We start from the raw sequence: 72,089 nt of genomic DNA on the forward strand, positions 1-72,089 counted from the left end.
GCTCAGTCATTTCAGTCATGTCTGATTCTTTGTGTGATCCCATTTTGGGGTTTTTTTTGAGCAAAGATACTGGAATGATTTGCCATTTCCTTATCTGGCTTATTTTACAGATGAGGAAACTGAGGCAAAGAAGGTTGAGTGACTCGTCCAGGGTCATCCAGCTGGTCTGAGATTGGATCTGAACTCAGATCTTCCTAACTCCAGTCCCGGCGCTCTATCCACTGTTCCTTCTTGATGCCTATTATAAAGTGTTACTAACTATAACTGGAAATTTACATATCGGGAGAAAATACTGGAAAGCCTAAAGCAAGAGGAGAGTTCCTATTGTCTCATAGGTACCTCTAGAATCCTGAGGAGGAGATGAAGCAAAATTTTCTCTAGGAACCTGACTAGATTATAATGTCTGTAACTTGAGAGAGTAAGTTTAGAGGGTTGCTGCACATTTGTGTATAATACATATGCACACACATATATGTATATACTTAGATAAAGATAGGCAAACATGTGCACTTGTGTTTTTTTTTTTAACTGAACCTGTGATTCTATTGATGTGAGAAAATCAATGAGAAAACTCCCTCTCCCAAGGTAGCTTAGAGTCTTAGAGAGCTGTTCGTAGCACTGAGAGGCTGTGACTCATCCAGGGTCACACCGCCGCTGGAACCAAGGTCTGACTCTAAGACCACCTGTCTAACACTGATACATACATCCATTAGAAAAAAATGAACCTGTGATTTCATTATTATTACGAGCTTCCTGCCTAGCAATGCAGCTCAGTTTCTTCACTGCAATTCATAGTCTTAATTAACTGGGGCACTCGGTTGCTCTGGAGTCACACAGTCAGTATGGGTCAGAGATGGGAACTGAACCCTGACTTTGAGGTCAGCTCTACATCATTCTCTTTCTCTCTCTCTATCTTTCTCTCCCCCCTCTCTTTTTCTCTCTCCTTGTCTCTTTCTCTTTTCCTCTCTTCATCTCTCTCTTTCCCTCTCTTTCTTTCTCTTTGTCTCTTTCTTTCCTCTTTCTCCATCTCTTTGTGTATCTCTTTCCTCCTTTCTTCATCTCTCTCTCTTTCCCACTTTCTTTTCCCCTCTCACTTTCCCTCTTTCTTCCTCTGTCTTTCTCTGTCTCGCTTTGTGTATCTTTCCTCCTTTCTTTCTTCATCTCTCTCTCTCCTACTTTCTCTTCCTCTCTCTCTCCCTCTTTCTTTCTCTCCTTGTCTTTCTTTATCTCTCTTGCCTTCTTTCTCTCTTTATCTCGCTCTCCCTCTCTTCTTCCTCTCTTTCTTTTTTCCTTTCTGTCTCACCCTTTTTTTCCTCCTTCCCTTTCTCTTACCTCCCTCCTCCCCTCCCTTCCTTCCCCCCTTTCTCTTTCATACTTTAAACATCTGTGTGATTTTGTCCTTGTGAGTGCTGCTCCCACCAATACAGATTTAAAAACAACAACAACAACTCCCTATGGCTTGGATATGATCTTTGAGAGTTACAGTGGCTGAAAAATTCTTCATTGTGTATCCAACTTGGGGATAAATCTCTCTAAACATATTTGAGTTGGTCCTTGGAAATAAACACCCAGTCTATCTCTGGGCCTGTATTTGAAGACTTTGCTGCTTGGAAAGCCCTGCTAGAGCTTTTGCTTCAGGACTTTGGTGTTTGGGAGCCTTGAGCTACCAGTCCACCACAGTGGACTTTGGAGTAGGGCTTTGGTGTAAGATATATACATACATACATACATACATACATATATATATATATATATATACATACATATATACCTAAATGTATAACTTATCTAATCTCTTACTTGTACAAAACAGGTATGCATATATGTATACACACAGAATAATTCAATGTCCATTTAGTTTAATGTCAAAGTCTGGTCAACGTATTTTTTTTCAACTAGGTTGCACAGTGGGTAGGGTGTTGGGCCTGAAGTTAGGAAGACCTGAGTTCAAATGCAGCCTCAGACACTTACCAGCTGTATGACCTTGGGCAAATCACTTAACCTCTGTCTACCTCAGTTTCCTCATCTACAAAATGGGGATAAAAATAGTATCTACCTCCCAGGATTGTTGTGAGGACAAAAGAAGATAATATTTGTAAAGCACTTAGCATAGTGCCTGGCACCCATTAGGTGCTATATAAATGCTCATTTCCTTTCTTCAATTTGATTTTCTCATGTGGATAGTTAAGAGTCTTCAGGGATCAGCAAACTACTGCTGTGAGCCACATCTGTCCCTTAGTTTTCAGGCTCTACAAAAAACAGGTGGGGGTCCTGCCTGAGGGCTGTATTTTCTGACTCCTGAGTTAGCCTAGTCTCTTTCACATTACTATGGATTTCACTGAGGAAGTTTTGGAGTATTGTAGTATTTGATGTAATTGGTACAAATACCATATGTGAAGAGTAATAGTTGGAGCATCTTGCCATCCTGTTAAGGGCAGATCTGAGACCTCTGGGTAAGGTCTTATGATTAGTTCCTGGGTGCTGGACAGAGCCCTCTTCTTTAGGATTAAAGCTCTGCCTTTGATACTTTTTTTTTTTCAAATTTCTCTGAGTGAGGCTTCAGGAAATGCATAAGATTTGTTGACAGCAACTAATCAGGAATTGCTTCATGTTGACTTGGATCTCAAATGCCCTGATATGGGATGTCCATCAGAGGGTAGAGGGAACTTCTCGGCTTGGGGGCCTCCTCGGCTTTCTTTTCAATTCCAATGAACATACTCTTTTTATTTTAATTTTTTTCATTCAACAATTAAGCTGAGATGGGGTACTGGGGAGATGAAAAGATAAATATATTATGGTCCCTGCCATCAAGGACCTTACCTACTGATAAGGAAGCTGAAAGGCATTTACAAATAACACTATAAAATAAGAATTCAGATGTACCCTAGTTTAAATATAGTTATCCCTTCCACACCATGACTTTCCCCATTGCTATTTCGATATTTGCAGGTCTGCATAAAAAAAATTAAATGGAATTTTTTGGGAGTTTTGTGGAAGCCACAGATGATACATGAAGGCCAGCAGACAGCACAGAGACTATGACCAAATACTTAACCCAAATTTTACAATAAGGTACTGTAAACACCGCATAAAAGAAAAAGAAAAAAATGCAGACATCTCTTTTGGTACAAAGGGAAGGCCAAAAAATATTACTAAGATTTTCCAGATCACGGAGGGGCGGGGGCTGGGGGGTTGGGGGGGTAGGAGGCCGTGGTGCCTTGCCTCTAACCCCCGAGATATGGAAGGGCTTACTGTATTTTCACTTAGCTGGAGCCTATGAAAAGAAATAGCAGGAAATAAGACTGGAAAGGTCTAATTAACCTACTTTAAGGCAATAGTCTGTTCTTGGCATCAGCTGAGTGCTACACAGAAAGTTATTGATACAGCCCTGAACTTCTGGCTTCATTGGAACCCATCTGCTTTGTAGGCTATCAGCCCCTCTCCTCTTGGAACTGATTCAGGGACCTTGTCCTTTGACCGTGTTTTCTTACTTTGTGAACCTGCACCCCAACTCCTGTTGCTGCCTGGTCCCAGCACCTATTTCCTTTACCCCACTCCACAAAAGTGTCATTTGTAAGTTGTTAGATTGTGGGTTTGTTTTTTTTTTTAAACAAGGAAAAAGAATGTGAGCTCAGAATCATCTAAGCAGCATAATCAGTCATCTCTATGTACAGCTATCCTCTCCTCCCCCCATGCATAGAATATTCCCTTCTCACCTCTGAATCTGAAGATCTCTAATGTCCTAAAAAAGTTAGCTCAAGTGTCTGTCATCATCTACATGATATCTTTCCTGATCTCCTCACATCAGCTGCTAATGTCTCCCCACCAAAAAAAATGACCTTGTTTTTATTTTGTACATATTTTGGATCAGGAGATGCTATGGACTAGAAGATAGAGAGCATATTTTAGAGTCAGGATTGGAGCATGCCAGCCATGTAAGCTTGGGCAAAATCATTTATGCTCTCAGGGCCCTAGGAAACTCTCTATACTATAACCTGAAAAAGCATGAGCCCATTTGTATTGGTAGAGTGAGCTCCTCAGTGCAGAGTTCAACAAATCAATGAAAGCATAGGTTTGGTTCAAAAAATATTTTATTTATGTATGTGTATATACATGCTGTCTCCTGTAATAGAATGTAAACTCCTTTAGGGAAAGGACTCTTTCATTTTTCCTTTGTATTTCTAGTTCCTAACACAGTGCCTGGTACATAGTAAAAGCAATAAATGCTTGTTGATTTAGTAATTGATAATGTGGAAAAAGGAAACTACCTAGCCCTGGGGCTCTAAATTACAGCTTTTTCATCTAATTACAGTTTCCTAGATCTGGGCTGGCCCATCCTGATTATCTCTAGTCTCCTTGTGACCCCCAGATGAGAATGGGGTCTTCCTACTCCACTTCCCCTTTCAAATCCCCAAGCTGATTTTGGAACTTAACTAACGAGGTTGTCTGGCCCAGTTTCATAAGTCCAAAGTCAATCAGGATACCTGCTGAATGCAAGGCACATTTTTGATACTCCACCTACATTACTACATAATCATTGGTTATCTAATTTCCCCTCCCCTGGACTAAAGAAAAGGGAAAAAAATTACAAAACAGGTGTAGACAGCATTCTCATTACCTCAAAAATTCAGAATCATTCAGCCTCCCACAGAGCTCACCCCCTAAGTTCACAAAAGCCAAGGCTTTTTGTTAGAGTTGCCTTGTCATATAGAGCCTGACCCTGGAATGAGGAAGCCAGGGAGGCAAAGAAGAGGAATTGAATTTTTGCACACTCTGTGTTACAGTTAAGAATCAACAATTCCCCTTACTGGGTCAAATACCAAAAGGAAAATGAAGACGCTGAGTTTGAAATCTGCCTCAGATACCTAACTAACTGTTTGACCCTGGGAAAGTCACAACCTTTCTCAGTCTCAGTTTCTTATCTGCAAAATGGGGATCTATTATTATTATTTCCTGTTTTTCCCCTCTTTTTGGAGACAATCAGGGTTAAGTGACTTGCCCAGGGTCACACAGTTAGTAAGTGTCAGAGGTCGGATTTGAACTCAGGTCCTCCTGACTTCAGGACCAGTGCTCTATCCGCTGCACCACCTAGCTGCCCCTATTATTATTATTATTATCTCTTGCACATTTGCTTGTATCTGTTTTTGTCTTTTACTGGGAAACCTTTTACATACTTGACTGGGGGTTCATAGAGAGTCTTTCCTGAGACCAGAGCCACATACAAGAAGATGGTTGTGATGAAGAGGATGGGAGCTCGGTGAGGATGAAGAACTGGAAAGAAAACACCAGCCCAGCTGTTTAGAGCACACAGGAATGTATTCCCAGAGACATCCATAGGCGCTCACTGACTACTTTGCTCTGGTCAGGTCACACTTGTAGTCATTTCTGACTCTCACCTTTTAGGAAGGACATCGGTGAGCTAGAACCCAGCTACAAATTGTGGTTAGGGTGGTGATGTGGCTTGGAACCCTGCTCATAACGTCTGGTTGAAGGAACTGGGACTGTTTTTTAGTCTATACAAGAGAAGACTTGGGCTGCCGGGGAATGATTGCTCTTTTCAGGTATTTGAAGGGTTCTAGAAGAGGAATTAGATTTCCTCGTTCTGCTTGGCTCCATAGAACAGAACTAGGAACAAGGGGGGCAAAGTCACAGAGAGGCGGATTAGGGCTTAACATAATGAAAGGTCATTTAACAATAAGCCGTCCCAAAGTGGAATGGGCTGCCCTGGGAGGGAGAAACTTCCCTGTCACGGAAGGTCTTCAAGTGCAGATTGCATGACCACGTGTCATAAAAGTCATAGAGAAGATTCCTATTCATGTGTGGGTTGAACTCTATGCCCTCTGAGGTTCTTGTCAACTCTGAGATTCTTTAATTCATATAGCAGTGTATCTGGGCCAAGAGGAGATGGGTATAAAGAAAATGTCACCAGAGGAGAAAATGCCTTAGACGAGGAAGAGGAATAAGAAGGATGGTAAAGGGGATGAATTATGGGCTTATATAGCAAAAACAACAACAACAAAAAAACTATCTCTCACAGGCATTCTTGGTCAAGCGTTCTATACCCAGTTCTGTGGTCACCCAGACCTTCCCCTCTCTTTCAAGCTATCATCCTACATCTCTCCTTTTCTCAGCTAAACTTGAAAAAAACTGTCTCTACTTTTTCTCCTGTCACTCACTCCTCAACTCTTTGCAGACTTCATTACTCAAATGAAACAGCTCTCTCCAGTCCATTTATCACCAAATCACGACCAGGGCTTTTTCCGCAGTCCTCATCCTTCTCAACATATCTGCTGTATTTGACACTGTTGACCACCCTCTCCTCCCAAGAGGACACCACTCTCTCATCTCTGGGCTTTTATAACAACACTCTCTCTGGCTCTCCACCTACCTGTTTGGCCACTCTTTTCCCATTTTCTTTACTAGTTCATCATTCATGTCATCCCCTATGGCATAATTTAATGGGCATAAACCAAGCTTCTGTCTGAGACCCTCTTCTCATACCCTCTACATTCTTTTTCTTGGTAACAAAATTAGCTTCCATAGGTTTAATTATCATTTCTATGCAGATGATTCACACCCTTCATACCCAGGATTAGTATCTCTCCTGAGCTTCAGTCTTGCATCATCAATTGCCTATTGGATATTTCAGATTGGACACTGCAGAGACATCTCAAAATTCTTTTGTTTTAAACTGAACTCATTATCTTTCCTTCACAACTTTTCCGTCTTCCAAACTGCCCTATTTCTTTCCAAGGCACCATCCTCCCAGTCTCTCAGGTTCATATCTTCAGCATCATCTTTGACTCCTCACTCTCTTCCATGTATCTTACATATATCCAATCAGTAGTCAAATACTACTATTTCTACCTTGGTGACATCTCTTGCATACAGCCCCTTCTCTCTACTCAGAGCTACCATCTTAGTTCAATTCAATTCAATTCACTTGAATTATTGCTATTGGCCCCCTTACTTCAGATCTCACCATTTCAGTCTATTTTCTACATTGTTGCCCAAGTGATGTTCCGAAAGTGCAGATCCGACCACATAACTCCCCCATTCAATCAATTCCAGCATTTCTCTGTTGTCTTTTAAAGGATAAAATAGAAACTCCTCTGTGTTGCTTTTAAAAACCTTTACAACATATCTTCTAACTATCTTTCCAGCCTTCCTGGATATTACTTCCCCTCTTGTGCTCTGAGATCTAGCCAAAGTGACTTTCTCTTTGTTCTTCACACATGATAACTCTGTGTCCCAACTCCATGCCTTTGCACTAGCCATGTCCTGGGATTCAGTCCCTTCTCACCTTCACCTCATAGAATCCTTCTCTTCCTTCAAGTAAAGCTCAGGCACCACATTCTACACAAAGTCTTTCCTGATAACTTCTCAACTCCTCCTGAATCACCACTTGTATTTAACCTCTTTGTATTTCTTCTCTTTATTCTGGAAAAACTTATGCATATATTCATTTCCCTATTACAGTGTAAGTTCATTTTGAGTAGGGATCATTTCATTCATTCTATAGACAGTTCTTGCTTTATGTAAGTGAACAGTTCAGCAGAGTTCTACTAGAGAAATTTTATGCAATGAAAATTTTGCCTGCTGAAGTGAGAAAGGGGGGTTAGGGAGACAGGAAAGGGACCTCATACCATGGAAGGAGGGAGCCCCACACATAGTTCAAGGATATATAGATGCCAAGGACAGAGAATCTGGAGCAGGAGTCAGCCACATGGGGGCCTGGCTGGAACTTAGACAAAGATCACCAGGGAGGCAGACACACAGGGTGGACATACTGGCAGATGGGCAGAGTGAGGCAAAGGTCTCCTGTCTTGGCTCTGGGTTCTCAGGCCAAGCATGATCTGGGGGTGGAGGTGGTAGTGGTCTTTCTGTGTCTGTTTTTCTACTTTCACTTAGAGATTTTTTTTTGGTTGTTTTGGTGGGAAGTGAGAGGAGGAAGACAGCAAGAACACAGTAAAGTTAATATACATTTATTTTTTGGAATGCAGATTTCTTTCAGAATTCTTTAAGTAAAGTCAAATTTATGTAATGCAAATTTCTGTAAAATGAGAACTGTCCCCAGCACCTAGCAAAGCACTTCTCAAGTAGCAGTCACTTAATAAATACTTATTGATTGACTGGCTGACTCACTGATGTGTACTCAGAGCTGTGACTTAGCACTGCAGGCAGCTGCCTAGGATGCAATAGCAAAGGGATGCAAAAATGAACACTCACTACTAAAATGGTTTATGAATATAAACACTTCCAATGCCAGAAAATTCTTTTCATCTCTGTGAATTTATTCTGAGGCATCAAATGTGTTATGTTGAAACGCCAAAGGCCTTAGTGAATAACAATCCACAGTAGAGTATAATTTCCTTGAAGTCAGGGATTGACTTTTATTTTGTTCTTGTTTCTCAAATGCCTAGCTTTGAGCCTTGCAAACAGTAGGTAAGGGCAGCTAGGTAGCTCAGTGGACAAAATGTCAAGCCTGGAGTCTGGAAGACTCATCTTCCTGAGTTCAAATCTAGCCTCAGATATTTCCTAGCTGTGTGACCCTGGGCGAGTCACTTAACCCTGTTTGCCTCAGTTTCTTCATCTGTCAAATGAGCTGAAGAAGGAAATAATAAACCACTCCAGTATCTCTACCAAGAAAGCCCTAAATGGAGTCACAAAAGTCAGATATTAATGAAATGAAGGAACAAAAACATATGCTAAATGGATTGGATTGGATTAGATTCAAAAATTGGGGGTGGGCCCATTAGGAATATAACCCAAGGAAGTCAAAGATTTTTTGAGAAGTGCCAAATACACCAAAATATTTATAGCAGGACTTTTTACAATGGAAATGAAAGATGCTCATTAATTGGGGGATAGCTAAACAAATTATGGTAAATGAATGTAATGGAATATTATTGTTCCATAAGAAACAACAGATGTGAAGAAATACATGGAAGCAGGGAAAGACTCGTATGAACTGATACAAAGTATAGTTAGCAGAACGATGCAAAACAATATCCGCCATGATCACCCCAATGCGCACAGAAAGGCGAAAACAGAACAACACCTGAAACTGAACTTTGTGTAATTATATTGACCCACCTTGTCCCTGAAGGACACAGTTTCCTCATTTGTAAAATGAGCTGGAGACAGAAATGGCAAACCACTCTAGTATCTCTGCCAAGAAAACCCCAAATGGGGTCATGAAGAGTTGGACATGACAGAAAAAAAAATGACAACAATATTAGGTCTAGTACATAAAAGGCATTTAGGAAATGCCTTTTGATTGATTGATAAAAGCAATGGCTCTTTGGGTAGTAGATGGGAGAAGGAAATATTTGGAAAGGAAGGTGATATAAAAACATTTTTTCCAGACCAAACCTGTTGTTTCCTTGGTATAAGACACTCTCAAGGAGAAATAGTACTCTACCAATGCATATTGGCATGTGATTTGTCACTTTAGAGTCTTAGAGAGACTGGAAAGAAGTTAAATGACTTGCCCAGGGTTACAAAGCCGTTATTTATCAGAGATGGGACTCAAACGAAGGTCTTTTGGACTCTGAGGCCAGTTCTTTATCCAACATGCCATGCTTTCTCTCAAAGTAAGAGATAATCATCTATTCATAGCTATCTATCAGTCTTGTTAAAGTAGGGGTGGGGATGAGTAGGACACACCATCTTCAACCCCCACCCAGCACTGGGTACGCTCATATATTCATACACAGGTGTGGTCATATGACGGGCATTCCGCAACTAGGATGTGAGCCCTGGGATGAGAGCGCTCCTGGGCTATTCCAACTTCTTTCATCACAGGGTGTGATTGTTTCAAGCCTCCCTGTTGACATGTATCCTAAGACAACGCAGTCAGGTCCCTGTGCCTGTTGATCAAGTGCCATAGTATGTACTGATGTTTGCTTACACTCTTGGTAGTGGTGGTGATGGGATCCTCCACACACATAAATATCATATCAGATTTATCCCTAATAACTGCAGAAATCTACACTTGCTTATTTCCAAGGACACAAGCTGAAGGTCATCTGGGGAATGTGGGCCAGGGCTTTGGGCAATGTCTGCTTCTATTCAGAGTTGGACGTTCCTCAAGCAGGCTGAGCAAATTCCCATGATGCCAAGTCATTACGCAAAAACAACAGGATAATTCCCCCCGATCCCAATCAGAAAAGTACAGGTAAATGGGGCACCCCACAAGACTGCTGGGGCTAGGTGACCCAGCTCTCTGCTAAAGCAGCACCTAGAAGCAAGAGGACACCGTCTGACAGTCTTTGGGAAATGAAAGGTGGGATGGGAGAGAATGGGAGTAGCAGGGAAGTATCCTTGTTCCTCTCATTGGAAAGCCTTGGTATAGGGGAGCCTGGAATTTCTTTCCTAATCCCTGGTATTGCTGTCCATTGGATTCTGTGTTGTTGGATACTTGCATCCAGATCCACCCAACTCTAGAAATGATATTAATCCAAATTTTTACAGTGCTTGAAGGTTTACAACAACCTTTCAATATCCAACAGAATAAATATTAATATTCCCAGTTTATAAACTTAGGAGACTAAGTTCCAGAGTGATGGGCCCAGGATCATAAAAGTAGAATGTTTTGCTACCAGGACTTACATTCTAGGGCTTTGGACTCTAAGACCAGTGCTCTTTCCACAACCCCATGCTGTCTCTTATCTATTACTTCATGTGGGCCAGGAGTCAGGAAGACATCTTCCTGAGTTAAAATCTGGCCTCAGACGCTTCCTAGCTGTGTAACCCGGGGCAAGTCACTTAACTCTGTTTGCTTCAGTTTCCTCATTTGTAAAATTAGTTGGAGAAGGAAATGGCAAACCACTCCAGTATCTCTGCCAAGAAAACCCTAAACAGAGAGTCAGACATGACTGAATAACAACAACAGCAAAGGATAATTTTGGGCAGATAATTCAGGCCCTTGGCTTTCAACAATGCATGCAACTAGAGACCAGTAGGATTGCGGAAAGAGAACTGCTCTTGGAGTGAGAAGACTCGAGTGTGGGTCCTGACTCAGACACCTTTGAGCTATTCCACCTTTGCCAAGTCACTTACCTCTCTGTGTCTCAGTTTTGTCATCTGTAAAGCAAGGATGATAATTCTGATATCAGGTACCTCATGTCTGGGGGTGAAGAAATTATGCTTGATAAGCCATAAAGTATGATATGTAGTTGTGAGTTATCTGTTTGCCTCAGTTTCCTCATTTGTAAAATTAGTTGGAGAAGGAAATGGCAAACTACTCTAGTATCTTGGCCAAGAAAACCCCAAATGGGTCATGAAGAGTTGGAAACGACTAAACAAAAACAAATTATGTCAGATGTTGACTGACCTAAGAACCTACCAAACACAGATAAGAATCATTTAATTCACAAGGCTTGGGAAATTATCAGAGTATGATATGGGGCAAGTTTGGTCTCTCAGAACATCAGTTTCTTCCTCTGTAGAATTTTGAGCAGGAAGGGACCTTAGAGATAATCTGATCCATTCCCCTCCCCCTTCACTGGGAGGCATCATGCTATAGTGGAATGTTCTTTTGGGGGTTCTAGAACCTGGATTTGAGTTCCAGCTCTGCATCATATCACCTATGAGACCACAGGTAAATTGATCAAACTCTCTAGGCCTCAGTTTTGTTCGATTAGATGACCTCTAAGTTCCGTGTCTGTTTCAAATCTATTCTGTTTTACAGATGAGGAAATTGAGACCAAGAGAGGGGAAGTGACATCCATTTTACAAGGATGATCTTCTTAAACACAACAAACCTCTAAAGTAAAGCTTGTTCCCAAACTTTTTAGAGTTACTTGATTTGTTGGCAACGCCCCCCCCAAGTTCTGTAGTATACAAATAAAAAAGTTTTGTGTGGCACAGATTTATTTTAGAGATTAATTTTTCTTAAAGAGTCTCCTGATAACTGGCAATACTCTGGTGTGTTGCAAAACTAGGGTTGGGAAGGTTCCTTAGGGTTTCTACCCTAAGAAACAGCCAGCAGTCTCAAAAAAGAGTGGAAGCCAACTGGAGCCAATACCACTCGTGGCTGGTTTGGGAGAATGGGTTAGTAGGGATTCTTAACCTGGGGTCTGTGAACTTGTTGATTATAATTGATTTCCTTTGTTAATACCATGTAGTTTATTTTATGCATTTAAAAACATTCTGAGAAAGGGTCCATAGGCTTCACCAGGCTGCCAAAAGGGCTCCGTGACACATGGAAAGTCAAGAACTCCAGGGTCAGGGTGGTTAGTATGGCTCCACTTAAGGACTGTGGGCATTTCCTGGCATCCAAAAGCTTAAGCTGAGGACTTCATAGGCATGAAGGGCATCTTCTGAGGAGTCACTGGCAACCTTTGGTCATGGGTGAGCCATTTGGTCCTTGGGAGATGAAGTAATTTCCTTTTCTACATGGATAATTATAGGACCTTCCTCCCACCCCATCCCCTGCTTTTGGTTCAGTCTCCCTGAGGGACTGCTCAGCCCAGTGACATTGGAGCATTCAAAAGAGGGGCCATGGCCCTGCAGGCGTTTTCCATGATTGTTTTTCCCCCTTTTTGTCCAGTTGTTTCTGAGGAGGAAGCTGGAGTCCAGCTCCAAAAGGCCCAAGGGCCTTGATAAAAGAATCAGATCTTCCTGGCCCCCAACTTCAGCTCAGGGCCTATATTTTCTAGCATCTCTTCTCCCCACCTAGCTAGAAAGGAACTGGCTTAGTGATTCTGTGAGCATCATCTACCAAAAATGGAGCCCAGAATTGAGGTTCAGGGCCTGACGGGTGGGGGAACCAGAGGGTGGAATGGAAGAGGGATTGGCTTTGGTAGTTAGAGTTGTGTCCCAGCTCAGATACTTGTTAGTTGTATGATATGAGGCAAGTTTGGTCTCTCAGAACATCAGTTTCTTCCTCTGTAAAATTAGGCAAGACTATAATAGGATTTTTGAGCTGCCTCAGGTAGGAGGTGGAATTAATAGTACCCATGAAGATGTGGTATTAGACTATCATATCATATTATTTTAAATATATGATGTCAATTTACTATTTATAATTTATTATAACTATTGTATATATAATATAATTATTATAATATTGTATATAATATATACACACTATTATAATTTACAGTTTACAATTTACTATTATGAAAACATTTTATTAACAAATTATTTCAGGCAAAAACATTTGGGGTGGGCTATAAAACACATATTTTTGTAAGTTGGGAAATAGTAGGTACAAAAAGTCTCATCTTTAAATTGGGAGATTCTCCTAGTTAAAATGCTTTAAAATGTATTCTTGCCCAGCAGACTTAAGAGAAGTATACAAATATAGAGGAAGGAAAGATCATGACTTGTGTGTAAATTGGAATTGTGATTTTACTGATAGAATTTCCAGAGTAGGGGATTCCCTCTCCCAATACAGATTCATAGCTGCTATTCAAATCTGTCTGGGAGAGTTTGGTGGGTACACTGAGAGGTTAAGTGATTTATCCAAGGTCACCCTGCAAGTGTCTGGGGCAGAAACTGAACCCAGATCTTCTGAGGCTGAGACAAACTCTCCAGCCACTAAACCACAGCTCCCCTTTGTATACAAGGTCAATGAACATTTAGTCAATCGGTCCAACATTTATTAAATGCCTACTATTGGCACTGTGCTGAACATGGGGTATGCAAAGAAAAACGAGATATTTCTTGCTTTCAAGGAGCTCACTGTCTAATGAAAGAGATAATACGCAAACAACTGTATACAAACAAGCTATATACAGATTAACTTGGAGATAACCAATAAAATGAAAGCACTAGCATTATGGGAGGTATCCAGAAAGCCTGCCTATAGAAGATGGGGTTTTAGCTGGGTCTTGAAGAAAAACAAAGCCAGGAGGCAAAGATAAAAAGGGAGTGGATTCCAGGTATGAAGTAAAAATGCTCTGAGTCTGGAGATGGACTGTCTTGTTCCAGGAACAGCAAGCAGGCCAGAGTCACTGGATCTCAAAGTATCTGGGGGGTGGAGGAGGTTTAAAGTGTAAGAACACTTGAAAGATAGGGGGAGTGCAGGTTATAAAGGGCTTCGATCAACAAAGGATTTTAGATTTGATCCTGAAATGATAAGAGCCACTGTTGTTTAGTGCGTATAAGGATGACATGGTCAGACCTGAACTTTAGGAAGATCATTTTGGTGGTTGAATGGAGGGTACCCTAGAGTGGGAAGAGAATTGTGGCTGGTATACTCTTGCAAACAGTGCTAAATCCTAATGTAAATGTAACCATTTCCAAATACAACCAGAAACTTCTCCCTAGGAGTTCAAAAGGGAAAGAGAGAATAGAATAACTTTTTTTTTTAAGTAAAATTTTTTAAGTAAAAAGAATGAGAAAGAAAAACACGTAAGCAAAGGCTTATGTTGCTTCTTTACCTTTGAAATGCTGTTCAGAATAAAGGCCTGATAGAGGAGAAAGGGTGACAAGCCTCTTCTCTATCTAAATTAAAGAACCCCAAAGAGAGTCGTCCAAATAAACCAGAGATTACTGCAGATCCTTGGGCCTGATTTATCCCTTGACTTCTTTCCTTAGGAAGGAATGTCTCCTTACTGAGATTCTGCTTCTTTCTTTACCTTTTTCCTGGTTCGAGGTATACCAAATTTCCCCTGGAGCCCAAGCCTTTGCTGGTATATGGAAGCAGACAAATTTGGGGAGATAGTATAAAGTTGGGGTTGGGAAGGGAACAGGATAGACAAATATAGGGTCATTTGCTCCAGATTTGGCAAACGAAAACAACATCCATCCTTCCTCCTCCTCTTTGTCTCGTCCCCTCTCCCTCATCTTCTCCCCTTTTCTCCCTCCCTATCTCCACCCCTCTATTCCCCTCCTGGGACTATTGGCTGCTGCCCCTTTAAGGGCCTCCACTCCTCCCAGAAGTGGTGGCACCGGGGCGGGGGGGTGGGGGGTGGGGGTGGGGAAAGCCGAGAGTTCCTGGCCCCAGTCAGGCGGGGAAGATGGCTCAGACCCGGGGAGCCTCTCCCACGCCCTGCCACCTCCTCCCCTGAGCTAGGTGAGCCAGGCAATCCCCTCTCCCTCTTTCCCTCCCCTGCGTCTCAATCGGGGATGGCTCCGTGGCCCCATGAGAACAGTTCTTTGCCCGAGTGGCCCGACCACCCAACGGTGGCGTCCGCCGTCACCAACACTAGTGGGCTGTCCGCGGCACCGTGGGCAGCAGCGGTGACAGGGGCGCTTTTGGCTCTGGCTGTATTAGCGACGGTGGGAGGTAACCTGCTAGTCATCGTGGCCATCGCCAGGACCCCACGACTGCAGACCATGACAAACGTGTTCGTGACTTCGCTGGCGGCGGCTGACCTGGTGGTGGGGCTCCTAGTGGTGCCCCCGGGGGCCACCTTGGCGCTGACGGGACAGTGGCCGTTCGGCGCCACGGTTTGTGAGCTGTGGACCTCTATTGATGTGCTGTGTGTGACCGCCAGCATTGAGACTCTTTGCGCCCTAGCCGTGGACCGCTACCTGGCAGTGACCAATCCACTGCGCTACGGCGCCTTGGTCACTAAGCCCCGTGCCAGAACAGCTGTTGTCTTGGTGTGGGTCGTGTCCACTGCAGTGTCTTTTGCACCCATCATGAGCCAGTGGTGGCGCGTAGGAGCTGACGCCGAGGCACAGAGTTGTCACTCCAATCCGTTCTGCTGCGCCTTCGCCTCCAATTTGCCCTACGCTCTGCTCTCCTCCACTGTCTCCTTCTATCTTCCCCTGCTCGTCATGCTCTTTGTCTACGCACGGGTCTTTGCTGTGGCTACTCGCCAGCTGCGCCAGCTGCGTCGGGAGCTTGGTCGCTTCCCTCCAGAAGAGCCCCCTCCTTCCCTATTGCCCCCTTCCCAAGAAAGACCCTGCGCCCCTCCTGCGGGAGTTCAGTCCGGCGGCCGCCGACCAGCACGCCTGCTGCCTCTTAGGGAACACCGGGCCCTGCGTACCCTGGGTCTCATCATGGGCACCTTCACCCTCTGTTGGCTGCCCTTCTTTGTGGCCAATGTGGTGCGCGCCCTCGGGGGGCCTGCGCTGGTTCCCAGTTCGGCATTCCTCGCCCTCAACTGGCTTGGCTATGCCAACTCTACCTTCAACCCATTGATATACTGCCGCAGCCCTGACTTTCGCAGCGCCTTTCGCCGCCTGCTGTGCCGCTGCGACCGCCGCCTGTACGCCCGGCCGCGATCACCATGTCCCCGTCGTTGCCTACCCCGAACTCCTGAAGACTCCCCAGATCCAACCGCTGGGGTCGCGGGCTCTGTCAAGGCTGCCCAGAGTCAGGGGATAGAAGATGGGACCGAAGCCGTGGGGCAAGGCAGCAGGGGACGCTCTCTGTGGGAGGGACAGCGGGAGGTAACACAGATTGCACAATGCCCACAGCTTGAGGGGTAGGTACCAAGGAGTGAATGGCCCTGGTACTGAGATGATGAAAGAATACTTGTGCCTTGCTCTACAAACTTTTAAAAAGAGAATTAGGGGTGGAGATGGTCTGGATAGGAAAAAGGGGAGAAGAGTCTGCTGCGCTTAGAAAAGCGGATTGCCAGAAATAGAGAACTCGGGATTCTTATCTCTATTGTAAATCTGGGGCATAAGGCAAGAGGGAGAGCTTGGCCTTTGGAGGAACACTGCATTCTTCAGTTGTCCGAAAGCTAGAGTGCGAAGAGGGAGGGCGGTGCCCCATCCTGGGACTAAGGGCTAGTATCCTGCTCCGAGTTCTGCGAAAGGAGTGTGGGAAATGGGGTGGGGTGGGGTGGGTTAGGTGGTGGTGGGGAAGGCTGCGGCGGCGGTGGTGATGGCTACAATTTGGTTCAGCGCTTCCAGATGCCTGCTTTCAGTACAAGCGCTGACTGAGCCAAACCTCAGTTCTCTGAGGACTGAAGCTCAACTGGCTTCATCTTCCATCCCTGCCCTTCCCAAGGTTTAGCAGAGAAGGAGAAAACCTGCCCCTGGGCTGTAAAGAACCAATCAGCTTGGAGAGCTTGTGAGAGTGAAAATTCTTCTCTGGGGGCGAGGGTGAGAGGGGCAGGGTAGAGGTGTAGGGTCGGGGAGTGGTAAGCAGTTACCCCATCTTTCAGGACATTTCTCATTATTCAGTGATCTTTATCCTAAGTCCTGTCCAGCGTTCACCAGCCCCTCTCACTCCACCTCTTCAGTGCCCTGTTTTCCTCCTTTTGCCAGACCCAAGATGTCTATGCCTTTCAGGACTTCCAGGAGTTCCTTGCCTTGGGTTGCAGCTGACAGAAGCCACAATCTCATTGACCCAGACCCCTTGGAACAACCTGGGAACTCACTCAAACTGTGTCTTGAGACGGGGGTCTCCCAGCCAAGCCCTCCGTGGAGTGGTGAGACTGTCAGAGCTACGCCCTTGCCTTCCACCCTGTGCCCTTCAGGACCAGCTGTCTGTTACTGTGATAAGGAGCTAAGGAGCCTATTGGTTGAGAGCGAGTAGACTGAGATCTTCCTAGCTCCTTCCAGATGTTGTTACGGAGAAAATGGAGTCAGCTTCCAAAGCACTGGGCTAAACGGAATAACCTATCACTACCTCAGCAAGTGGGTGTATCCTTTCAGCCTGCCCTCATTAGTCCCAGGAGCAGGAGGGATCAGCAGTGCCTAGGGGCACCCCATCTCTCTCACGTTGGTGCTGCATGAACAAGGTCTCAGGGCAAAGAGAGCATCCCTGTTCCATTCCTTCAGTTTCCTAGATCGTGGAATGATGGCAACTAAGAGAACCTTTTGCAGTTTTCAAGTCTTTAGGAATATCCCTAGTTGCTGCTGCCCAGTGGTAAGAGTAGGGGATAGGAGAAATCCAGAAGTCTGGATTTTGTTCCTAGCTTCCTCATTTCACTACTAAGCCTCATTTACCCTCATTTTTTTTGGGAGAGAACAGCTCATATCTACCTCACAAAAGCGTCAGAAGGGCTCCTATTATTTTGTGTGGGTGGGGGGAGAGGGTATCCCCTTGAAAGTTTCTATAAACTCCTGATGTTTATAGAAAGGTAAACCTATTCTTTTGTTTTAAAATCAAATCAATAAATGTCAGTATATAAACCAATCTTTTGCCCCTTTCTTCTCATTCCTTTTCCTTTCTTCCTGAGTCATTTTCCTCTTTTGCCTACTTTCCCCTTTATCCTTGGTCTAGCTCCAAATACATCCAGTAAATTAGAGATAATCTTCATAATCCTCTCTCCTCCCCTTTTCATCAAATTCCTCCAAACTTTTATCTTCAAGTTAAGCCACAACTATTTTGGCAAAGGAGCCTGGAGAGGTTCACAAGTTAGGGCATCCCCATCTGAAATACGATTAAATGGCAAAGTCGTGCTGCTCCAGGGTTTGTACCTTAGCATAGAAGTAGTCAGTTGGGCTCCAATTCAGAGTTCACATTGCTTACCTTGCTGTGAGCCTGAGGTGCGAACCAGGCACACAAGATATCCAGAATACTGTCAGGAAGTGGTTTTGTATGATGCTACACTTGTCTGTGCATATGTGTTTGTGTTTGTGTGTATAGCTGGGTCATAGTGCATTGTTACGAGCCAATAAGAGATGTACCATGCTGTAAATATGTTCTGATACCATCTCCCCCTTCCCTTGCCTATAGAAATCTTTATTATCTAGTTAGAAGTGAAACTATGGTTTAAAACATGTCTATGCTTATTTTAAGCTTTTTTTTTGGTCTGGACCTGTGATTTCATTGGCATGGGGGTTATTAATGGGGAAACCCCCTATACTATTCCAGATCAACAACTTGTTGGAATTTTTTAAGAGTTGCTTAGGGGACCTTGAGAGGTTAAGTGACATCCATTATCACACCCCTAGTTCTAAGTATCAGAGGCAGGACTCATACCCATGACTTTCTGATTTCAAGGTCCCAGATGTACCCTAGTCTGCCTCTAAGACCTTTTTGTTAATTGAGAAAAACCACTTGCTTAATGACCTGTGCAACAGGTTTATATCTATATATATCTATATATCTATATCTATATCTATATATATATATATGCAAGGCATTGTGGGTGATGGAAAAAAGAATAAACTATAGTCTCTGTCTTTCAGGATGAGTTAGACTTTTGTATATTGGTATTTGAATATGAATGAGGTCTGGATTGTGTTTTCCTACCCATTTCCTAGGAAACCAAGTTTTATTAGTTGGGATGTACATTTCCCAAGAATGACTTGTTTCCTTTTTGTTCAAAGCATTGCTCCTTCTCTGGAATCTGAGACACTGGAAGGTCTGGCCAAGGACTCTGAAGGCCTTTGAAGGGTTGGCCCTTATTGAAAATAAGAGGAAGACTTTGCTTTAGCCTAGTGGAGGGTAAGGATTTCATATTACCCCCGAAAACCAGCAGACTTGGGAGTGGGAGCAGGGTGATTTGGAGAAACTCTGGTTAGTAGAAACATCCTGAATGTTGTCCACGAGCTCCTCGTGCCACAGGTCCACTGGCCCTCCTCTGCGCCAGCTGTCAGACTCAGGTTTGAGTGTTTAGGTTTGTGCTAAGACTGTGGGCTCCATCTGTGGATTGTCACCCCTGTATCTGACAGCTCAAGAGGCAGCAGCTCTTGGCATTTCTCCAGAAACCCATGGTCCAGCTGCAAAGAGAGAGAGAGATTTACAGCCTTGGTGGGGAGCAGGCTGCTCTTGGAAACCATTGCTGGCAATCTGAAGGGTGGAAGTCAAACATCCAATCCATGAACTGAGATGTGAAAACTTACAGACCAACTGGAAAGAGCCTGCTGGGCTTCACACGCCTTCCAAGGGGACTCCAGCCAGCAGCAAGATTGATGATTGATTTTTTTGGGGGGGGGGTGTATCTAGGGAGGTGAGGTATGAGAGGATGGAGTGGAAGTGATTTTTCCAAAGGCATTATTTCCTCTGTCAAAAGTAGAACCAAGGGACGAGGGAACCTGTTGGCAAGTAACATGGTGTAGAGTGGAAAGAATGCTGGATTGGGAATCAGGAGATGGAGGTTCAGATACTGGCTCTGCTACTTACTGTGTGACTTTGTATAAGTTACTTGACTTCTCATTTCCTAAAATGTAAAAGGAGGAAGTCAGATTAGATGATCCTTAAGGTCCTTTTCACCCCTGAATTCTATTTTATTTTATAATCAAGGCAGAACAGTAGTGGAAAATGTTGAAACTTGGCGATGGGAGAGCTGGGTTTGATTTCCTGCTCCTACACATCTTCAGTACATGGCCCAGGGCAAATCTCCTACCCTCTCTAAGACCTAGTTTCTTCACCTACAGTATGAGGACAATTATCCTTGTAACTACTTACTTTACTGGGTAGTCGGAAGGAAAGCTCTTTGTCGATATTAAAGCTGTCTAGAAATATGCATTACTACTGAAGTTCCTAAGAAAAGGAGTGTTCAAGATGATGAGATAGCAATTAAACAATCAACAAGCATTAAGTACCAGCAGTATGGAGTATTGAATAGAGAACTCACCTTAGAGTCAGGAGAATCTGGGTTCAAATCTGACCACTGACATATCCTGGCTATGTGACCCTTTCATTGCCCCACCCCCTCCAAAATGACAAATTGCAAATCAGGGGTCGATTTGTATTAGTAGAGGGAGTTTCCTACAGGTCCAGTCTAAAAAAAGTGCTTCTGGCTAAGGCTGCAAATGCAGAAGACAATCTTTGCCCTCAAACAGTGTACGTTTTAGTAGAGGGAGACAGTAAATTCACAGATAAGTATATATGAGGTGAGACGTGACAAAAAGAAAGAGCAACGGTGAAAAAGTTCGCAAGAAAGTTGTCTGGAAGATTGTGGCTGCAAACAGTTATACTCACAGTGATATTCCCTCAGGGAAGCAACTTTAGGCCAGGGCCATGCCAAAGGTGAGCAGCAGTGGATAGAGAGCAGGAGGCAGGAAGACTCATCTTCCCGACTTCAAATCTGGCCTCCAACACTTACTAACTATGTGACCCTGGGCAAGTCATTTCATCCTGTTTGCCTCAGTTTCCTCATCTGTCAAATGAGATGGAGAAGGAAATGGCAAACCACTCGAGTGTCTTTGCCAAAAAACCCCAAAAGGGATCATGAAGAGTCAGACACAACCGAAACTACTGAACAATAACAATAAATTTGGAGGGTGAGAACTCTGATAATCCCTTGAGCTTTTGCTTTAGGTGGGATAAAATAGTCTTACCCCAAACCCTTTGCTATGGCTGCTGACCAGAAAGTGAAGGGAGGGGGAGTGTTTGAGCAAGCAACCTCTCCCTTAGGGCAAGGGTTCTTAACTTTTTTTTCTGTCACGAACTCCTTTGGGGGTCTGATGAAATCTATGGACCCCTTTCTTAGAACCATGTTTTTAAATTCATGCAAAAATATATAGGCTTACAAAGGAAACCAATTATATTGAAATACAGTTACCAAATATTAAAGAAAAAACATATTCGCAGACCTCAGGTTAAGAACCCTTGACGGAGGGTGAGGAAAGTGTCTTATATTCCGTCCCACAGTGCCTAGCACTCTATGAGCCACACAAGTAGGGATTCAGTAAATCTGACTTGGCAATATCCATGAAAAATAATCTCCCCATTGAATACTTCTCAGGAAAAAGAAGATATTTCTTCATTCTCCCTGCAGGATGCACCAACAGGGCAGGTGTGTTTGTATTTCTGAGCATAGACAAACAGAGCCTGGCTTGAGGGGAGGGATGAGAGCCAGGCAGTGGCTAAAGACACAAAATGTCCTTGGTATATCCTTGCCTCGAGCCATCTACTATTAGCTCTTGGGGGGGAGGGGGCAGAACAGATGCTGGGGCGGCAAGGTTGAGGGTAGGAATTTCCAGCCCTGTTTAACAGAAGGAACAATGGACTGGGATGTAATCCTTTATAATTCTTCCACTTTATTAAACCTTGAAATAAATCACCCTGTGGCACCTCAGTTTTCCTTAACGATAATATAGGTGGAGAGCAGTCCTTACTCTGGTCTTTTGCCCTTTAGAGAATGGAAAGAAGAATAAATGGTATTGGCAATTTAGAGCCCAAAGGCACCCTAGAGATCAGCTAGTCTCAGCAGCTACATTTTAGAGGAAGTGGGCCTAGGGAGAAGAAATGACTTGCTTAGAGTCGCTCAACTAGGAAGAAGCAAGAGGCTGGATTCAAATCCAGACCTTCTGACTCTTAAGTCCAGTGTTTGTTTTTTTCCCAATCCATTAGGAAGTCATCCTTTTGGGAGAGGAGGAATAGCTCCTGTAGCTGATTCCCAGGGCTTGTATTTCAGCTAGGTGGCACAGAACCCCGAAATTAAGAAGACCCAGGTTCAAATGTGACTCCAGACACTTATAGCTTCAGTTTCCTCATCTGTAAAACGGGGATAATATTGGTACCTATCTCCCTGGGTTGTTGTAAGGATCAAATGAGATAATAATTGTGAAGGACCTAATACAGTGCCTGGCACATTGTAAGCTCTATATAAATATTATTTTTCACAGTCTCCCACTGCCACCGGTTCTGACCTGGAAAGTCGGGCTACCCTAGAAAGTTCTTTTTTCTAGAAACCCTCCTTCCTTTAATTCACCCAAGACAAGGCTGGGGTTAAAAAGAATCCACTAGGGAATCTGAGGGAAAAGGTAAAATAAAATGAAATAAGAGCATGGAAAGTTGATTGTTAGGGTGACAGAGGCAAAGGGATTTTCAATGAGCTCTGTCTGGTGCTATTTCAGCCCAGTCTGGTCTGATCTCTGTCTGAATTAGTAGTATAAAACCCACTTTCTCCATCTTTCCTAACCCAAGGCCAGTCTAAGGGGTTTTGAGTGGTCGGGGCATTTTAATCCAGAAGCTTTTAAGCCTGCCCAGCAGGGTGCAGCTAACTGCCTTGTTTGATTCCCTATTTGGATTTCCTCTTGTATCTCCTACCAAGGTCTAGCTTCTGGCCTGGGGGAGCTGGGGTTCGGAGAGAGGGGTCGGGTATTATCTCTTAGCATTTTTAGAGCTCCATTTCCAACTCTAAGACTTTTTGCTTTCTGCCACTTTCTCTCCCCTCTTCCCCCACATGCCTGGAACACTATCTCTCATATCCAGCCTTTTCCAGTCCTCCTTAATCTTAGTGCCTTCTCTCTGAAACCAGTCCTAATTTATCCTGTATATATCTTGTTTGTACAGTTGTTTGCATGTTGTCTTCCCTATACGACTGTAAGCTCCTTGAGAGCAGGGACTGGGTTTTTTTTTTTAACCTTTCTTTGCATCCCCAGCACTCAGAACAGTGGCTGACATATAGTAGTAGATGCTTAAGAAATTCTAGACTGACTGACCGAACTAACATGACTATCACTGATTGGATCTAATCATCATCGTGCATATGTGCATGTGTGTATGTGTGGCTTATTAGCTGCACTTACTTCCCTATGCTCTCATGTTAATGATTCAGAATGTTTTTTTCCTGTCTCTTCCAAAAGAAATGGTCCTTTCCCAGGAAGCTAGGTGGTGCAGTGAATAGAGCACCGGCCCTGGAGTCAGTGTGACCTGAGTTTAAATCTGGCCTCAGACACTTATTAGCTGTGTGACCCTGGGCAAGTCACTTAACTCCAAGCCCAGCCCCCTCCCCCAAATATTTCAGTGTTACTTCTTACTTTGATATTTCAAAAAATCTGTAATTTTCCTCTAATGCAAACCAAAATCCCACTACACATTTGTTTCATGAATTGCTATGGGAAAAATAATTACCTGGTGGTTAACTCTCCAGTTAATGTTTTCTCCTGTGACACATACAGTCTAGTTCCCAAGCCTCAACTCAAAGCTCATATGGCTTATTTGGATCTAATTTTTGAAAACCCAAGGAGTCCCCTATGACAGGATGTGCCATTGGAGTGATGACGTGACCGGGGAAGGCTTCTTTCTGGAAAACCAAAAAAATGGTAGATTTAGAGGTGGAAGGGTCCTCAAAGGTCCAACTGCTTCATTCGACAAGTAAGGGAACCAAGGCCTAGGGAGAGTTAAATGACTCGTGCAAAGTCACATAGGACACACAGTTATCCTTTCCACATCCCAACTTTCCCATCAAGGTTTCAAAGTATTATTGGTCAGCATAAGAAATTAAATGGGAATTTTGGGGGAGTTTTGAGGGAGCCAACAGCACCATGCAAAGGCTAGCAAATGACACAGAACCTATGACTAAACACTTAACCCAGTTTTTACAATTTGGTACTATAAACACCCCATAAAAGAAAAAGAAAAAATTCAGATTTCTCTGGTCCGAAGGGAGGGCCAAAACATTTTACGCAGACTTTCTAGACTTTGGGGGTACCGAACCCCTAACCCCTGAGATGTGGAAGGGATAACAGGAAATAGCAAAGTCAGGATCCAAACCCAGTTTCTCAGATTTCAAGTTTGATGTCCCTTACATCTCACCATACATTCTCCCATGCCAGTGCTTTAAACAGGCAGTAAGAGCAAAAATTGCACCTACGGTCAGAAAAGGGAACATTTCATCACAGACAGGGCAATGAGAATCACCTAGAGCAGTGTTTTTTTTTTCTTTTTTTTTTTTGTGATGGGCAGGATGAAGACTGATCTTAGTTAATTCTTATCCTGCGATGTCCTTCTGAAAACACTGGGTGAGCCTGGCGCCCCCTGCTGGCAGAATCTGGAAAGAACAAGTAGAATCTTTACTGATGCCTGGGCTTCATTTTAGGCTAAAACTAGAATACTATTTACTGTTGTTGTTGCTGCTGCTGCTGCTGTTTTCTTCCCCTGGCTAAGAGCCACAGACAACTCTACTCATAGGCAGAAAGGAAAGTCCCCTATGGGGTATGATTGGAGGCACAAAGTAACACTTGTCTATGAATATGTCCTCTACTGACTTGTCTGAAATTTCCACCATCAGTCTCCTCTCTGGTTGAAGGCTGAAAATGCAAACATATTCCCTCAATAAGAGAATACATCAAGCCACCATAAAGCATCAACAACTTATTCTGAATAAGTCTATCCGATTTGCTCTGGTCTTCTGGTAGGTCTGCCCCCAAGGGTTTAATGAAGACGACATCTGATTTCATTAGTCATAGGAAGGAGGACTTTCCATTTTACCCCTCATTTGTGGGGGGGCGGGGAATGCTGATTACGACCAAATTCATAGCCTAAATTTCAAATTTGTTTTCTGAAAATATAGGAAGAGTGGAGGATTCCTCTACCCTCACTTCCTTCCCCCTGTGGTCTTAGTGAGAGACATGATTTTAGTCTTGGCTTTAGACAGTTATTGGCTGTGTGAGCCTGGGGAATCCTCTTTGATTCTCTGAGGCTCAGTATGCTTATCTTATCTTAGGGATTATTATTATTATTATTATTATTATTATTATCTTAGGGATAATAATACTAGTGCTAACTACCTCATGAGATTGTTGTGAGGGAAGTGCTTTATAAATATCAAAGAGGCATAGAAATATCAGCTATTAGTAGAAATAATAGCATTTATATAGTGCTTTAAGGTTTGTAAAGCACTTTACAAATATCTCATTTTAGCCTCACAAGAACTCTGGGAGATAGGTGCTATTATTATCCCCATTTCCCAAATAAGGAAACTGAAGCAGATGGAGGTTAAGTGACTTGACCAGGTTCACCCAACTAGTAAGTGTCTGAGGCTGTCTTTCTTTCTCCACTGCCAGCGCTCTAGCCCTGTGCCACCTAGCTACTAACTACAGGAATGTTAAATTCTATAAAAACCACAGTCAGAAGAAAAATAACCTGAAACATCTTCATGACAGGTATACAAGGTGAGATTTAATCCCATCAATCATAGTATTTAGGTCTAATCTCCCCACACCTTTGTTCACAAAGAACTAGAATTTTCCCACACGTAGTAGGTGATTAACACATGTGGATGAATTGACTGGAGACCCAGACAGGTGGAAGTAGTTGCCTAAGATCACGCAGGTAATAAAGAGTACAGCAAGGGTTTGAACTCAGGACTCCTTGGAAGGTCAATGGAAGGTCAGCAGACTGACATGGCAGACAGTAGTGTCTAGGACTAAGAAGAGGATGGTCTTGGCACCCTTTGCCCTCGTCAGGCCACGTTTACAGTGTTGGGTTCAGCTCTGGCACCACATTTTAAGGAAGGACATAAACAAACTGATGTAAGTTCAGAAGAGAGGAACTGTGATGAATGGAAAGTTCAAGAAACATAATTTCTGGGGGGCAGCTAGGTGGTGCAGTAGATAGAGCTCTGGCCTTGGAGTCAGGAGGACCTGAGTTCAAATCTGACCTCAGACACTTGATAGTTACTAGCTGTGTGACCCTGGGCAAGTCAGTTGACCCCAATTGCCTAAGCAAAAACAAACAAACAACAAAAAAAAGAAACCTAATTTCTGGGTAATTAATAATTTCATTCGTTACAGCTAGTGAATAATTAATAAAAAGATGGTCATTTGGTTTTCTCTCGTAAACCAAAAACCCCTCATGGTGGTCTCTTGAGCTGATATACCCTTGGAAGAGTGGATGTTCCCCACAGGCAGTAATCAACTCTGATTGGTTAACAAATAATGAGAGAATGAATATTATAATGTGAAGTGGGCCTATTCTAATGAGGGAATGGGTATGGTGACTCTCAAGCCAGACTACTCCTACCTAAGTGGACAACGAGGGATGGTGATGGTGGGTTAAAAATTACACCTAGATTCGATTCTCCTTGTAAAGTCTTCTAGTTGGACGGAGTGCCGCCCAAGATTGAAAATCACGTGCCCTGAGGATTTTTGCAATCTCCTTCAGACGCTGACCCAATAACCTACAAGGGCTGATTTCTGAATGAGGAAATAGAAAAGGGAAAATCTTAATCTCAATTAATAACTGGTTATAAATGTGAGAGAAATAATAATCTCTCAGATCAAGGATAGTGAGAGAAGTAGACACCGTCCCATGTTAGGATCCATTGAAAGAATGTAACATCTTTAGCCTGGGAGAGACAAAAGCAGTGGAAGGCACGATAGCTGTCTACCAGTATTTGAGGAGCTGTCATGATGTAGAAAGAAGGATTACGTTCGTTCTACTTGACCCTGAAGAGCAGAGCTAGGATCTAAGGATGGAAGCTGCGCAGATCAAATCTTGGCTCTCTCTAAGGAAAAAAATGCCCAGCAGAGCTGTACCAAAGTAGAATGGGCTGTCTGGGAAGGCAGCATGTTCTCTCTCACTTATGACCTTCGAGCAAAGGCAGAATGACTACTTGTGGCCATATTGTAAAGCAGATTCGGCTCAGGTATGAGAAAGGATGGGGAAAATTTATAGGATCATAGGACTTAGAGCTGAGACATTCGTGGTAAGGTATTTCCAATCCCCATTCTCCCATTTTATGAATGAGGAAAATAACTGGCTATCATACAAGTATCAATTAGCAGAGCCCAGATTTGACTGTAGGTCTTGGACTGACTTCAAGAGATAGTGGAAGATAAAAGGGCCTGATGTGCTATGGTCCGTGCAGTCACGACTCAACAACAACAACCACCTTTGACTCTAAATCCTGTGTTCATTCCTCCACAATACGCTATTAAATGAGCTAGATACCCTGTAGAGACTCTCATTTCCTTTTGAAGCCCTCCTGAGGGTCACGTGAGCAAGCCCCTACCAGCACCTCTTCCTTCCCAGGATCTATCTCTGATTCAAACTGACATGGGAATCCTGTCTAAGGGAACAACTAGTGAAGGTGTTGGGGCTGAAAAAGAGGAGCATGATGAGTAAGGGCTAACCTCACTCATCTTGTGCTCTAAATTCAGAGCTCATTCGAATATGGGTCTTTATTCCTCTCCTCCTTTCTTTAAGGCAGTGTCTGATCATCCAATAGTCATGACAAGAAGGTGCTTTGGGGGTGCCACTAAGAATACTGGGTCTCTTCTCTGCTAAGCCATTCCCCCCCTTCTTTAGCCTGCATGAGCTTCTGCTGCAAGACATCATTGCCACTGATCATAGTAAACTAGTGTTTGATAAATGCAAATATTCCAGCTTTTGGGACAAGAACTCACTTTTGACAAAAACTATGCTGGGAAAACTGGAAAGCAGTTTGGCAGAAACTACATCTCATACTGTATACCAAGATAAAGTCAAAATGGGTATATGATTTAGACATAAAGGGTGATACCATAAGCAAATTAAGGGAGCATGGAATGGTTTACCTGTCAGATCTATGGTTAAAAGAAGAATTTATGACTAAGCAAGAGCATTACAGGATGTAAAATGGATAATTTTCCAGTTTTCCCAGCAGTTTTAGTTCTGGGAAGGCTAGGCCGCCTTCGCTGTGCACAACCTTTTTAATTTAATGTAATCAAAATAGTCAATGACTATAGTAATCTACTTTTTGATAAACCCAGACTCCAGCTTCTGGGATAAGAACTCACTATTTGACAAAAACTGCTGGGGAAACTGGAAAATGGTATGGCAGAAAATGGTCTATGGCATAGACCAACGTCTTATATCGGATACCAAGATACAAATGGGTACATGATTTAGATGTGAAGGGTGATACTATAAACAAATTAGGAGAGCAAGGAATAGTTTACCTTTCAGATCTATGGAAAATGGAAGCATTTATGACCAAACAAGAGATAGAGAACATTAGGAAATTAAAAATGGATAATTCTGATTAATTTAAAAAGATTTTGCACAAATAAAGCCAATGCAACCAAGATAGAAGGGAAGCAGAAAGCTGGGAAATAATTTTTACAGCCAGTGTCTCTGATAAAGGCCTCATTTCTAAAATATATAGAGAGAACTGGGTCAAATTTATAAGAATACAAGTCATTTCCCAATTGATAAATGGTCAAAGGATATGAACAGGTAGAGTTTTCAGATGAAGAAATTAAAGCTATCTTTAGTCCTATGAAAAAATGCTGTAAGCCACTATTGATTAGAGAGATGCAAATTAAAACAACTCTAAGGTACCACATCACACCTATCAGATTGGCTAACATGACAAAACAGGAAAATGATAAATGTTGGAGAAGATGTGGGAAAACTGAAGCACTAATGCATTATTGATGGAGTTGTGAATTGATCTAACCATTCTGGAGAGTAGTTTGGAATTATACCTCAAAGGCTATAGAATTGTGCATGCCCTTTGATCCAGCAATGCCACTTCTGGGTCTGTATCCCAAAGAGATCACAAAAATGGGGAAAGAGCCCACATACACAAAAATATTTATAGCAGCTTTTTTTTTTTTTGTGGGTGGCCAAGAATTGGAAGTTGAGGGAATGATCATCAGTTGGAGAATGGATGAACAGATTGTGGCATACGAATGTAATGGAATAAAATTGTTCCATAAGAAATGATGAGCAGGTGGACTTCAGAGAAACCTGGAAAGACTTGTATGAATTGATGATGATTGAAGTGATCAGAACCAGGAAAACACTGTAACAGCAACGTTATGTGATGACCAACGTTAATGCACTTAGCTTTTCTCAGCAATGTAATGAACTAGGACAATTTCAAAAGACTCATGATGGAAAATGCTATCCACATCCAGAGAAAGAACTATGGAGTCTGAATGCAGATTGAAGCATACTATTTTCTCTTTTTTCTTTGCTTTTTTTCTTTCTCATGGTTTTTCTCTTTGGTTCTAATTCTTCTTTACAACACGACTAATGTGAAAATATGTTTAATATGATTGTACATATATAGCCTATATCAGATTGCACTCTGTCTTGGGGAGGGAGAGGGGAAGGAGGGGGAGAAAATTTAAATCTGAATATCTTATAAAAGTGAATGTTGAAAACTAATCCTAAATAAATATCATAAAAAGGTTTTGCACAAACAAAACTAATGTGATCCCAAAGAGATCATAAGAAAGGGAAACGGACCCACATGTACAAAAATATTTATAGTAGCTCTTTTTGTGTTGGCAAAAAATTAGAAATTGACGAGATGTCCATTAATTGTAGAATAACTGAATAAGTTGTGGTATATAAATGTAATGGAATACCATTGTGCTATAAGAAATGATGAGCAGGCAGATTTCAGAAAAACCTGGAAAAGCTTACATGAACTGATGCAAAGTGAAATGAGCAGAACCAGGAAAACGTTGTGCACAGTAATAGCAACATTGTGTGATGATCAACTATGATAGACTTAGTTCTTCTTAGCAATACAAAGATCCAAGACAGTTCTGAAGGACTTATGATGAAAAATGCTATCCACCTCTAGAGGAAGAACTTATGGAATCTGATTGCAGGTTAAAGCACACTATTTTTTACTTTTTTTTTATGTTTCCTTTTTAATCTATGTTTTCTTTCACAGTATGACTTATGCGGAAATATGTTTTACATGACTGCGCATGTATAATCTATATCAAATTGCTTGCCTTCTTAATGAAGAGGGAGAGAAAGAAGGGAGAGATTGGAACTCAAAAATTTCAAAAAACAAATGTTAAAAAGTGTTTTTATGTGTAATTGGAAAAATACAAAATTTTAAAAGCAAAAACAAAACAAAACAAAAAACATCATTGCCACTTTGAGGAGGAGAGAGAAATTTCTCCTCTTTTCTGTACTCTGAAAGAAATGCAAAGTAGAAGGTAAGGAATGAGTTCTGAAGAGCTCAGAGCTCCTTCATTTCTCAGCTCTCTTGAAAGATTCCACCAGTGCAGTTCCCTTCTTGTTAAATTCTCTTTGAAATTAAAATTCTAGGCCAATGCTCAGCTGAATGCTCTCAATATTCCCCTCCAAACAACTTACAAATAATGCCTCAAATCAAATTTTGCAGTGGCAGAGCCAACAAAAAGGGCAGGGTGAGACATTTTTCCAGCCTAAGAAAACTTAGGAGATTGGCAGAAGTATCTGACACTGGGTGGAGACCTGTCCAGAGTCCACACATATGACAGCAGCAGCAGCTTTGGGAGCTCTCAGGCCAGAAGTGTCAAAGAGGTCAGACAACTGATCAGAAAGATATTACAGGGGACCCTTTGATAGCACTGGCTACAGCTGGCACTAATTGGCACCTTTACTGTCAATACATGGTTCTGGTCACAGTTTCAGGGTAGAGAGTAGCACTGAGGGTTGGTTACATGGGGCTCTGATCATAGTTCCAAAGCAAAGAGGAGCACTAGGCTTGTAGCTTTAAGGGCCCAGGGGCCTGCCTGCATAAAGACCAGAATGTAGACCAGGAGAGCAATGACACACCTGTCCCTGGATCCCACTTAGGAAGCAACAAAAACCTGCAAACCCCAAAATTGACTCTGAAAATGTCAGCACCAAAACCCCTAAAGCTTGGAACAGTGTCTCCCCACCCTCAGGTGAGCAGAGTCTAATTTTAACATATAGTTCAAAGTCAAGAAATAGGCTGGGAAAATGATCAAACAACAATAACAAAAAGAATTTGATCAAAAAAACTACTACAGTGGCAGGGAAGACCAAGCTATAAACTCAGAAAAAGATAACAATGTGAGAATGTGAGATACCAAAAAAAAGTCTCAAAGAAAAATACTAATTGGACTCAAGCCCAACAAGAATTCCTGGAAGAGTTAAAGAAAGAGATGAGAGTGGTAACAGAAAAATTGGGAAAAGAAATGAGTGATGCAAGAAAATTATGAAAGGAGAATTAACAGCCTGGTAAAGGAGGCATAAAAGATGCTCAAGAAAATAATACCATAAAAATGAGCCAAATGATAAAAAAGGCACAAAAAGCTCACTGAAGAAAACAATTTCTCAAAAATTTTATTTGGGCAAGTGAAAGCTAATGACTCCCATGAGACATCAAGAAATAATAAAACAAAGTCAAAAGGAAGAAATAGAAGAAAATATGAAATATCTCATAGAAAAAAAACCACTGACCTAGAAAATAAATCAAAGAGAAATAATTTAAGAATTATTGGGCTACCTGAAAGTCACAATCAAAGAAAGAGCCTGGATATCATATTTCAAGAAATTATCAAGGAAAGCCTCCCCATGATCTTAGATCAAGAGAGTACAATAGAAATAGAAAGAATCCACTGATTACTTCCTGAAAGAGATCCCCAAATGAAAATTCCTAGGAATATTATAGCCAAATTCCAGAGCTCCCAGGTCAAAGAGAAAAATACTTCAACCAACCAGAAACAAGAAACAATTCAAATATCATGGAGTCATAGTCAGAATCATACAAGGTCTAGCAGCTTCCAAATTAAAGTGGTGGAGGGCTTGAAATATGATATTCTGGAAGGCAAAGGAACTAGGATTACAACCAAGAATAACTTACCCAGCAAAACTAAGTGTAATCTTTCAGAGAAAAATTGATATTAATGAAACAGAGGACTTTCAAGTGTTCTTAATGAAAAAAGTAGAACTAAATAGAAAATTTGACATTTGAACACAAGACTCAAGAGAAACATAAAAAGGTAAACATGGACAAGTAATCATAAGGGTCTCAATAAAGTTAAACTGTTTGAATTTTTATAAGAGAAGATGATACATTTAACTCTTAAGAACTTCATTATTATTAGAGCAGCTAAAAGAAGTTTACAAAGACAAAGGGCATGGGCATATGTCAATTGTATTAGAATGATCTCCAAAAAAAAAAAAATGAAGCAGGGAGAAAGAGGGATGCATTGGGAGAAGGGAGAAGGGAGAGGTAGCATGGGGAAAATTTGCTCATATAAAAGAGGTGTGCAAGGAAGGGCTTTTAAAATGGAGGGGTGGGCAATGCTTGGCCCTCACTCTCATCAGAATTTGTTCAAAGAGGGAAGAATACATACACACAAACATACATACATACATACATGCATGCATGCATGCATACATATACACACTCAGTTGTATATAGAAATGCAGCTTAGCCAATAAGGAAACAGAAGGGGAAGAGTATAAGAGAAAGGGGAAGGGATAACAAAAGGGAGGGAAGATTAAAGCAGATAGTAGTTACAAGCAAAATAAATTTTTGTGGAGGGACAGGGAAAAAGAGAAAGGGAAGAAGAAACAGAAGAAAATGGGAATGGAGGCAAATACACAGTTAGTAATTATTACTGTGAATGTGAATGAGATGAGGTCACCCATAAAACAGAAGCAGATAGCAGAATGGATTAGAAACCAGAATCCAACAATATATTGTTTATAAGAGACACACTTGAAACAAAAAGACACACACAGAGTTAGAATAAAGTGCTGGAGCAGAATTTAACATACTTCAGCTGAAGTAAAAAAGGCAGGGTTAGCAATCATGATCTCAGACAAAGCAAAATAAAAATAGACCTAATTAAAAGAGATAATCAGGGAAACTATACTCAAAGGTACCACAGAAAATAAAGTAACATCAAAAAAAATTTTACAGCAAGTTTCTCTGATAAAGTCCTCATTTCTTTCATATATATACATATATAATATACACATATTTTTGATATACATATATATGGTATATATATACATATAACATGTATATATTATAGAACTAGGTCAAATTGATAAAAATTAGAGCCATCCCCCAACTGACAGTCAAAGAATATAGACAGTCAGTTTTCAGAAGAGAAATCAAAGCTATATAGAGTCATATAAAAAAATGCTCTACATCACTATTGATTAGAGAAATGCAAATTAAAACAACTCTGAGGAACCACCTCACACCTGTCAGAAACGACAATGCTAGAAGGAATGAGGAAAAACAGGTATACTAATGAACTGCTGGTGAAATAAGTGAAGTAGTCTCTCATATATTTTCAGTACAGAGCTGAGTTAAATTGATAAAAATTAGAGCCATTCTCTAATTTTATCCAGCAATACCAGTACTAGGTCTGTGTCTCAAAGAAATAAAAGGTAAAGGAAAAGGACCCTATATGTCCAAAAATATTTATAATAGCTGTTTTTGTGGTGGCAAGAATTGTAAATCAAGGGAATGCTCATCTGTAGGGGAATGGCTGAACAAGTTGTGACTTATGATTGTAATGGAGTAATATTATGCCAAAAGAAATGTTGAGGATGGGGTAGCTAGGTGACACAGTGGATAGAGCATCGGCCCTGGAGTCAGGAGGACCTGAGTTCAAATCTGGCATCAGACACTTCATACTTACTAGCTGTGTGACCCTGGGCAAATCACTTAACCCCATTGCCTAGCCAAAAAAAAAAAGCAAATGGGTTGCTCAAGGTGCAAAGTCTGAAAGGGACTTTGCCACACACCCCGTAATTTCATCAAATGGATGGAGGGGCTCAATTCAATCAAATAATAAGTATTTATTAAGTACCTATTATGTTCTATGCTAGGTTTTGGGGATATGAATACAAAGAATGAAACAATCTCCACTATAAAAGAGTTTACATTGGGGAGACAATAAGTACATAGACAAGTATAAACAGAATAAATATAAATACGAATAAATACAAGGTAGGGAGGGAGTATACTAGCAGTGTACGTTTGAGGGGAGATAAGGAAAGATTTCATGTAGAAAGTGGTACTTGGGCTGTGTCTTGAAGAGAGGGCTATGAGACTGAAGAGAGAGTGCATTCCTGGCTTGGGGGATGGCCAATGGATAGGCATACTGATGGGAGATGAAGGGCTGCATGGGAGGAAAAGCAAAGGAGGGATCAATGAGACTGTATAAAGACTGTAATACATTTAGATAGGTTGGGGTCAGGTTGCAAAGTGCTTTAAATGCTAAATAAATTGTGTGTGTGTGTGTGTGTGTGTGTGTGTGTGTGTGTGTGCGCGTTTCCCTGGAGGCACTGGAGTGCAATGAATAGGAGAATGGCACAGTCAGATCCGTATCCAAGAAAAATCACTTTGTCAGCTGTGTGGAGGATGGACTGGAAAAGGAAGACTCCTTGAGAGACCTGTAAGCAAGTCTATCCTGGTGAGAGGAAATGGGGCCATGAAGGAAGGTCTTGGCTTTTTCTATAGAAAGAATGGATCAGAGGTGAGGGATGTTGTGGCAAAATAGTCACCGGCGTTTATATAGCTCTTTAACGTTTGCAAAGGGCATTACAAGTATTATTCAATTTTATCCTCACAACAACCCTGGGAAGTAGGTATTATTATTACTTTCGTTTTTCCAGATGAGGAAACTGAGGCAAAGGTTAAGTGACTTGCTCAAGGTCGCAAAGCTAGTAAGTGTCTGAGGTCAAGATTTTGCAATGGATGTGCATATTTGCATATTTTGCAATATGTGGGGTGAACAAAAATGAAAGAAATTGAAGGAAGTGAGGGAGTTGATGCTAACTCTTAGTTTCCCAATGTGGGATACTTAAAGAAATGGTGATGTCCTCCACAGAAATAGTGAGGTTTAGAAGAGTGGATGATTTTAGGGGAAGAATAATAATTTCTGTTTCGGACATGTTGACTTTGAGATGTCTCTAGGACAGCCCTGCTCCCTTGCAAGAGTTGGAGGGAGGGAGGCATTTTGTAAACCTGAGAGAGTTATAGAAATGTGAAACATTGCTGTTGCCACACAGGCATCTCCCCTCATGGAGATAAAGAAGAAGTAAATTTGTTCACATTTCTCGCTCACTCATCCTCTCTTCCCTCTCAATTTTATTTTTGTCCTCGCTCAGCGATAGGTATAGTAGTTACCTGGGGAGACTTCATCCCATGTTGGTGGTCATCCTCTTCCTGGTGAATGGAGGTACCTGGAGCCTTGTTGAGACAGTGGTGCTCAGGAGGCCTGGGAAGGGATTATTCTTTCACAAGAAGGGGTCAGAACTGTGGAGATGGAGTTTGTCTCTCAGTGAAGCCTATGTATCAATTGGGCAATCACCAAGTATTTCTGAGTGCTTGGTGTGTGATTAGCACTGTGCCAGCTGTTATGCAGATAGAAAAGAATACAAGAATTTGAGGTTAAGGGCAAGGGGTCAAAGATGATAGGACTGACCTGGCTGAACTTTTTCAACTTCAGTTTCTTCATCTGTAAAATGGAGAGGTTGGGCTAGATGGCCTCTAGGTCCATTCCAGATGTAAATCTAGGATTCTATGATGTCATGATCACACACTCACAGCTGAAAGGACCTTAGAGATCTCAAGGATCATAGTTTGGGGCTGGAAAGAACTTGAGAGTTCATATAGCCCAACCCCTTCTTTTCACAGGGGAGGAAACTGAGGCCCAGATAGGTGACTTGCCCAAGGACACCTGGGTAAAAGCAGAGCTGAGATGTAAACTTCTGACTTCAAATCTAGAACTCTTTCCACTGTAATCTCTAATATGCTTCTCAGGGTTGTTGTGAGGATCAAATGATATAATAATTTTTTTACCTTCTTTTTATTAATTTGTTTTTAGTTTTCAACATTCATTTCCATATGCTTTCGAGTTTTAAATTTTTCTCCCTCTCCCTTCCCTCCTCCCTCCCCAAGATGGTACGCAGTCTGATATAGGTTCTACATATACATTCCTATTAAATGTATTTTCACATTAGTCATGTTGGAAGGAAGAATTAGAACCAATAGGAGGAACCACAAGAAAGAAGAAACAAAACAACAGAAGAAAAAAATAGCAAATAGTATGCTTCGATCTGCATTCAGACTCGATAGCTTTTTCTCTGGATGTGGATAGCATTTTCCATCATGAGACTTTTGGAGATGTGAGACAATAATTGTAAGGCACTTAACACAATGCGAGGCACATACTCTTCAATCCGGTGACACTGGCCTCTTGGCTATTCCATAAACAAGACTCTCCATCTCTCGGCTCTGGGAATTTTCTCTGGCTGTGCCTGATGCCTGGAATGCTTTTCCCTCCTCATCTCTGCCTATTGACTTCTCAACTAAGAATCCCACCTTTTACAGGTAGCTTTTTCCAACTCCTCTTAATACAGACCTGAGTCCAAATTTGGCCCCAGATAATTATTAGTTGTGTGGCCCTGGGCAAGTCACTTAATCTCTGTTTGCCTCAGTTTCCTCATCTATAAAATAGGGATAATCATAACACCTACCTCTCAGGGTTGTTGGGAGGATCAAATGAGATAATATTTGTAAAGTGTTTAGCACAGAGTCTGGTACAAAGTAAGCACTATAAAATGTTAGCTGTTATTGTTGTTACTCCCATCATTATTATTAGTGCCTCCCCTTTGTTAATTATTTTTATTTGTCTTATACATAGCTTGCTTTGTATAAATTTGCTTGTATGTTGTCTCCTTCGTTAGATTGTAAGCTCCTAGGGGGCAGGAAATGTCTTTTGCCTTTTTTTGTATCCCTGGTGCTTAGTACAGTGCCTGGCACATAGTAGGTGTTTAATAGATGTTTATTGACTGATTGATTGACATAGTAAATGCTATATAAACGTTAGCTACTTTTAGCTATTATTACTGCTTCATTTTACAGAAGAGGAAACCACTGGATGAGATTCGTGGTCTTTTTCCACTCTCATGCTTTTCATGCCATAATGAGGCACAGAAATATTAAGTGATTTGCCCAAAGTCACAAAAGTATTAAATAGCAGAGCAAGCATTCAAACCCAAGTCCTCTAATACTAAATTCAGGGCTTTTTTCTATGATACCAGCTACTCTTAATGAGCTTACAATTTAGTCAGGATGATTATTGGTACACATCTAACACACATGTATCTATAAGAAAGTGCTAATTTTTGCAGAAAAATTTGGCAATAAAGGTAAAGGGATTCAGAGAAGGAAAAGATCCTTGTAGTCTGGAGTCTTTAGTCCTTCCTCAATGTTCCCAGAAGGCTTCAGGTCAGAGATTGGAGATGGGCTAGGACTAGGCCTTGATTAGAGATGGATAGCTGGGAAGAAGCTGGGAAGAAGAATAAGAATAGCCTATATTTAAATAGTACTTTAAGATTTGTAAAGTGTTTTTCATTTTATCTTAACAATTCTGGAAGGTACTATTATTATTATCTCCATTTTCCAGATGAGGAAAACTGAGGCAAAGGTTAAGAGATTTATTCAGGGTCACACAACTAGTAAGTGTCTGAGGATGAATTTGAACTCATTCTTCTTGGTTCCAGGTCTGGCACTCTACCCACTGCACCCCTTAGCTGCCCCAACATTTCCCCGTAAGTACTACTTTGATTGCATCCCACAAGTTTTGATATGTTGTCAGTCAATTATCTTTAATGAAATTATTGACTGTTTCTTTGATTTGTTCTTTAATACACTTAATCTTTAGAATTAGGTTATTTAGTTTCCATTTAATTTTTGTTGGTTTTTTTTTGTTTGTTTTTGCTAGGCAATGGGTTTAAGTGACTTGCCCAGGGTCACACAGCTAGTAAGTGTCAAGTGTTTGAGGCCAGATTTGAACTCAGGTCTTTCTGACTCCAGGGCTGGTACTCTATCCACTGCACCACCTAGCTGCCCCATCCAACTAATTTTTAATCTATGTTTCAGAAGTCCTTTATTGACTGTAATTTTATAGCATTTTTTTCTGCATGTGTTTGTGAGGCTTTTATATCCTAATACATGGTCATGGTGTCATATACAGCTGAGAAATAGCTATGCTCATTTTTATTTCCATTCACTATTCTCCAGAAGTCTATCAAATCTAACTTTTCTAAAATTCTATTCAACTCCTTAATTTCTTTCTTATTTATTTTATGGCTAGATTTATCTAGGTCATCCCATCCTATTCCATCCTAACCCCTATCCCCTGACAAGTTTTATGTTCTGTTTGTTTTTCTATATGGATAATAAAGCAAAAAGTAAATTGAGGTCCCTTACTTAGTTTTGCTATTTCTTCCTATAACTCATTTACATTTCATTAGACTGCTGCTAGACTCAATCACTATCAGCCCACTGGGAGGTTTGTTTGGTAGGTTCAGAAAGAAGGAATTGCTTCACTCTCCTTTGATCTTGGTTTCTTGCCCTGGTTATTGCACTGCAGGCTTATATCCAGGATTAAAGGTTAGAACTGAGTTCCAACCTCTCTACTCTTGGGCTCAGTTAAGTTTTTGTTTTTGTTTCATTTTTTTTTGGCTGGGCAATGGGGTTAAGTGACTTGCCCAGGGTCACACAGTAAGTGTGATGTGTCTGAGGTCAAATTTGAACTCAGGTCCTCCTGAATCCAGGGCCCGTACTCTATCTACTGTGCCACCTAGCTGCCCCTCACAGTTAAGTTTTTGGAACTTCTTCCTTGCTCCATACAAAACTAGGGCATCTCTTGCTAATGACTGAAACAGCTCCTCTCCACCCTGGAACTGGGACTGGGAATGGGGTAGTGAGTGACAGAGCTGCCAAATGGCACCCATTCCTGTTCCTAGCATTGCTTTAGGGATCCCCTGGGATCTCTTTCTGCCCGGGTGCTTTCAGCCCTGCTGTTTAGGTTCTGCTCCCTTACCATCCCTGAGGCTAGAATGCTCCCCATCACTCTCACTGCTGTATCTGCCATTGCAGTACTCCTGGTCAGTCACAGCTCTAGTGTCTGTAGATCTTTCTGTCTATCTTCCCAAGCTTCCCTGGAATAAGAAAGTGACTCATTGTGACTTTTTTTTGGGTTTTCTTGATCAGATTTTTGGTCTGGTTTTTAGGTTGCTGTGGAGGAGGTGGGTGTGCTGGGCAAAAATGCTGACTCTCACTCCACCATCTTGACTCCACCCTTAACTTTAGGTTTTCAAAGACCCAAAGTCTTTTTAATGTGTCTCTTTCCTGAAGAATATCTGGGACCACATTTGTCTCTACCTCAAAAACCATACATACCAACTCCAACCCTCAAACAGCATTGTATCAGCACTTTCTCCCCCAATTAGAGGTCACTTCTTCCAATTAGACATCTGTATGAAATGTAGAAATCTTAAATTTAGTGTGTAGAAAATTGAACTCATCTTTTCCTCCAAACTCTCCCCTCTTCCAAAATTCCCTATTACTATTGAGCACACCACTATCTTCCCAGTCACCCAGGCTCATAACCCAGGTGTTATCCTCCATCCGCCTACCATATCCAATCCTTTGTTAAGCCTTGTCAATATTACCTTCATAACATATCTCCCATCCTCCCTCTTCTCTCCTTTGACACTGCCACCACCCTGGTATAGGACCCCATTACCCCATGGTTAGACTGTCAAAATAGCCCTCTGGTTGGACTACCTGCTTCAAGGCTCTCCTCACTGCAGCCTATTCTCCCTTCAGCTGTCAAATTGATCATCCTAAAGTGCAGGTCTGACTATGTCACTCAGTAAATTCCAGAGGTTTCCTCTTATATCCAAGATCAAATATAAAACCTTGACCTTTAAAGCCCTTTGGAACCTGACCCCTTCCTACCTTTCATGTCTTCTTATATTTTACTGCCCTCCACATACTCTGAAATTCAATGACACTGGCCTCCTTGCTGCTCTGCAAGACATTCCATCTCCCGGCTCTGGATATTTTTACTGGCTACCTCCCAGTTCCAAAATCCTCTCTCTCTTCATCCCTACCTCTTGCCTTTCCTGGCTTCCTATAAGTCCTATTTAAAATCCCACGGTCTAAAACAATCCTTTTCCAGAGCCCCTAAAATGCTAGTGTTAATCATTTCCTACCTATCCTGTATATAACTTGTTTATACTTATTTGTGTGTATGTTCTCTCCCCCACTAACCTGTGAGTTCCTTGAGAGCAGGGACTATTTTTTAATAGTATTTTATTTTTTCCAATTACATGTAAAGACAATTTTAAACGTTCATTTTGAAAAAATTTTGAGTTCCAAATTTTCTCCCTCTTTCCTTCCCTCCCCTCCCTTCTCCCTAAAATGGTAAGCAGTTTTATATAGGTTATATACGCACAATTATATAAACATATTTCCATATTAGTCATGTTGTAAGAGAATAAACAGATCAAAAGGGAAAAAAACACACACAAAAGGTGAAATATAGTATGCTTCAATCTGCATTCAGACTCCATCAGTTTTTTCTTTTATGTGAACAGCATTTTTCATCATGAATCCTTTGGAATTATCTTGGATCACTGTTTTGCTTAGAGAAACCAAGTTATTCATGGCTGATCATCGTACAATGTTGCTGTTACTGTGTATGATGCTCTCCTGGTTGAGTAGGGGCTATTACTGTCTTCCTTTGTATTGCCTGTACTTAGCACAGTATGTATCACATAGTATGTACTTAATACATGCTTTTTGACTTGGTGTGATTTCACTTCTTTCTCCATAGACACAATGGCAAGTGAAACATGTCAGACTTGGTTGGAAGCTTGGTTACTTTAGTAAAACAAGAAGCTTTTTGTACATATTCTTCTACTTGAGCTGTTACTTTTCTCTGTTTCATTAATGTGTGCTCTGATCTCTGTTTCATTCAAGGTCTTATACAAGTTGTAAAGGTTCCCGTGACTTCTAACAGAGTTCTATGACTTGACACATTCCAGAGAAGAAGAAGAGCCTGGAAGATGCTATCAATGACACAGTTGCTATTGTTCCCAAGTCATCATTGCTACATTCTTTTGCTTAAGACCTTAGTCAACTCAATAGCACTTCCACAGAGACACATGCAACAAAGGAAACCCAACTAGCTGCACCTGGGAAAGCCACCTGGAAAGCCAGACATCTGCAGTTGTACAACTTTAACATGATGACCTATTTAACAAATGGCTCTTTGGATGAGGGAGAACTTCCAAAGACGACTTCTAAAATAACAATATAACAACAGGGTGGCCTTAAAACATCAGCAAAAAAATAAATCTTATTTCCCCCAGCTTTTGTTTGCCAGCTGTAGGAAGTCCTAGTGGGACAGTATATGATGACCTCCTCAATATCAACAGCAGCAACTCCCTTCTTGCTCTCACAGTTTATCTATCTTACCTTTCTTGTTGTGGTAATCGTAACCTGGAATAGGATTGCTCTACATCCTCATACAGATGGTTTGCTACTCTTGATTTTTGTTGTTGGTAGTGGTGGTGGGGGTGAATGGGTAAGGGAATTTAATTTTTTATTTCTGGGAGTCCGGCAATCTTTAACATCATCCATATTTCTCACTGGGTATTTCTGTCATTCTTCTGGAATGTTTAAGTTGCATTTGTTGACTACCATTGCCATGGTGCCTGACATCCAGGTATTATGTTACTCTGGTAACTGGCTTCTCGATGCCACCTTTGATACCACTGGAGAAGAAAGCAGGAACTAGGAAAAAGAAGGAAAGAAGTGGGTGTGGGAGGTGTCCAAAGAGAACACAGCAAGCAAAGTGGTTCTCTATACTGTTAGATTTTGTTCAGTTTTCATCTCAATTATGCCCACCCTTTCTGTATTCTTAGATGTGCCCCTTGCCCCGAAGACAAGGGGCAGATTGTTGGATGACTTCCAAAAAGATGAGAACCCCAACAAGGTGTACCTGGCTTATGAAGGTAGATGTTGCATGAGCTGAGGCTTAGGGACTCAGTGTTTAATATTGTTTTAATTGTTTCTGGCCAGGGCTGACTTATTCTTGGGAGGAAAAGGGGGAATGTGGGGGAAAAGGTGGTCCAAGTCTTTGTCTCAGTGATTTCTCTTCTTAGTAACAGGGCTGTCCTGTTGTGAGTGGAAAGAGATAGTGCCAAATTATCCAGGTCTTTCATCATTCCCTTCTATTCCTCCTCTGTCCTCCATAACATTTTTAGAAACATGATAAAAACTATGGCGTTTTTGCCCATCCTACCCCTTCCAGTCTACATGCTCATTCTAGCTGCCCTTTCCTGCATCTGCCCAGTTTCTAGGTCCTTTGAATCAAGAATGGTTCCAAATATGATATGCAACTGGATCTTGTCCTTGTGGTTAATGGTTTGAAAAAGGTGGAATCTGATACAGGCTACTCATAGTTTGCATGTATGTATGTCACCTCTCAGCTGTTAAATGGGTTCATCTGTGACCTTTGTAAAAAGAAATTATGTGCACTCATTAATAGCACATTATTATACCAAGAAAAAAAAGACAATGGTACTCAAGGTCCCCTGTCTCAGGTAACTCTCAAGGGAAGCCTTGGACAATGAGGCTCTAGGCAGACTATCTGCAAAGCCATGAAAACTGCTGGAAACCAGTGGCTTCCAGAATTCTCTTTCTGATGTCCTCCACAGTTTGCATGACAGGAAATGAAGTTCCTTGGCTTCCACCTGTGGTACCCAAGACCCTGATGAAACTTGCCCATGATCCTTCTCAGAGCTATGAATACCTGCCCGAGCACGGCTTGGAAGCATTCATTCATGTGGCCACAGAGCTACTTGTTGGCCGACATAGCCCAGCTATTGTGGAAAACAGGGTGAGAAGACTTCTTTCTCTCCTTCACTTTGCCCTACTACACTCAAACAAAGTAAGGGGCATCCCTGAAGGCTTTTGAGCTTCAGAGGGTTTTCCCATCTATCCTTTCATTGAGAGGAATTCTCAATTTCCTCATCTATAAAATGGGGTTGTACTAGGTGAACTCTGCTGTACTATGATTATTGGTCATCCCCAGTTCTTTACTGTTTGGTCATCTGGAAGGGTACCCAGTGAGCAATCCCTCTGTGTTGGGGAGGCTGTTAGATTTCTAGTGAGAGGGTAGCAGCAGAAAGTGAACTTGACTTTCTTACTACCTATGTCCCCAACCAAAGGAAAAAATTAAGCATAACAAACCACTTAAACCGTCTGTGGATACAGAACAATCCATTCCAGGCAAGTGTTACCACAGTAAGGAAGGAAAAGGAAACTGAATTTTAAGTAATTTGCCCGAGATTCTAGACCTAGTTAAGAGTGTGGTCCAGATTAGAATTTGGGTCTACTGGCTTCTAATCCAGGGTTCTTACAGTTTTAAACCACTGTCTCTCAATGAGGCAACAATAAAAAAGCACTTCAAACTTTTTGAAGTTACCCTGTTCAAAACCTTTCGGGGCTCCCTATTGATACAATACAAAGTCTTTAATTTGACATTCAAGGCCTTACATAATTTGGCTTGAATCTACTTTTCTAACCCTTATTTCACATTGCTCTTCTTTGTATACTCTACGTTCTAGCCAAATGTACAGGATATCTCCCATGCCTGAAATGAACTCCCCTTTCCTCTTCCCTCCACTTATTCTCCTACTGAAATCCTTCTTTTCCTTCAAGGCTCAGATTAGTTCAGGAGGTCATCCTCTTTTCCCAGAACTTTTCCTCTTCCTCTTTCTCCTTCTCTTCCTCTTCATTTTCTTCCTCTTCTTCCTTTTTTCTCCTCCAATTCTTTCTTCTTCTTTTCTTTCTCCTCTTCCTTCTAGACCTCCTTTTCACTTTCTTTCTCTTTCTCCTCATTCTTTTTCTCTTCCTTCTTTTTCTCCTTTTATTCTCCTCCTCTTTTTCCCCCTCTTCCTTTTTCTCCTTCTACTTCTCCATGAGACCTATTCTGACTCCTCAGTGAGGGGTGATCCCTCTAACCCTGAATCTCTCATCCTCCTTTCTCCAGTTTAAAATTCAGATTCAACACTTATTAAGCATCTACTCTGTGTAAAGCCTTCTGCTAGATATTAGGGATACAAAAAAGAAAAATAGCAAAGTGCTTGTCCTCTGTGTTCATACAGTCTAATGTTGATTGTTGTATGTGTTGGGGTCACAAATCAGTATAATAGAAGGAATACTGTGACTCAGGAAGAAGAACTAGAGGAAGAATATTATGTGAAGACATTTGAGGAGGGAGAAGCCACTTTCATCTGGGAGTAGAGATAGTGAGGTAGAGGTCACTGAAGAGTTCAATAAGCAGCTAGTATTTGAATTGGGCATCGAAGGAAGGTAAAGACTTCAACAGCTGGAACTAGGAAGGAATCTATTCCTGAGTAAAGGAATGGGGATGGGAGAGGGCAAGGTAAAAATGAAGGGCTATAGAATACTAGAGTACCGCTTGGTAGGAATGTAGAATGTGTAAAGGGGAATATTCTGAGATTAGAACTAGGAAGGTAGGTTGGAGCTACATTGTGAAGAGTCTTAAGTGTCAGAATCAGGAGTTTTGACCTTAGATAATTAATTAGCCAATTAAGATTTTTATATAAAGAAGTGATATTATAGTGGTATATTAGGAAAAGAGATGGACAGATGATGGGATGTACTGGAGACAGGATAGACTGGAAGCCAAAAGACTAGTTAGGAACATGTTATGATCGTCTAGGTCAGAAAAGAGAGGGGCTTGAACTAGGATGGTTAAAGTAGGGGGTGCCAAAGAGGGATTGGATTCAAAAGCTATTTCAAAAGTAAAAGAAAAAGGAATTGTCAAATTGCTGGATGTGTGAGGTGAGAAAGAAAGAAGAATCAAAGGGAACAGTCAGTGAGCCTGGGAAACTGGGAGAATGATGGAGCTATCAGCAGAGGTAGGAAAGTTAGCAGAAGGGGTAGAGGTTTTTTTGGGGGAGAGTGGGAGGTGAGCAGTACAGATAATGCTGACAATGCACTTATCACATTTTACTTTATATTATCATCCTTATTTGTGTGACTATAAGCTCACTGAGGACAGCCACAATTTGTTTTCTGTCTTTGTATCCCAGAATCAAGCACAGAGCCTTGCACATAGTAGTCATTTAGTAGAAGTTTTTGGAATATAAAGGTATTTGATACAGCTTAAAGGTATTATTGTTATTGTTTATTTTCTTTACTGGTAGGTAGGGGGTGTGCATACTATCGGTGGGAGTGGTGCCATTCGGCTTGCGGCAATGTTCCTCAAGGATTGGCATCGGGGTCCCAGAGTGGTGTATTTGCAGCCATCACAAAAGGGTAAGTGGTGCCAAAGGAGAAGAGGACTCTTTCCCATTCTCTGGTCCACACATTTATTCTCTTCTACTCATTTGTTCTGGAGACTTTAGTTTTCCCAATAGGATGACAGGTTGCCAGAGGGTCCCTTGTTACAGCTCCGTCTTTGGGACCAGATCCCACCTTTTTTCCTCCTTACTTTCCCCCAGTGATAATTGGGAATCAGCTAAGAGTTTCTTCCCCTCGTTCTGTTCCTTGACCATTCCAAGCTCCTACGTCATCTGCTTGGCAGTTCAGCCAATGAATGACCCACATTCCAAGCCTGAAAGCTTTCAGCCTTACTCTCCCACCCCATATCCCATATCTTGGTTGATGTGTGGGTTGGGATGAGGGTGTGTGTGTGTATGTGTGTTCCCACAGAGCAACATGGATTCATCTTCCAGGAAATGGGCTTTATTATTCGTGAGTACACCTTCTGGGATCCTTATCAGCTGGCTTCAGACACAGGCAAACTTTTTGATGTAGTGGAGGTAGGAAGCCCCACCCCCTTCCCTACTTCTCTTTTCTTCCTCAGATCCCTCTTCCTTCCTCCATTACCTCATCCCTCTCTCCCCTCTTAGCACCATACTTCCCTCCTAGCTGTGGAATTTCCCTCATCCTTGCTACCAACCTCTTGGGGGCGGGGTGAGAGGGCTGACACGATCTTTGCCTACAGCATGCCCCTGAAAGAAGCATTGTTGTGCTGTACAATCCTGGAAGCTTCATCCTGCCCCGAAAAAGATGGATAAAGTTGGCTAAAGTCATGAAGGTGAACCCTACCTGTCTGCTCTCCTCTCTGAACTGCCATCTCTTTCCTCCACACCCTCTCTCCCCAGCTGTCTCAGTTTTTTCCTCTCCCTCTACAGAGAAAGCAGATTTTCCTCTTTTTCGATGTGCCGGATCAGGGCTTTATCAGTGGTGACCCAGACCGGGACAACAAGATTTTACGCTATTTTGTGTCTCAAGGCTTTGAGTTCTTCTGCAGCCAGTGTTTTTCCAATTCTTTTGGACTCTATGGTATAATCTGGGCATGGGTCAGTGGGGAGAGGGAGGGCTTCGTGCTGACTTTGAAGCTGAACATATATAAGCAAGATACGTGCTGGCAGTCTACCATTCTCTTGGGAAAACCATGGGTTCCAGAAGATGGAGCAGCAGTAGGAGAGCCCCTGGATGCTTTAGGGAGCTCTGGCTTCCTTCATCAGCTGGGTTAGAGTCATAGGGATGGAACTCCCTTTGGGACTGGAGCACAGTGCTGGAGGTAGATGGATTTTCTCTCCCCAGGTTAGGGACCATGGGCCTAAAGAGAGCTGAGGATTTTGGGGCCAGTGACACTCTGGCTTGACTGCTCTGTTGGACTACATGGCTGTGTTTGTGATTGATGCAGATGAGCGTATAGGCTGTCTGATCGCTGTGGCACTGAGTAACGAGGCCTTACTGCATATTCGCTCCCAGCTAGACAGCTATGCCCGGTATATGTGGTGCAGCCCTCCTGCCTTGGGGTCAAGAGTGATCACCACCATTCTCAGTAACCCCGCCCTAAGAGTAGAGTGGTAAGAAGCAGAGGGGAGAAATAGAAAGGGAGCAGAGTAGCCAGAAATGTAGAGCTTAGGAGAGTCCCACTCCCAGACTGAATACACTTCATTTCAAGTCACTTTAGTTCAGCTCAGGTAGCATTTATCACCCATCATCTCATCTTTTCTCACAACCACCCTGTGAGGTAGGTGGGTAGTATAATACAATTATCCCCACTTTGCAAACAAGGAAACCAAAGTTCAGAGAACTGAGTCCAGCTAACATGTATTGGGTCAAGGGACTTGAATGGGACTCAAAGGACATAAGAAGAATATAGCATTTATTATGTTGAATTTGTTGACAAGTTCAGGATTTTTAAGTAGGATTTGGGTTTAAATACTCTTCTGATTCCTTAATGGCCCTTGATGAAGCCAGAAGGCCTTATAACCATTAAGGTGAGAACAGAATATCAACATAAGCATAACCTACATTCAATTAAATTCATTACACATTAATCAAACACATGGCTCTGGGGATGCTGGGATACAGAGATTCAAAGGTAATAGTCCTTGCCCTCCAGAAACTTCCATTCTCCTGGACTGATTGGTTGAATGATATATTCTGCATTCCTTCAGCAAACATTTATTAAGCATCTGCTGTATGCAGGACAATGTATATATTCAAAGGCATTCCCAACATAGAACTTTTTTCTCCATAGGGTACCTTGGGAAGTTTATTTGGGCAGGGTTGTAAAGAATAGAATTGAGATAGGATTGCCTGGAAGTAGGAAGGCTGGTTATTCCTTCTAGCAAGTTCTCAGATATCCCTAACCTTGGGTGAGGTGGAAATGGAATGTGCAGGTGAGTATTCTTACATATCTCTTTCTTGTTCCTTGGGTTCTACAGGAAGAAAAGTCTGAGAGGGGTGGTAGAGAACATCATGTTAACTAGAGAGAAAGTGAAGGAGAAGCTTCGACTCCTAGGCACGCCAGGGTCCTGGGAACATATCACAGAACAAGATGGGATGCACAGCTTCCTTGGCATCAGTGGTAAATAGGACAAGGGATCTCTTTTCCCCTCGCCTACCCCTCTCCCCATGTCCAGCTCCAGTGATGGCCCCTCTTCTTTAGTCCTTGTTTGCCTTGAACAGAAAAGCCAGTTTGGGGGATCCCCAGTGGATTTTATATATTATATATTGCGGATTTTAGAAATGCATAGAACCTGAGTTGGGTAAGCTAATAATATCCTTGGGGAGCACACCCACTGGTCTTTGGTAAAGTACTTTATTGATCTTTTACTAAATTTTTTTTGGAGGCAATGGTTCTTCAAGGCAAGGACCAATGGGAATCACATCCTTCCCATGCTCCAAGTAGGCCTATGTTCTAGATGAGTTGCATCACACTCCAACAGGAGCCACCAAACCTCTATAAAGATCCCTGCAACTCACATGTTGACTTAGAAAATTATATATTAACGTTGTCTATGTTCTATTGTATTTTTATTTATTTTGCTAAATATTCCCCAATTACATTTTAATCCAGTTCCAACTACTCTGGGGAGGCTTCGGGTCCTTGGAGTGTTACAGGCCTCTTTCTAGATCTGTATTCATACCTGAGAAAAGTGATACTGACTTAAAAACTTCCTAGAACCCTAGGAACAAGTAGGTTTTCTCTTCCTTACCCCACCCTGCCCCAGGGATGTACCCCAAGGTGGGGTAGGATATAACAGGTCCAGGCACTAGGGCTCTATGTTTATTCATTAGTTGATCAGGTGGACTACCTGGTCACAAAGAAGCATATCTACATCCCCAAGACTGGACAATTCAACCTCACCTGCATCAACAATCAGAACATCGACTACATTGCCCAGAGCATCAACGAGGCCATCCTTGCAATAGGTCCGGGCCCACAGCCCAGGGAGCCACCTACCAAGGAGTCAGTGGTACCTGAGGATTCAGAGCTCCAGGTTCCAGGGTTGAAGCGTGAAGGGACCAAGTTTTCAGGATTGGCTGCTCTCTTACGGAGTAAAAAGTAGTATTCAAAGACCCTGTGCCTGCTTCTCCTTTCTGCAATACTTCCTTTTTGCAAAGCATTTCCTGCTCATCGCAACCATTGCCCAGGTGCCATATCATAAGTGCCAGAGTCCCAGAAATAGACTGTAGCACCATTAAGGGTGATGGCTTTTGCCTTAGAAGTAGCATAAAAGATATCCTGAAAGGGCAGTATAGTGGGAAAAGAAGGTGGGCTGGTTAGGTGGCAATGAATTAATTAGTGAGAAGGCATCAAGTGCTCATTATGTGCAAAGTCCTCAGGCTACAACTAGAAAAACAAGATAATCACCAAGACAACACACATAGGAGGTTTCTGTTGTAAGGCAGATGGAAAGGTCTCATGGTTCTAAGGCAAAACAAATGGTAATACCTCTTCATGAATGTCATTTCTACCGATAAGACCATATCTGTTTCTTAGGCCGAACAATTTGGCAGTGCCAAGGACTTTGGTGGAAAGAACTTTGCACTGAGGAGGCAGGGGCAGCAGCCTGGGCAAAAGCAGTTGCCAAGTGTCCCATCCGCAAGAGTTGCTTGCCTGGATGATAGCGGTTGAAGCTGGACTAGAAGCAGAGCTGGGGGTCTGCAGGGCTGGGCGCAGAGGAGGCATTACTATTACCCTAGTGTTCTAGGTGTACCTGCCTATAGGTGGCAGTGGGTTACCTATTTGTGTTGCTGGTGGTGAGGATGGCAAAGTCCTCCTCCAGAAGTGTTGCTCCACTCATTGATGGCTGTGGGAACCAGGTTGGAAGCAGGGTTGTTGATCTGTAGGGAAGAAATGCTATTCCCAGGGCTTCTGGGCCTTCATGGTCCTAGACTGTTATTAGGGTCTGGGGAAAATGGTGGTTGAGGTGGTTTGATTCACTTAGCCCATGTGACCCCCTGTCTCTCCCTCTGGGTGCCTCACTGTTTTAGTAAGGCTGGCTTGCCTGCCCACGAGCATTAGTGTTTTTATGTCTTGGTTTATTTACTCTTATTTAGATTTCTGAAATTGAAAATATTGAGTGGAAAAAAATGAGTGGACTGTCTTTTGAATTCCTAATGCATTTATTACAGACCTCTAAAAATACATGTGTATATGTGTATATGTACATATGCATGTGTTGGGCTTACAATATAACAAGGATATTGGTGATATGGTGCCAGAAAGCTCCTAGTAGGACAAAGACTGACTATGGTAAGACAAGTATACAGGGGTATTGAAAGGATTCTGCTCCTGTAATGAGATAAGGTGTCCAGGCTGACAGCAGCTCTTGCTTTGACAGTCCTTAACTGAGAATTCCTGCTCAGTCAGCCCAGGCTTCAGTTTTCCTGTCTGCAAAGATGCTGTCACTTTGGAACAGTTGGGCTTTAAGACCAGGTATTGCACAGACCAGTAGATATAGAAATGTTCCTACCAAGCCACTATGGAAGTGAGTTTTATGGTTTTCCTGGAGGTTATGGCAACACCCAAGTGGTGCTTTCAAAGATTATACTTTACTTATTGGTTGGCACCAATGGTTGTAGAATATTCTTATTAGGGTCATAGTTAGTTGGTCAGTTAGTAGATCAAGCTTCCAGGTGATAGGCTCTGGCCAATCAGGAGAATGCAGGGCAAATGTTTGAATGGAATTGCCCCGCTGGCTAAATTGAAAAATTGAATGTTATAAGTAAAACAACAGCAAAATGTATATAATAAATATAACCCAAGCTCTGGACTCACATGGCTTGGTTCCAATTGTGGGTGTGCTCCAAAAGATCCTTATCTCTTTGGCTGATATATCCTTGACCAGAGTTTACTCTCAGAAATCTCAGAATATAGTTCATGTCTAGGTTTCCGCTGATGTGGCTAAATGGGGTCCCCAATTCCCATACAAACTCTCAAAATAACAAATGCAGGTGCCAGGTAAAAAGACAACTTTATTTCTGCTCCCCAGAAAATGAAATGTGGAAAATTATTTGGACTTACAGAAGCCCCCAAAATGTAGAAAATGCAGAAAACACATAAAATACTGATAATAACTCATGTTTATGGTTTTAATCAACAAAACTTCTTCCTATCTGGTGTGTCTCGCTTTTCCATAGAATCTTACACATTCCCCCATTTTAGTGCCACCCTACAGCTTCAGAAGGGAAACATATTTTGGTGTTAATAGATAACACTCTGACATTCTGATGAGTCTCTTTTACACCCCAAAGAGACCCTCCAATTCTTGGACTCCCTGAAAGGGAAGCACACGTTGGGGATATTAGATAAGAAACCCACATCTCACTGGACATGTACTATCTGAGTACCTCACAGTAATCACAGACAGCAAAGTCCAAGTATTGATTTTTTTTTCTGCCTTGAATTGATAATCTATGAAATTATGAAATGGGGGTAGGCATGCCTGGTTCTTTGGATACTCGTTGGGAAAGACCACGAATGGCAGTGAGAAATGAGGCAGCCATTACACTTCAATAATCACAAAAAGTGTGAGGACAAACAGCACAGAAAGTATAAAGACAAATGAAGAAATGTGAGGAGGGATGCCGAGGCAGACAGTGTGGGGACAGAGGACAGGGTCAGGGAGAGGCAGAGAGTATCACACACATAACTATGGATTAGCATTGGGAGCACTTAGCAGCAAGGATTCTTAGGAGATGAAAGAGTGCTGGGGAGAGGGGAGGAGGAAGAGGAGGAGGAGGAGGAGTAGTTTGAGGTTTTATTTTTATAGGGTTTTTTTAGGGGGGGAAAGGAACAGACCAGCTCCTACATGTGCCACCTTGGGGTTAGGTCATTAACACATCCGAATCATCTCAAAGTTATCAACTCCTTTTTGATATTCTGTTGGTCTGGAATTATGGAGGTCTGGAATTTGTCTGGAATCTACATACCATAGGACCAGAACTCTGACAAAAGCGCCTAGATGGCTTTTGCTGATTCAGCACATATTACCAGACTGTGCATTTCGGTTGCTATATGATACGATTTATAAATTATGCTCCTTTTATCTTTGGGATGGTTTGCATATGACTTCTGGGCTCCTCTTTTGCAGTCTTATTTCCTGCTATTGCCCCTTTATGCTGGCTACTTATAAACATACCACTCTGACTAGAAGTGAAGTGGTATTGGTCAGGGGTACCAGCACAGGATACAACTTAACCAAACTCCCCCACATTGTGGTTGCAGCTCCTTGCTACTCATTCTGGGCTATCACCAGTCATCTTGACCTTTGTCTTGCCACTGGACTCTGATGATTGAGGAAGAAAGACAGAGTGAGACTGATGACTTTGCACAGCTTTGCCTCACTCAAATCCAATTCTCATGCAAGCCAAGACATCACACTCATGATGCCATTGATTCTCTTCTAGAATGAAGGACAAACAACCTTCATCAGAGAAGGTGCTGTGCTCTATGAGCGAAGCAGGATTACTGTAGTTTAAAAGAAATGGAAGATGTGTAGATTTAGAGCATGCACCCCCAAATGTTCCCATGGACTATTTATGACTGACCTGTGGTAGAGCATCCCGAGTTCATATTGGTCTGGTCAGCTACAGTTGGACACACTGTAACTTGACTAACATAGTGACATCATTTTGGTCCTCTTCCAGAATGAAGGACAACAACTGAATATGCATTTTTAGCATAAATATACGCCCTCCTCACACATAGGGCATCCAGAAAGTTTACTTTAGGTTCAAGATATTCTGTGTGTCTCTATCCACTCAAAACCATAGCTCAGGAGTCTCCTACTGATGTGTTCACTTTTACTAGTAATGGAAGGGACATAATTTCCTGTCTGGCTCATTCAATGTATCAGGTAACTTTGGATCCCATTCGAAAAAGCTTTCAAGTTACTGAGACAACATCACTTTATGTATCACCCTTTAAGGATTCTATCTTTGGAACTCAATGGTTAAATAATAAGAGCTAGGCTCTTTAAAGTCTGCAAAGTGCTTTATTATATATGTTATCTCATTTGATCCTTGCAAAAATCATGGAGGGATGGGGGAGGTGCTGTTATTATTCCTTTTTAAAATTGAGGCCTGAGGCTGAAAGAGGTCACTTACTAGTGACTGAGGACAATTTATGCCAAGGTCTTTCTGGCTCCAAGTCCAATTCCCTATATACTGCCCCATTTAGTTGCCTAAAAGGCTTTAATTAACTATGTGTGTTTCCCCAGAAGAAACAATTTGATCAATCAATCAACATTTATTAAGTGCTTATTATGTGCCAGGCACTGAGGATACAAAAAGAGGCAAAAGACAGACCCTGATCTTGAGGAGCTTCCAACATAACAGGGAGAGAGTATGCAAATACATATATGCAAAGAAAGCTATATACAGGATAAATAGAAAATAATTAACAGAAGGAAAGCACTAGAATTAAGAGGAGTTAGGAAAGTCTTGTAAAAGAAGGGATTTTAGTTGGGACTTAAAGGAAACCAGAGTGGTTAGTAGTCAGAGCAGAGGAGGAAGAATATTCCAGGCATGGGGGACATCCAGTGAAAATGCCTGGAGATAAGAGATGGAATGTCTTGTTTGTGGAACAGCCAGGAGGCCAATGGCACCAGATTGAAGAGTATGCAGTGGGGAATAAGGAGTCAGAAGACTGGAAAGGTAGGAGGGGGCTAGGTTAAGAAGGGCTTTGAACACCAAATAAAGCATTTAATGAAATAGCATAAAACAAAAGCATCAATGGCACATTCCCTCCATAAACTCGGGGCAAACTCTTCTACAGATAGATATCCATGCTATCACCTGCAGAGTAGACATATGCAGGGATCAAGCATAGGGGCACATACACTGGGGACGTGAGTATCGAGGGAAGATATTTGGAGAGACAACTCGTGCACTTTATGCTGCAGAGCATCTGATATTTTCTGGTGATATTTTAAAAACACTTTTTCTGAACCTGCTTCCTGCTCTATGTTCCACTGTACTAGACTTCTACCTGCCCACATTACCTCAAGCCTGAACTATTGCAATAGCCTGCTGGTTGGTCTTCCTGCCTCAAGTCTCTGCTGATTCCAATCCATCCTCCACTCAGCTGCCACATTTATCTTTTTAAAGTTCAGTTCTGACCATGTCACCCTGCAACTCCACTCGATAAACTCCAATGGCTCCCTATTACTTCCAGGATGAAATCTAAAAGTTCTTTGTTTGGCATTCCAAGTCCTCTATAACCTGCCTCCCATACTCTTCCAGTCTTCTTACCTTTTCTCCCCACTGGCCCCCTACACACTCTTCGATCCAGTGACTCTGATCTCCTTGCCCTATTTTGCTCAAGGTTCTCCATCTCCTGATTCAGGGCATTTTCTCTGGCTATACCCCATGCCTGGGATGTCCTCCCTCCTCCACTCTGACTACTGATCTCTCTGGTTTCTTTTAAGTCCCTCCTAAAATCCCCACCTTCTACAGGAAGCCTTTTCCAATCCGCTTTAATTCTAATGCCTTCTCTCTAATGATTATCTCCAGCTAAGGAGCTTAGCCTTGTTTGCTGTTGTCTCCTCCATTAGCATGTGAGCTCCTTGAGTGCAGGGATTGTCTTTTGCCTTTTTTTTTATTACCAGTGCTTACTTAGCACAGTGTCTGCAAAATTTTTAAATGAGTAAATAAAATATTTTCAATATTATTTCATTATTAAAAATTATATAACATACACAAAATAGAAAATTTTAAAATGAGTAAATAAAATATTTTCAGAGTGTCTGGCATATAGTAGATGCTTAATAAATGTTTATTATTGACTGACTGATTTTCCTAAAATGTAGGTTGGATCCTGTTGCCTCTCTAATCAATAAACACCAGTGGTTTCCTATTGCCTGAACAAATACAAAAAGCTCTATTTGGCCCTTCTTAACCTTTCCAGTCTTCTTACACCTTACTCTCCAACATGTATTCTTTGACCCAGTGACACTGGCTTCCTGGCTGTTCCAAGAATAAGACGATCTTTCTCTGTGTTCTAGGCATTTTCTTTGACCATTCCCTATGCTAGGGCTGCAAGCTGTCTTTGAACATCAAGAAGGCGTTCACTTGTGCAGAAATTCATAAACCTGAAGGGGGCAGTGGAGTTAACATGGTTGATGGTATTTGGGTGAGGATCAAAGGAGGGAGGAAGAAGAATAATATAGTGGTAGGATTATATTACAAATCTCTAGGCTCACTAGAAGCATTGGATAATATGTTCCTAACACAAACTCCAAAGCTGACACAGAACCATAGCTGTGAGTGACTTCAACTAAGCGGTTGTCTTTCTGTCCGATAAATTATTGATTTGTTCTGGTAATAATTTTATCTTTCAGAAGGTGAAAGAAACCAGATGTGTAACTTGTCAGGCATCCTTGTTGGATAAAAATTCAGTTCCATTGCACAAACATTTATTAAGCCTGTAACACATGCAAGGAAATTTGTCAGACTCTGAAGATAGAAAATGGAATAAGATGAAGCCCCTGGCTCCACATTTGAAGAGGTGACTAAGATGTATACAAAAATGAATATAATATACAAAAGAGAGTTCTAAAATACTATGAGAATTTTGAGAAGGAAGCAGTCAATTGGTCAGTTTGAGAAGGAAGAGGTCATCTGAGAAGATTTTATGAAGCAGGTAGAACCAGAATTAGGCCTTGAAGAAAGAGAGGAGTTCCAATAGGCAGAGACAGGGAAGAACCCATTCCAGGCATGGATAAAAGCATGATTAATGGCACAGAGAAGGGGGAGATCTGGGTGAGAACAAGGTGCGACAAATTGTTTAGTTTGGCTGGAATGCAGACTAAAAGAAGTATGAGTTGAGACAAATAAGCCAGGGAAGATTACACCAGCAGGTGTGTGGATGATTAGAGAGGAGAGAGCCCTAGAGGTAGAAAAGGCAGCAAAGAGGCTATTACTGCTGTCTTCACGAGAGGTGATGAAGACTTGAACTAAGGTTGTGCAATAGAAGTGGAGAGTAGGGGATGGGTATATGAGACATTGTAGAGATAAAAGAAATAGAACCTGACAAATGATTGGATATGAGATCTGATGGAGAAAGATGGGTCAAGGATGATCCCAAGGTTATGAACCTGAATGACTAGAAGGATGGTGATACTTTCAACAGAAACAAGGAAATTAGAGATGTAGTGTTTGGATTTTTTGTTTGTTTGTTTGAGGGGGGTGAGGGTGTCATAGAATCATAACTTCATCCATTTAGAGCTTGAAGAAAACTTCCATTTAGTTCACCACCCTTGTTTGATAACTGAGGAAACTGAGGCCAAGAGAGATGATTTACTGGAGCTACCCTCCCAACGCTCACTTGGGACTAGCAACTCCAGTCTCCAGGGCCCAGCTCCATCTCCTCTCAGGGATCTAGGGAAGGAGATTAAGATGTCTTTTCTCTAGTACTGTGACGCTCAAGCCTCCAATTCCTTATGCTCACCTTTATATCATGTCACAAATACCATCTCCCAAATATCATCTAACAAGTAACTAGTGCTACAATATGATTTTGACCATTTTATTTTGATCAGTATAAATAGCATTGATAATCAATTAATATCAATTAGGTTTTACAAAGGGATATTTACTGATGATGAATAGCTAGTTGGCTTAGTGGATAGAGCACTGGGCCTGGAATCAGGAAGACTCATCTTCCTGAGTTCAAATCTGGTCTCATTCACTTACTAGTTGTGTTACCCTGGGCAAGTCACTTAACCCTGTTTGCCTCAGTTTCCTCATATATAGAATGCACTGGATTAAGAAATGGCAAACTACTCCAGTATCTTTGCCAAGAAAACTTCAATTAGGTTCACAAAGAATCAGACATGACTGAAAAATGACTGGACAATTTTATTGGTGATATATCTGAGAGTCAAAGGACAAAACAAAAACCTCCCAAACCAGATCATACTTTAATCTCTATACCTTGGTCACTGTGGGAAGTGAACTCCAACTTAAAATGGTCATTAGAGGACCCAAAGTTCTTGGTAGCAAGGTCAATTCACTTCAGGGCAATGTCAAGCAGGTCATTTTTTAAGATTAGCCTCTCACTGGACTCAGATGTCAGCAAATTCTATTATGGATTCTTTTTGCTGAACTTTTAGTGGCTCTTCCAACCTTTTGAAGTTTACCAGGGTTATAGCTGTGTCTTTTCTGCCTCTGAAACTCATCTAACATATTTGTTTTGTTTTCTCATTGTGTGTGTGAGGTTAAGGGTAGGAGAGAGAGAAAGTGAATCTTTGGGAAAAGAAAAGAAAATTTAATTAAAAAAAGAAAGAAACTCATTCACATACAATTAGTAAAGAATAAATATAAAACGGACTGAAGAGATATAGGCACCATGTGTTTTGGGCCACCTGACAAATAAGGGAGAGGACTTCCTACCCAGAGGTTTAAAGCATTTCAGCCTCCTCACTGGAGAGTCACCAGTGGGGGGTGGGGAGGAGAGAAGAGACAGAGACAGAGAGAAAGAGAAAGAGAGAGATGTCATGTTATTCCCTTGGAACCTTTTGTAGGTAGACTCAGTTCCTTCTTAGCAGTCAATTTCTTTTTTCACTATATGGTAAGTGGATAAGAAACATGTTCTGAGGACTGGGCCCCCATTGGCCAGTCCCCTCATCATATTAACAAAAACAAAAGCAAACACTAAACAAAATTCCCATCCCTTTAGATTATTAATTCTATACATAGCTGTCGATTACAATACTTGACAGTCCAAGGATATTCCAGATGGTCTTAATTTTATTCTCTTCAGCCTTTAAATCTTTCAAAGATCTTGCATACTGCTGTTATTTTTCCATGTCAAAAGTTGCTCTGAGCACTGGATCTTTTTTCATGAATTGCTCAAAGTTATCTTGATTTTTAAGTGTTTCTTTTTTTGTTTTAGAAAAGAATTATTACCTTCGCTAGGAAAGCTGAATTTGAGATTAAGTTATATTTCCCTTAACTTTCTAAATCATAATATTTAGAATTATGAAACACTTAGAATGTGATTTCCAGCTTTTTCTGTTTCTCATTTTTGTAGAAAAATCTTATAAATCTGAATTGGTGTTTTTGATGTGTGATGTCTTTCATCCACCTGCATGTTGCCAATATTTTTGTTATTGTAGTCTTGAAGTTTCACAATCATGTGACAGGTTTTATTGAATTTCAGATTTTTCTTTATTCACTAATCTAACATTCAGTCAGAAGACATTTATCAAGTACAGACATATCTCATTTATTGAACTTTGCTTTATCATGCTTCATAGATACTGCTTTTTTTTTTTTTAACAAATTGAAAGTTTGTGGCAACCCTGCATCAAGTAAATTGATTGGTGAAATTTTTCCAACAGCGTGTGCTCACATCGTGTCTCTGTCACATTTTGGTAGTTCTTACAATATTTCAAACTTTTTCATTATTATACGTTATGGTGATCTTTGATGTTACTATAGTAATTGTTTTGGGGAGCCATGAACCGTGTCAATATAAGCCAGCAGACTTAGTTGATAAATATGTGTTCTGACTGTTCCAATGAACAGCCATTCCTCCATCTCTCTCCCTACTCCTTTGGCCTTCCTATTCCCTGAAACACAATAATATTAAAGAATATTATATAAACTTAGCCGATAAAGCAGCTGTAGGGTTTGAGAGGATTATCTCCAATTTTGAGAGAAGTTCTACATGGGTAAAATGCTATCAAAAAGCATCACATGCTATAGAGAAATCTTTCATGAAAGGAAGAATCGATTGACAAACTTCATTGTTATCTTATTTTAAGAAAACTGTCATAACTACCCAAACCTTCAGCAACCACCACCCTGATATATCAACAGCCGTCAAGACTGAGGCAAGATCCTCCATCAGCAAAAAGATTACAACAGGCATACTTTGGATATATTGCAAATTCAGTTCCAGATCACGACAATAAAGCAAATATTGGAATAAATCAAGTCACATGAGTTTTGTTTTGTTTTTTTGTTTCCCAGTGCCTATAAAAGTTATGTTTGCACTATACTGTAGTCTATTAAATGTGCAATAGTATTATATCTGAAAAACTGTACATAGCTTAATTTAACAATACTTTATTGCTAAAAATATAGCATTACCTCATAGGAAAATTATATATTACACTACCTTTCCAGCTAATTAATAAAGTGATACCCTGTCTTTTTTGCAATACTTCAGCTGTCACATTGTGACTTTGAAAAGTTTGAGAGACAAAGTTTCTGGGTAATTAATAATGCTAGCCTATTACCAATAAAATGGGTCAGTGACACTCTGGAATGCCAAAGACAAATCATGGTGGGTGGGCTCACAGTTTATATGCCTTTGGAAGAGTAGGTGTTCCTGAGGGTGGCAATTAACTTTGATTGGTTAACCATTAATGAGAAGAATGAATATTATAGTGAGAGGTGGACCTATTATAATGCAGGGCTGGAGGAATGTGACTGTGATTATGTCATTGACTTCTAATTGCCCAGTCTTGGTCAATCTAATCAAAGAATTTATCCCCACCCAAACCTGTGCAGAACACAATGGGCCTCCCTAACTGGGTGGGGTCTGAACAAGGTGAGCAGAAAGTTAATTCAATCTCATTATCAGCATTGTCCTTCAGAGACTGAACAACCTACAGGCTTCTGAAAAAATCCTGGTCCTAATTCAATAATTGATTATTAATGAGAGAGAAATAATAACTTCTCTCAACATACAATACCTATTAAGTCCACACACAACCTATACCAGTGTCCCAAAAATACTCTTTGGAAAAGTTTTCTTATCTGATTTCTTGATTTTTTTCTTCCTCATAGGTTTTGGGAAGCCCCATAATTTTTAGCTTTCCTCTCTTAATGTCTTGCAGACCAGTCACTTCTATCTACATTGCTTCTAAACTTTTTGTTTTTTTGCAGCTGGATTATTTTTCTGAGTTTATACTTCGATTTCCATATTAATTTCCCCTACCATTCATTCCTCTAGTAAAATAATTCTACAATTCCATTGATATATTTTTCTGTGCATATTTCTGAACCATTGAGTTTTAGCATTATCTTACCTTGAAATTCCTTAGCTGTACCTATTTCTTTCTTTATTGCTTATTGTCATTTTTAATTAATTGTTTTTCTTCCTTTATTCCTTCAGTGTATTATCCATTTCATTATTTCTAGAAAAAATTTGAACTTTATTACTTATGCCATCATTGATGCCATTACATTATTATTATATTAACATACACTTATATATATTATACAATAATTATAGTGTAACATTATATAAATTTGTTATATATTAATAAAATATTAATACTACAATAATATTATTTGCTTCTGATGTATATGCATACATATGTATGCATGTTTATATGTAGATATGCACATATATACACACATTTTCTTTATGTTGGATTGCTTCCATTTGCTTATTCTTTTTTATGATTTAAAATTTTTCTTTTAGTGATTTTTGATAGTTTTGCTACTTTGGGGTGTTTCTATTGTTGCTTTTAAGGGAGATATTAAAGAACAAGGTTCTTTTCACTCCACCAACTTCCCAGAAGTCTCTTTTGGAAGAGATATCTAGCAGACAGTTGGAAATGAAGGACTGAAGGTCTTGGGAGAGGTCAGGTCTAGAGATATAAATTTGGGAATCATTAGAATAAGGGTGATAATTGAACAAGATTAATAAGATAATTGAATAAGATGAATAAGATTACTAAGGAGAGAGAAGAGGGCCCAGGACATGGCTCTGTGAAGCAAGAACATTTAGAGATGTTGTTGTTCGTCCTTTGTTTTCCGAAGAGGACCAATGACATCACAGGGGATGTCTTGACTTGCACATGAATTGGATTTATTCCATGAGGGGGACAAGGAGTAGTAATGGCATGAGAGACAGAAATAGAACCATGACTCTAAAACATCTTAGAAAACAAGGTCAATAGAGATTCATGGAGGAGGTAGTTGCCAATGTAAAATGCTTTTGAGAGATTAAGGAAGATGAACGTGGAAAAAAAGTCTATAGGACTTGCAATCATTGATTTAGAGTCAAAGGGGGCCTCAGAGGCAATCTATTCCAATCTCCTTTTTTACAAGTGAGGAAACTGAGGCCCAGGGAAGTTAAGTGGCTTTCTTACGGTCACTCAGGTAGTGAACCCAGGGCCATCTTCTGCTGAGTTGGAGTGCTGGAACCCTTACTGTCATTGTTGATCTGGCTGCAATACCCAACTTGAACTCCTGGACTCCTAATTCCTGAAACTCATACTCGGGCCAGATCAGAGACTCTGCTCTCTACAATTAGAATAGTAAAGAATGAAAAAAAAAAAAAATAATAATAATAATAATAATAAAGTGAGGGGGCAGTTAGGCAGTAGATAAAGCACTGGCCCTGGAGTCAGGAGGACCTGAGTTCAAATCCGGCTCAGACACGTGATACTCACTAGCTGTGTGACCCTGGGCAAGTCACTTAACCCTGATTGCCTTGCCAAAAAAATAATAATAATAATAATAGAATAATAAAGAATGAATTAAAAGACCAAAGATACAAGCTCCTTTCTCACAGGTCACATTGCCTAGGGATAAGGGGGAGGAGGACCTAAAGTTTTTTTCCCTTACCAAATGATGTCACTAACTCCCTTAGATTTGAATGTCACAAAAGCTCTGTCCTGTCCTGTGACAGACTATTTTAAAGACAAGGAAAGTTCCATTAATGTGGCCAATTGAAAAAGGTTGCTTCCTAGCACATGGTAAACTGCACCAAAATGCCTCTAGTCTCCCAGAAGCAGCTCTCTAGTATCTTCCATTTGGACCATGACATCTTAACCAACTAATGGTGTCTACACATGTGCCAGACCCCTCATTAGGCCTATAAGAATTAGAACCATTCTGAAAAGACAAACTGGTCAAAGGATTTGAATATAGCATTCTTAAAAAAAAAAAAAAGCACAAACCATCATTAACCACCTAAAAAAGTGCTTAAAATCACTAATAATCAGAGAAAAGCAAATTAAAATAATGTTGAAGCATCACTGCATGTCTATCAAATTGGCAAAGATGGTAAAAGTTGGAAAAATTGAATGTTGGCAGAGATATGGGAAAACAGGAGTGAGAATTCACTACTAATGGAGCTGACAATTAATTGGTTCAATCATTTTGGGAAACAAAGTAGATTATATTTGGATTGCACAAATTTATCACCTCTAAATAACTAGACTAAAATTGTTATTTAATTTTTAATATATTGGCTAAAGCCAACTAGAAGGCTGAGACCCCAGGGCTGGCAATCTATACCATTCCCTGGTATTTATTTAGTCATCGAAGTTTGTTTGGGTTCAGTAGCCAAATAGGGGAAGTGGGCTCCTTAATGTCACATTTTTTGTTTCATGACCCCCCACCCTCACCTCCAACCCTTGTCTTGAGGAAAGTTGCTAAATACAGAGTTGTGAATTAGTCTAGGGAATACTCTGTAAGACTATACTTTGCAGAAAAAGTGCCATCCTGGGTTGGTGGAAGAAATGCCCTTACCTGGGATTTCACTATACTAGTGAAATCACAGGTCTAGTTCCTATTCCCTAACCTAATGATAGAAACAGTAATGGGCTCAGAAATCTAAGGAGTTTCCTCAGAGAGGAGGGAGAAGTTAAGAAAAAAAAGTACTAAATGTACAGACATGAATCAGGTATAGGATGAGTGATTCGTTTCTACTCAAAGAGAGCAATGCTAAGCAAAAGAAAATCATAACTCATTGCATAATGATTAGAATAGAATTCAGCAATTTAGTTTATAGCTGCAGATACAATTAGCTGATACAGCTAAGCGTTATCTATAACTTTTGCCAAGCTGCTAATTAGGCACTTCATGTTTCACCTCTGCACTGGTACTGCCTTATCAGACAGCTAATCTTGATCTTCTCTGATGGTGTAGAGAGTTATGAGAAGTAACACTGCCACTGCCTTGCTGATGGGAGATGCTGCTGCTACTGTGTCCAAAGATAGCCAAGCCTTTTAGGTTCTCACAAGGCCCTAAACCAGAAAAAAAAAAAAAGACAGTAAAAGAAGGTTGTCCCTTTCTAGGCACTGGCCTTATGCTGGGGCACTCCCTCTTCACCCTTCCCAATCCTCCTGACAGATCAGGTTCTTTCTCATACTTGGAAACCACAAGGAAGAGAGTAGCCAAAAGGTTGTTACTATCTTTAGTATATCCCCAGCAGCCAATCAGGCCACTCACCTCAAAGATGAGTCATTCTTGGCCAAAAACTGAGCCTTCCCCCACCAGAAAAAAAAATTACCCTTGAGATCCTCCAGATTGGTGACTACAGGTGGTCTGGAGAAGTAACAGGAAAGGGCATTCACTAAAAATGTTTGTTTTCTTGGCATTTATGTTGGGTCCTATATGCATTTAAACCTACATGTATTGGTTATATGCAGATTACATACATTACATACAGATTAGTGTTAGTATTTCCCAAAAGGTTACCCAAAGTCCTCATGCCCATTTGCCCATGCCTTAGATTTTCTTGATGATCTGTAGGTGAATTTTTATTGCAAATAAGCATTTAAAATAAGATGTGCTATGCTTGTCTCTCCTCTTCTCTTCCACTCCACGTCTTCCCTCTTTTCTTATACCTTCAGTACCCCTGCTGCTTATCTATACCCAATCCCTTTTAGCCATCTCTTCTCTGGCCTCAGCATCATCATAAAAGTAAGGAGTTTCCTCCTGGTTTTTTTTCTTACTTTTCTTTGCACTTTACACCAAGGAGGAAGAAGTGTGGGGTAGACAGCAGGTGGTGCTGTTTAGCAATTAGGAGTCAGCTGGAGATAGGAGAAAACTCCATAACTAGAAATGGATTGTAGTTTGAGCAATTCAGCATGGCCACCATCAGAACTCTTTCTTCAGACTCAGGGGAAGGTGTGGGAGAGATTGAAATCTTTTTTTTTTTTCCCTGCTTGGCCTCTTTTAAGGTTCCCTGGCTGGCCTGTAGAGATATGACAAGCCTGCAATGTGCCTATGCCGGCATCCAAAACATCTATTGAATGCAGTTTTGGCACAGCCCATGGGTGGTGACTGCATTGGGTCAATTCTGGCTTGCCTGGGAGTGACAGAGAGCCGTTCACACCTGCCTTCTACCATGGGGGTCATATTTACTATGCATTCCATTCCATTAGCTCTGTGTTCCGCCTCCAACATTGTTAGGGTTCTAGGGCAAGACCCCGTGAAAGGAGATATGATAGTAACATAGAATTACAGATCTGGAGTTGGAAGGGCCCTCACAAGCAATTTAGTACAACTCCTTTCTTTTGCAGATGAGGATACTAAGGGTCAGAGAGAGGAAGTTACCTGCTCAAAGTCACTCAGGTCATTCAGAGGTAGAATTTGAACTGAGATCCTCTGACTTCCTAGAGCCAACATTCCTTCCATGGTACTCTATGTACAGAGACAGTGTGCTCAATCAATCAATCAATCAACATTTATTAAGCATCTACTAAGTGTCAGGCACTGTGCTAAGGGCTGGGGATACAAAGTGAGGCAAAAGGCAATCCCTGCCTAATGGGAGACACAACTTGCAAACAAATATATACAGGATAAATAGGAAATGATTTGAAAGGGAAGGCACTAGAAATAAGAGGGCTTAGGAAAGGCTTAGGAAAGGTGAGGTTTTAGTTGGGACTTAAAGTGAGTCTGGGAGGTTAGCAGTCAGAAAGAGCACTAGCTTTATACTGAGAGGCCCTGGGTTTGAGCCCCAGTTCTCTTTTCACTCCCTGTGTTCTGCCACTTTCTAGTTATGTGACCATGCCATAGTCCTTCAGTTTTCTGAACCTCAGTTTCTTAATTTGTAAAATGAAAAATGGGTTGGATTAGATGATCTCTAAGGTAGCTAGCTGCCAGCTTTAAAATCTGCCATAAGCCTTATAATCCTCTGCCCTTAGCTGAGCCTTTCAGAGCAGGTTATTTTCCTAATTACGACCTTATAGAGTATTTAGAAATCTGGCAAGGCAGTTAGTTTTTCAGTAATTAAATGTTTGATAGTTCCTTTTGCTATTTTTACCTGCTTGTATTTCTATATATATTTTTATTATTTTATCTAATTCTATAAAATAATCCATTGGCATTTTGATTGGTATTGAATTTAGTCTATAAATTACCTTAGAAAGGTTTTAAATTGTTGATATCTTGGTTTGACTTATCCTGGGGCAAAGGATTTACTCCCAGTTGTTTACATTTCTGTGAAAAGTTTTTTTTTTAAAAATTGCCCTTACATTCTTGTGTGAGTTTTGGTTTGTTTAACACCCAAATCCTGCCTCAGTCAATAACTACCTCTTTGGGCCTTGATTTCCTCCGCTGTAAAATTAAAGTAGGTTCTAGCTCTAAATCTATGGTCCTAATCTTGCGTGTTAAAAAAAAAAAAAAGGACAGATCCCTATCATCTGCACAGAAAAGGTCAAACTCTCTAGCCAAACATTCGAGGCCGTCCAAAATCTGGTGTCACCCACCTCTTTTGTGATTTGCTAGTTTTTTTTTCAAATTTAACTTTATTAGAAATTTAGCATTAAACATCAATACAAACAACTTTGCTTGCTTAGTAACTATTTATGTGCAATGAATGAAGTATCATAATTCTTTTTCAGTTGCTTTTTTCTAAGTCTCCGACAGTATTGCTTGTTTAGTGATTTATGTTCACTTTTCCACAGAGAATCATCCTGTGAACTCTATTCTTGTGGTTCTGGTTTTTTTTTTTCTTTATGGTATCTCATGTAAAATTCTTTCCCAAATTTTCTCAAAATTACTTCTCTAAATTTCTCCATAATATTCCAATAAGTTAATGTACCATAAGTTCTTTAAGTATTTCTCTTTTGTTGGATTTTTAGATTGCTCCCATTTTTTTCAATTCCTTATAATGCTGCTATGAAAATATTTGAACAAAAGTGTTTTGTTTTTTTTTTTTTGTTATTGCCTTTAAAAATACTGTGAGGTTATATTTCCAACAATGGAAATATTGGTCAAAGGGTATGACTATTTTTGTAACATGTTATGTGTACTGCCACTATATGCAATAGAAAATTCTACTAGTTTGTAATTCTACCAGTAATGAATAAGTGTACTTGTTTCTCATAACCCCTCTAGCATTGGATTTTCTTGCTTTTGTTTTTTTTTTCTACTATGATAGATACCTCAACATTGCTTTAATTTGCAACTCTGACTATGAACAAGGTTGGACATTTTTTCCAAGTGATTATTAGCAAATTATCTTTACTCTTTTGAAAATGACTCTGTTTATTTCCTCTGACCATTTATTCATTATTGATGGGGAGTGACTACTTTTGTGACTTTTGAAATTTTCCTATTTTCTTGTTCAATGTACTGTGTGTTGTAGCCCAGCAGTCCACAAACTTTTACATCTCGGGGCTCCTTTACACTCTTAAAAATTATGGAAGACTTCTGTTTATGCGGGTTATAGCTAGTGCTACTTACTGTGTTAGAAATTAAAACATTTTAATATTATCATGAAAATAATTTTGAAAAGATCCCAGAGAGCCTCAGAGGTCCTTGGACCACACTTTGAGAACCATTTCTCTATTTTACCACTCTCTATTTCTGACTGTGCCCTGTTTTTTTTTGCCTTTGTGCTTTTGTTCAATTTGTTTCCTATACTGGAAATATCTTCTCTTTCCTTCTATAACTGATGAATTGTTTCTCATCCTTTACAGCCTTCTTCAAAAGACTTCCATGAAGCTTTGCCTCTTCTCTCTTTCCCCCCTTAGCCTCATGTAGCACTTTGCAGCTTTACTCTAGTAAAATTATTGTGAACTATTATGCATATGGGATCATTAGATTTTAGAGTTGAAAGGAATCTTAGAGATGTTTTCTGTATAGGCATTAGCTCAACACCTCATTTTATATTATCTTATTTTTATCATTCTAATATCTAGTATTAGTACAATGCTCTGCACATAGTAGTTATTTAATAAATGTTTTTTGAATGAAATTTGAATATTACAACAAGGTGCAACAGATTTCTAGGTCTGGAGTCAGAAAGACTTGAGTTCAAATCAGGTCTTAGACACAGTGATGATGTATGAAAAGTTTGAGAGACATAGTTTCTGGGTAATTAATCATTTTATTAATTATTGCCAGTGGATAATTAATAAAAGGGGTCAGTGGCACTCTCAAATGCCAAAGATGGATCATGGTGGCTTCTTGAAGAGTGAGTGTTCCTGACAGGTGGCAATCAACTCTGATTGGTTAACAATTAATGAGAATAATGAATATGATAATGAAAGGTGGACCTATTCTAATGAGGGGCTGGGGGATGTGACTTTGATTATGCCACTTTTACTCCCTGATCTCCCTCAGCCCTGGGCAATCTAGACAAAGGATCTACACCCCTCACCCCCCTAAAGCCTAAGTAGAACACAATGGGCTTCCCTACTTGGGTGGGGTCTGAATAAGATTGAGGAGGAAGGCTTTCATTATCAGCAATGTCCTTCAGATACTGATTTGACCTAGTAAAGGGTGAGGAAATAGGAAGGAAAAAAACCCTGTATCTCCCCAATAAATTAATTATTTAATATAAGGGAGAAATAACCATTTCTCTCACTATGTGACCCCGGGCAGGTCATTTAATTTCTGTCTGCCTTAGTTTCTTCATCCGTAGAATGAGGATAATAATAGCACCTGCCTCTCAGAGTTATTGGGAGGATCAAAAGATAGTATTTGTAAAGTGCTTAGCACAGTGCCTGACACATAGTAAGTGCTATATAAATACTTGTTTCCTTCCATTTCCTTAAATAGCTCATCAACCTTTAAAAGCTGTTAGCATTTCAATTAAATGATCTCTAAAGTCCCTCTGATCCGTAATATTCTGCTGTTTTATGATTTTATAAGCATTACTTAGTGGAAGTCTTTAGAAAACAAGCTTTCATATATAGATACAGATGATTTTTGCATTGCTATATAATTATTTGTAGGGGCAGCATGGATGGATTGCCAGATTCCAGTCATATAATTTCCCTGAGCCTCAGGGAGCTTTTTAAGATTAAATTAGGGGAGGTTACTGTTTTCTACATAGAGGAAATCTTAAGTCTTTGACATATGGTTTACATATGAAAATGGTGTGAAAGTACTTGAAGATGGTTAAAAACTGTCTTATTATATTAAGTAGTTTAAATGTTCTTCCCACAATCTCCAAAGGAGTTGGGTTTCCACTATCTCAAGACGTCTCTCTTCCTATACTTTCAATCTTTTTAGCAAACTCTTAGTACACAAGTAAACAAAACCCCTTGCCTGTCTGAATGATCATAGATTCAGTCAGTGATGTCCAAATCAATGAAGTCTCAAATCCTACTATGACCCAACTCTAGCAAAGACAGGCGAATCTGTCTCAGTGATTAGAAAACTTTAGTAGACTTGGGAGGCAAAGGCCATATTCTTATCTAAGCTTTATTTCACCCTTTTGTTGGAGGCTCCTTCTAACACAAAAAAGCCTGGGTTGGGGATATCTCACTGCTCTGGCTCCTTTCCCCCATCCATTTAGAACCTTAGAATGTCAGCGTCTAGCACTCTTCCATCATAGACATCAGCTCCCCTTAGAAATACTCAGTATTGCAAGGCTTAAAATGCAAAACAATTTTATTTACAAATGAAAGGACATCAATTTTGGAGGGAGGACTGAGGGTACCTGATACAACCCATAAGGCCTCGACCTAGATAAATAGTTAGTTTGGCCCATTTTAAGTAGTCACCTTTTAGGACTTCATTTTTCGCCTTTTGCTTGCATCCTCATGGAGAGTCTAGTAAGGCAGTAATGGAGAGGGGGGTAGATGAAGAGAGCAGAGATACATCTTGCATTCCATGCCACCATCAGCAATGATATCTTGTAATAGAAGCACGTGGTATCATCCAATGGCTACAGTCCAAATGGAGCTGGTGAGAGGAGTAGAGAATCTGGTGCTGGGGACTGAGATCTTGCTGAAGAAACAGCAGGTCCCAGAGCCAAGGTGTCTTTTGGTGCTAAGGTATGGGCTCAGATTCTTTCCAAAGGGTGCTGCAATACCTTAGGTATGGATTTCAGCTGGGCCCAAAGCTGAAGATAATAGAGACTACAGCCAACCATCTGACTGCTGGTATGGGTTCTGATTTTTTTTCAAGGGCACTGCAGTACTCTAGGCCAGGACTTTAGCTGAATCTACATCCGCAGACTAGTGATGGTCAATCAGAGACATTATCAGTCGATACTCAAGAGCAGGTCTAAGGGGCCCATCAAAGTGACTTTACTTAGCAGAGACTCTACAATCCAAAAAGACCAGCATGAGGATATCACAAGAAGACATGAGTGGGGGGCACCCTGGCCTGACTGCCCCAAAGCTCTACGTTGCCTTAGCCACATGAGTCCCCTACACGGATGCCTCTGTTCTTTGAAATCTACAGGTATCCTCTCTTCCCATCCAAACAGTGTGTATTTGTGGAAGACTGTGCTCCAGCTTTATGGAGGGGAGATGTTTTATTACTACTTTTCTTACTATGCCATGTTGTTGTTGTTGTTCAGTCACGTCCAATTCTTTGTGAGTCTATTTGGGTTTTCTTGACAAAGATGCTGAAGTGGTTTGCCATTTCCTTCTCCAGCTGATTTTACAGATGAGGAAACTAAGGCAAACAGGATTAAGTGACTTGCCCAGGGTCACACAGTTAGTAAGTGACTGAGGACAGATTTGAACTCAGGAAGACGAGTCTTCCTGATTCCAGACCCAGCACCCACTATGCCATTTTAATGAATGTCTTTGTTTGAGCTGTTTCTTCTGATTGACTACCAAAAAGTAAACATATTGCAGAGGACTTGTAGGAGAGCCAATCTGGAATCTGGGAAAGTTATCCCTCCCTTCCAAGGGACCCAACCTTCGAATATGGGTTGGAGGTGTAGTCCAAAGGAGCACTAGGAGAACAATAAAGCTATGCCCTAGGAGGCAGAGATAATGGAGATAACCTTGCTAGGTACTGAGCTTCAGGAATCAAAAGGTGACTGATGGCACCTCCCAAAACCCCCTGGGGGATGGGTTCAGGAAAGCAGTGAATGGGGGCCAATGAGGAAATGCAGGCAAATGGATAGTAAAGGTGAACAGTTTTGGAGGAGCAAAGTAGTACTGTAAGCTACAGGGACTCTACAAGTCTCTGGAGGAAGGTTTGCCCTCCAAGGTATATGGGTCCAACTCTCTATTATTGGGTGAAAGTCTTTTCTATGTCCATTAATTTATTTTTAAATGTTATTGATAGCTTCTGTTTTTATATTATCTTCATTTCCTAACCCCCCTCTACCCAAAGAGCCATAACTTATAACAAAAAATGAAAACAAAAGAGAAAAATAAAAGTACTCAAGTAAAACTAACATATCAATGAAGTCCAGCAGTGAATGTTGGCCTTCTATCTCCATAGTCCCCTGCATTTGGAACTTGCAATCCAATAGGAGAAAAGTCATGTACAAGTAATTCAACAGATGGAAATAGAGGGCAGTACATTTCGGGAATGAGGGAACAAAGAAATGAAGAGAACAAAGGCGCACAAACCAAAAAGGCAGAATGAGAACAACGGACAACTAGCTCAATTAGGCCATAATGAAAGACAATTGAAAGGTCATAGTGTGAGACAAGTCTGGAGCAAGTTTGTGGAGATCTTTGAATGGTAAGATCAAAATTTAAACTTGAGCACAATGCATCTGAAGTCAGAAGTCCTGGGTTCAAATCCCAATTATTTCACTTACTACTTGTTGGACCTTGGGCAAATTTATTTACTTCTACTAACCTCAGTTTCCTTAACAATCGGCTAATCAACAAGCATATCTTAAACATTTATTATGTGCCAGACATTGTGTGAGGTGCTATGGATACAAAAACAAAAATGAGAGGAAGAGAGTAAACACATACACATAAAAATATATGCAGAATAAATACATGGTAATTTTTCAAAGGGAGGTGCCAACACCTGGGGGAGTAGGAAATGTTTTGTGTAGGAGGTGGCACTTGAGCCGAGCATTGAAAGAAAGTAGGGATTCTTTATGTTAGAAATGAGGAGGGAATACATTCTAGGTAGGGTTCACAGCCTGTGCAAAGGTCCAGAGATGGGAAACTGAATGTCAAGGTGGAAGAACAGTACAAAATGGCCAGTTTGACTATAATATAGCATGAATTAAAAGGAGTAATGTTTATATGAGCAAGCCTTATAAGGTAGATTGGAGCCGAAGGTTTTAAGTGCCAAAGGGGAGATTTTGTACTTGATCCTGGGGTAATAGGGAGCCACTGAAGTTTGTGGATCAGTAGACTAACACAGTCAGGTCTATGTTTTAGAAATATCAAGGTTGGTTGTTGTCGGTGGTGGTGGTAGTCCTTTGTTCTCAGAGACATGGAAAATATCAAGGTAGATTAGAATGGGAAGAAATTTGAGGCAGGACAATGATAGGGTTGTGCTTTACATAGCTCCAAAGATCAAAACTGGGAACAATGAACAAATGCTACAGAAAGGCAGATTTAGGGTTAAAAAAAATTTCCTATCAAACCTATCCAAAAGTGAAATGGATTTCCTCAGGAGATAGTGGGTTCCCCTTCACTGACCAACTTCCAGCAGAAGTTAAACGGAGCACTTGCCAGGGATTTTTACAAAGGGAAGCAGTTATGGTATGCACAGATTCCTCCCAACTCTGAGATTCCCTGACTATTTGACCTCTGAGATTCCTTCTAGCTTCAGATCTTAGGAACAACTTTATTTGGTAGGCAACAAGGAGCAAAGGAAGATTTTTGCATAGTTGGTGTTTTTAAAACCAAGCAAAAATATCCTCCTCCCCCTCAAAAATTTTATTTTTTAAAACTCCCTTTTAAAATCCTTCCTTATGCATTTTTATAAAATACTCTCATGTATATTTATCTGCGTCTTCTTTCATCTTGCCTTTGGAATGTAAACCCCTAGAGAACAAAGAACCTGCCTTGTTTTGAATTAGCTTCCAGCAGGCTTTGGACACAAAGTAGAACAGTCTGCAGACTAGGGGGATGGACCTTTTGAGAGAACAGTCCTTTTGCTTTTTCTCTTAGACCAATGACACTCAGACAGCCAGAGTATTTTTTTTTTCATTTTAAAAAATTATTTTTATTATAAGCATGAACATTTCAA

General features: G+C 41.0%; 2 protein-coding genes across 3 annotated transcripts; both read left to right on the top strand.

Annotated features, from left to right (window-relative positions):
• Positions 1-15,034: 15,034 nt before the first annotated feature.
• ADRB3 (adrenoceptor beta 3) lies at positions 15,035-18,055 on the top strand. 2 transcript variants are annotated; one of them, XM_027865048.1, is made up of 2 exons: positions 15,035-16,391; positions 17,182-18,055. In XM_027865048.1, the coding sequence occupies exons 1-2, from the start codon at positions 15,082-15,084 to the stop codon at positions 17,450-17,452; spliced, it is 1,581 nt and encodes a 526-aa protein (XP_027720849.1). In that variant the 5' UTR covers positions 15,035-15,081; the 3' UTR covers positions 17,453-18,055. The 2 variants fall into 2 exon arrangements, with proteins under 2 accessions (XP_027720849.1, XP_027720848.1); XM_027865047.1 differs by having other exon boundaries at positions 17,206-18,055.
• A 23,960-nt stretch (positions 18,056-42,015) lies between these two features.
• On the top strand, positions 42,016-49,027 carry GOT1L1 (glutamic-oxaloacetic transaminase 1 like 1). Its single transcript, XM_027864982.1, has 9 exons — positions 42,016-42,130; positions 42,836-43,017; positions 45,356-45,467; positions 45,864-45,973; positions 46,159-46,251; positions 46,349-46,499; positions 46,867-47,032; positions 47,900-48,042; positions 48,756-49,027. Exons 1-9 carry the CDS (start codon positions 42,016-42,018, stop codon positions 49,025-49,027), a joined length of 1,344 nt encoding a protein of 447 aa, XP_027720783.1.
• Positions 49,028-72,089: the final 23,062 nt, after the last annotated feature.

Source organism: Vombatus ursinus, unplaced genomic scaffold, assembly GCF_900497805.2.
Source record: "Vombatus ursinus unplaced genomic scaffold, bare-nosed wombat genome assembly UNPS02014778.1, whole genome shotgun sequence".
Lineage (NCBI taxonomy): Eukaryota > Metazoa > Chordata > Mammalia > Diprotodontia > Vombatidae > Vombatus > Vombatus ursinus.

What these genes read in the sequence shown, in the direction of transcription:
- GOT1L1 (XM_027864982.1), top strand. Translation starts at nt 42,016, where the DNA reads ATGCCCACCCTTTCTGTATTCTTAGATGTGCCCCTTGCCCCGAAGACA. An exon ending in GGTGTACCTGGCTTATGAAG is followed by an intron (nt 42,131 to 42,835) that starts GTAGATGTTGCA and finishes TGTCCTCCACAG; the next exon opens with TTTGCATGACAGGAAATGAA. An exon ending in CAGCTATTGTGGAAAACAGG is followed by an intron (nt 43,018 to 45,355) that starts GTGAGAAGACTT and finishes CTTTACTGGTAG; the next exon opens with GTAGGGGGTGTGCATACTAT.
- ADRB3 (XM_027865048.1), top strand. Translation starts at nt 15,082, where the DNA reads ATGGCTCCGTGGCCCCATGAGAACAGTTCTTTGCCCGAGTGGCCCGAC. An exon ending in CAATGCCCACAGCTTGAGGG is followed by an intron (nt 16,392 to 17,181) that starts GTAGGTACCAAG and finishes TCCTTTTGCCAG; the next exon opens with ACCCAAGATGTCTATGCCTT.